Source organism: Zootoca vivipara, chromosome 14 (genome assembly GCF_963506605.1).
Source record: "Zootoca vivipara chromosome 14, rZooViv1.1, whole genome shotgun sequence".
NCBI lineage: Eukaryota > Metazoa > Chordata > Lepidosauria > Squamata > Lacertidae > Zootoca > Zootoca vivipara.
This window is the reverse complement of record NC_083289.1, coordinates 11529604-11601692: the sequence shown is the minus strand read 5'-3', so window position 1 is coordinate 11601692 and position 72089 is coordinate 11529604. Positions and strand designations below refer to the sequence as shown.

Sequence of the window (72089 nt, the reverse complement as noted above, 5' to 3'; positions counted from 1 at the left end):
AAACCTAAAAAAGAGAAGAGAAAGAGAAGAGAAAAAGAGGGAAAGGATTAGAGAAAGATAAAATAGAATAAAAAGGGCTTCCGGCTCTTTGTCCTGTGGTTAAATATTGTATTCACTCCTTAAGATCCAACCATTTTTTCTTCTATAAAACAGTATTTTTTCAATATTTAAATCCAGCTATTATAAGTTCATTTTCTGTTTCATGCAAAAAGTCCATTAAAAAATTCCAATCCTTAGTAAATGTCCGTAATGGTTTCTCACTGATTAAACATGTTAACTTTGTCATCTCAGCCAAGTCCAATAGTTTTATCAGCCATTCTTCTCCCTCAGGTTCCTTTCAAGCTCTATGATCCTGTGATTTTATGTCACTCTGCCTACACCTGGTGGCCTCCATATATCGTAAGACTACAGACCCCATCATCCCTGAACATTGACCATGCAGGGCTGTTGGAAGCCGGAGTTCAAGAAGTCTGGAGGGCACCAAAGTTGGGAAGACTGGTTACGAATCTGGCAAAGTTAGCATGTTTTAATTAGAGACTCTTCTCCAGATTCTTGTCTGTTGCATGTTGCATAAGCCTTCCTTGGGATGCTGCTTGTTATTTGGCCATTTAAGGTCGGCAATTGGCAGGGCCCCACCAGAGAGGTGCAACACATACGGATTTCTTTGTTTGCATTGATTGACTTGTTCCACTCGAGACAAGCAGGACTTGTTTGCTGTCAATCAGTGGCAGAATCCCAAGTACAAGCCAGGGGACAAAGGCATCTTCTTTTAGTGCCCTTGGCTAAGCATCAACACATAAGGCTTGGACGCTCTGGACAGTCGTGCAGATATTTCGATTAATATCTGCAGCACGGTTCATCCTGAGACTAGAAAAAGGAATATTTGTTCTAGGGCATTCTGTACCGGGGGGGGGGGGAGAGAATCCAGGCTGTTTCTTTTTGAGATAGCAATGGAATTCTGCATGGTAGGGGAAGAAACTGTTTGCTCTTTAGAGTAATTTGAGGGATTTCACAAGCAGAGCAAAGGTGGCTGAGAAGATGGCTCCCATTTCAGCCAAGACTGGATTCCTCTCTCATCAATTGGCCTTGAGCAGTGACCACACAGGGGCAAAGCTACACGGTCATGCTGTGCCACTAAGGTTGCACCTTCAGGTCACACCTCCAGGCAACAAGCACACCATACATTTAAAGCAGCAGCATGTCCTTTTAAGACACGGTTTTCTCCAAAGAATCCTAGGAGCTGTGGTTCATTAAGGGTGCTGAGAGTTAGGGGAACCCTATTCCCTTCACGGGACCCAGGTGGCGCTGTGGTTAAACCACTGAGCCTAGGGCTTGCTGATCAGAAGGTCGGCGGTTCGAATCCCTGTGATGGGGTGAGCTCCCGTTGCTTGGTCCCAGCTCCTGCCAACCTAGCAGTTCGAAAGCACGTCAAAATGCAGGTAGATAAATAGGAACCGCTACAGCGGGAAGGTAAATGGCATTTCCATGTGCTGCTCTGGTTTGCCAGAAGCGGCTTTGTCATGCTGGCCACATGACCTGGAAGCTATACGCCGGCTCCCTCGGCCAATAATGCGAGATGAGCGCGCAACCCCAGAGTCGGTCACGACTGGACCTAATGGTCAGGGGTCCCTTTACCTTTACCTTTATTCCCTTCACAGGGCTACAGTTTCCAAAATTCAATGAGAAGAGGGATCTATTGTTAAAACCAATCTGAGCTCTGTCAGGGGAATAGGTGTCTCCCAGCACAACAAACTACAGTTCCCAGGATTCTTTGGGGGAAGCCATGACTCCTAAAGTGGTTGAAGAGTGCTGTAAATGGATGGACTGTAACTGTGCTGTTGTTTACAAATGTTTACAAATTCGGAACAAATATTATCCGGCATGTGTAACAGCGCCAGTTCTGCCAAGTTAGAACATTGGTTCATACATTTGGCTGCTGCATGCTCAGCCTCAGACTGGTATGTACGGTAGTATAAAAATGTAGTGTGAACACCGACAACTGGGAAACACTGGCCTGTGAGCACTCCAATTGGAGAACAGCCTTTACCAAATGTGTCATGGGCTTTGAAGACGCTCAAACTCAGGATGAAAGAGAGAAATGTGCTACAAGGAACGCACGCTTGGCTTCATCATGATCAACTCCTGCCCAGAAACCTACCGGTATTTCCCCACTGTGGAAGGGCGTGTGGATCCGGAATTGGCCACCACGGTGACTTAGTAGCATCCATTGCACGTCCTACTCAGAGTAGACCTACTGAAATTAATGAGCAGGGCAACTTAGGCCCATAAATTTCAATGGGTCTACTCTTAGTAGAACTGAGCTGGATACAGCCCCTTTTGCAGCCTTAATTGAGCATTCCTTGTTATTTGTTTGTGGGGAGATTATATGCCAATGAACATTCACCCCGATTTGCTTGTGCAGTCTTCATATGTTAATTACTGTTAATTACTCATCCACCCCACACTTCTTAGTGCATTTCCTCATCACTTTCCGAACTGCAAAAAGTCTTGTTTTTCCCCCAACTGGGTTTGTTGCTAAACCGGAGATTGGATGACCACCCGTCATGGATTCCTTAGCTGTGATTCCTGCATTGCAAAGGTTGTACTAGATAAACCTTGGAGTCCCTTCCAGTGAAAGTATTGGCAGCCTGGAGGTGACACGCCTATCCCAAATTGTTAAACTGCAGATCGCTCATGTTAGACTTTGCATAAGGCTTGTTCGCCATTTGTAAACTGCATGTGATTGCGGCTAGACTGACCCACCCACCCACCCCAGGTAAACACCATAAAGTGTTAAAGTGAGACATATGTCTGTAAACACAAAGAATGGCTTCTTCATTGTACACCTCCCAATGTTCCGAGTATTTACAAGGGACAATCCCTATTTTCTGTGGTTGCCTGACCCTGGAAAAACACTGTCCTACTTTTGCTTTTGGGCAACAATAAGTCATTTAAGAGCAGATAGTGCCAAGTACGGATGGGTGAATATGTCAATTTCAGTTTTCCAGTGTTTTCTATGTTTCCACATCAGTTTAGGATTTTTTTAATAATAAAAAAATAAGGTCATGGTGTAAATCCACCAAATTTCCAAATTTCTCCTAATACACCCACTTTTTTTGTATGCAATTTCACTTAACATAATGCAGTTTTGCCACAATGTGCATTTGTACGCACACTTTACCCTAGTATGTGCATTTTTGGTACACATTTCTGGGCTGGAGAACTGCATTGCAAAATTCGTAGAAGTGCAGATTTTGCAGGGTGTCTGTGTTTCGTTTTGCATTGACCAGTTTATCCTCCCTGTTTTTGTCTGAATTGCTCCTAGACAATTTGGTGCCATCACTACATCTTGTTGGAGTGAATTCTATAGTTTAACCATGTGCTGTCTGAATAAGTGCCTCCTTTTGTCCTTCCCGAATCTCCCAATAATCTCAATGAGAAACCGAAAAAAGTGCTAAGTGTTTGTCAATCATCCCAGTGCCTTTGTCCTCATTGCCCCAAACATTGGAAGGCAGGAACGGATTAGGTTCTAATTAAGCAATATGACACTTCAGGACATTCAGGGAGTTGGCTTCAAGCATCAGGATCGCTGGCAGACCAGCTCTGTGTTACAAAGATGTCTGCAAACATGACGTGAAGGCTAGCAACATCAGTTCCACCTTGTGGAAATCCCTTGTAGATGACTGCAGCTCCTGGAGACATTCAGTCAGGTCATGTTTCCACAGCAGTGACCACAATAGGAATGACAGCTGGGAGGAGTTTAAATGCCATGGTGCATCTGCAGCAGCCCAACTGGACGCCTTCATCTGCCCCAGCTGCAACAAAACATGTCTCTCCCGTATCAGTCTCTACAACCACAGCAGGCGCTGAAACGCTCCAACAGTTTGTTTTCACCTGCGAAGGCGCACTCCTCCATTATCTCCTGAGACGGGTGGATGCCAACTAAAATAAAATGCCAGACACATTTTTTAAAGCCAAAAATTCAGGGAATGAGCCTGGAATATCGGTGATCGAGCCAGACTCTCACCGACTCCCCTCTGGCTGCAACCTTTCCTTGGATTGAATTCAGAGAGCTTGAACGGGACCAGCCATCAATCAGATGGGGCTCTAGGCAGGAAATAACTTGTTCAATATTTAATGCCTTGTTTCCCCCCTGCTTCACAACTTTGATGCATAATTTGCATGTGTGATCTGTCCATGTCATAGAAGACTATACATTTGCATACGGGGATCTCTGCACCTGTATTTATTCACGCTATATGAACAGTTTCTGCTGTCAGTTTCAGCTGTTGAGTTGATAGAATGTGCCTGCCTGACGACACCTCCCTTATTCCACACACAAACACACCTGAGCTTAGCACCCTAGCAAATTGGCAACCCGTGCCTATCTCACAGCAGTTGTGTGTGTTATATGCTGGCAAGGCCTCACTTCTCTCGACAGTTGTGCTGCAATATTTGGCACTAACTGCAGCTTCCAGATCAGGCACGAGGGAAGCCCCACATAGACCGCACTGCAGTAATCCAGTCTGGAAGTACCCACTAATTTGTGTACACGCAGTCCTTGACATTGTCTGCCATTCAAGTGCTCAATAAGCACATGCACCTGTCTGTGTTTACCAAACATTTGAATGACAGACAATTTATGGAAGAGTGGAAACCTTTTTCGGATTTTTTTTTGGGGGGGGGGGAATCTAACAGCCAAATGAAATCGCGGGCAGGATTTGAAATTTGAGTAATGATAATAGAGGAATCTATATTAGATGAAATGCATGATGTAAATAGAGGAATTTGTATTAGGTGAAAAGTGTGATATTATGCAGTATATAAAAAGGGAGGGGTATAAGAACAGCATAGAAAGGAAGACGAAAGGGCAAATTATAAGACAAATGTATGACATATTTGAAGTGTGGATAATTCAGATGGAAATTCCCAGGTGTCAAAAAATGTTATTTGTGTATGCCACTACTGCGGCCCATGTTTTGTTAGCCCAAAAATGGAAAATGAGTGAGGTCCCAACTAAAGAAGAATGGCAACTTAAACTGATGGAATATGCGCAGTTTGCAGACCTAACATATAGAATAAGAGTACGAGAAGAACATACATTTAAAGAATACTGAAAAATGTTTATTGATTATATGGGGGGAATTGTGTACACTTGAAAACGTTGGCAGCATTAAGATAAATTCAAAAGTGTAAATAAGTTTTGATGGATGTAATAATGGAACACTGAATGGTTTAGTTTATGTAAAATATGCAGGGATTTATATTATGCAAAATGAACCGTGGAAAGAGAAGATGGGAAGCCATTGCTATATTAAGGTTGTTTAAATGAATACTCTAAAATGTAAAACAGAAAATATAATAAAAAATACAGGGGGGGATTAATTGGTTAAAGTTATGAAAATCTAATAAAATTTTTGATTAAAAAATTCCACACACATGCACTTGTCTGATTCCCCCCCCCCTTCTTTCCCTCCAGCCTTCACATTATCAGTTTTCCAACTGCACAAAACTTGTGGCCAGTTGCACACTAAAAGCACACACGTTGTGGATTTAAAGTTGGTAAGAGTCTTAAGAATATAAGATGAGCATGCTGGAGAAGGCCAGTGGCCAATCAAATCCAGCTTCCTGTTCTTACAGTGGCCAATCAGGTGCCTGTGGGAAGCCCACATGTAAGCTCCAAGCCCAAGAGCCCTCTCCCCTCCTGCATTTTCCAGCGGCTGGTATTCAGAAGTGTGGAGGCAGAGCACAGCGATCATGGCTAGTAGCCATTGAGAGCCTTTATCCTCCAGGAATTCATCTAATCCTCTTTCAAAGCCATCCAAATTGGTGGCCATCCCACTGCTTCCTGTGGGAGTGAGTTCCACAGTTTAACTATATGCTAGGTTGTTGTTGTTGTTTAGTCGTTTAGTCGTGTCCGACTCTTCGTGACCCCATGGGCCTTAGCACGCCAGGCACTCCTGTCTTGCACTGCCTCCTGCAGTTTGGTCAAACTCATGTTGGTAGCTTCGAGAACACTGTCCAACCATCTCATCCTCTGTCCTCCCCTTCTCCTTGTGCCCTCAATCTTTCCCAACATTAGGGTCTTTTCCAAGGATTCTTCTCTTCTCATGAGGTGGCCAAAGTATTGGAGCCTCAGCTTCACGATCTGTCCTTCCAGTGAGCACTCAGGGCTGATTTCCTTCAGAATGGATAGGTTTGATCTTCTTGCAGTCCATGGGACTCTCAAGAGTCTCCTCCAGCACCATAATTCAAAAGCATCAATTCTTGGGCGATCAGCCTTCTTTATGGTCCAGCTCTCACTTCCATACATCAGTACTGGGAAAACCATAGCTTTAACTATACGGACCTTTGTCGGCAAGGTGATGTCTCTGCTTTTTAAGATGCTGTCTAGGTTTGTCATTGCTTTTCTCCCAAGAAGCAGGCGTCTTTTAATTTCGTGACTGCTTTCACCATCTGCAGTGATCAAGGAGCCCAAGAAAGTAAAACCTCTCACTGCCTCCATTTCTTCCCCTTCTATTTGCCAGGAGGTGATGGGACCAGTGGCCTTGATCTTGGTTTTTTGGATGTTGAGCTTCAGACCATATTTTGCGCTCTCCTCTTTCACCCTCATTAAAAGGTTCTTTAATTCCTCCTCACTTTCTGCCATCAAGGTTGTGTCATCTGCATACCTGAGGATCAATACGCTGGGTAGAGAACTGCTTTCTTTTATCTGTCAGGTATCTTCAGACAAATCTACCCCACCTTAGTTTTCTAAGACTTTTCACCCACACATTGTTCTTTGGAAAGAGAAGAAATTGAAAGGGGGTTTTATGGGATCTAGTTCCTGTTGCTACACACCAGCCAGATGCGTAGTTGCAGGATTTTTCCTATAGCAAATGCGTTCCATATGCATGTTTCTCCTACGCATGTTCCTACACATTGTGGTTTGTGCCGCAATGACACCACAGTGTTCTTGGCAGCACAAGAGGCAAATATTGTGCTCTATAGACCAGTTACACCATAACTCTTAAGTCTGTGCTAACATGCAGCATGTTTACTCAGAAGTAAGCCCCACTGGGTTCAAAGGAGTTTACTCCCTATAATGGAGCAATAGTGAGCACAATTTCTTGGAAGTAAAACCCACTGTATTTAATACTTACTCCCGGGTAAGCATATATATGGGATTGCATAGTGTTAATCCCGTTGAATTCAACAGGATTTATTTATGGAGATAAATGCATAGGATGCACTCTTTGTGTGCTTAGGCCCACACTCTACACATTCTGTATAGTGACATCCTATGGGCTTTTAAAATGTGGTTTTTTGGGGGGGAAGGGGGTTATTGGGTTGTTGTTTTTATTTTTATATATTTTGTGGTTTCATGTTCTGGTTTTGTTCTGTGAGCCGCCCTAAGACCTCCAGGTATGGGGCGGAATATAAATACATAAATACAAATTCAATAAATAAAGAAATATACTGGGAGTAAGGTCCATTGAACACAACTGGGCTTGCTTCTGAATACCTGCTTATAGAACTGCTTGATCAGTTTAAACGGCAGTGGGGCTAAGGAGGGACTTGTCTCACTGTCTTGTAGCAGGCGCAATTATATGCCAAGGAAACATGCCATGGGTTCTGCTTCTTAGGGCAATTCCAATTGCCCCCCGTTCTTATTAGACTAGAACAGCTTGCTGTTTGCCTCTGCGGGCTTATACTGTGGTGTATTTAAGTAATTTAAGACTCAAGCCCTAATGGACTTACCACGGAGGTACTCTTTAGATCAGGTGGTAGAGAACATCTTGGCCATGGGCCATATATGCAAGGCCATTTCCTCTCAAACCGTCCCCAGCTGCCCCACACCTGACATCATAGGTGACTTCAGGTGTAGGGCAGGTAGAGATGCAGCTAGATTGGCTGCACAACTGAGTTCACTGTGGATCTCAGTTGCACCCCTGATCTCTGCAGAAAGCAGGGGCGAGGTCACACACACACACACCCCTCAGTGGATGGACGGCGAGGTCACCTTGGAGAGCCAGTATGGGGCTGGCAGAGCCCCTCGCACTGCAACTTCGAAGAGCTTTGGTAAGGGGCTTTGGCAGATGGGTGGGGAAGTTCACAGGTGAATCATCTGGCATCATAAGGACATTGGGTGGTGGACATTGGCCAGCCACTCCTGTCTTCCACTGCCTCCCGCAGTTTGGTCAAACTCATGTTCGTAGCTTCGAGAACACTGTCCAACCATCTCGTCCTCTGTCGTCCCCTTCTCCTAGTGCCCTCAATCTTTCCCAACATCAGGGTCTTTTCCAGGGAGTCTTCTCTTCTCATGAGGTGGCCAAAGTATTGGAGCCTCGGCTTCAGGATCTGTCCTTCCAGGGAGCACTCAGGGCTGATTTCCTTAAGAATGGATAGGTTTGATCTTCTTGCAGTCCATGGGACTCTCAAGAGTCTCCTCCAGCACCATAACTCCAGCACCGCAATTCTCTGGGGTTAGGGGCAGATAATGATCGGGCCTGCCCAGCCTGGTCGCATCGGTGGTGAGGGCTGGGGTGGACCAGCACAGTGAGTTCTGTTGGCCCTCTGTGCCCTGCCCCTGCCCGGCGTGCACACCCTGGGTGCCAAAAAAGGACGCAACACCTCTGAGCCAATGATGGTAGCCCTGTTTAGGGAAGCTTTTAATGTTTGATTTCTGTATTTTAATGTTTTGTTGGAAGCCGCCCAGAGTGGCTGGGGGAACCCGGCCAGATGGGTGGGGTATAAATAATAAATTAATAATAATAATAATATCATTATTATTATTATGGTCCCCTCTTCCTTGAAAACCATTCTGCAGTATGTTAACATCTTAAGAGGGGGACTGGGCTCTGTGCTGGCTAATTAGGTTAGAGACGATGCTTGATGCCAAAGCTAAATTGCGGGAAGGCACACCAGGACAAAGAAGCAATGACCTACTTCGAAGGAGGTACGCTTAACTTTGCAGAGCCCTGAATATAAACATCCACTCAAGTCTTATGGCTTAATTGATTGGTAGATCAGGGCAGACGACTGCAAAGTTGTTCGCGCTCTGCCATAAAGTTTCCAGGTCGACTCCTTATGGAAAGTTTTAGAGTGCCTTTATTGAAGCAGGGCAGAGTGAAAAACATTTGTGTGCATTCACGCCTAGGTCAAAAAACGAAGCGCACCCTTTAACGACGTTTAATGGAACATTGACATCTACCTCCCTGAGAGAGGAAGACAAAGGGACAAATTGAGAGAGAGAGAGAACATTAAATCTCAGCATTGATCCGAAGCCAAGCGCTGCCAAGTACCAATGATTTTAACGGGAAGGACTTAGGCACAGCCTTAATTCTCTCTGCTCAGTTTAAAAGCATACTTTTGGGTCACGCTCAGAGATTTTGGGCCCCTCCCCATGGGGTGTAGCCAGGATTTATGTTGGGAGAGCAGTTAGTCAGGATTTGTGTTGGGGGGCAGGGCACCCACCTGTAAACATCCTCTGCCTGGCTCTGTCTTGCAGATTTGGGATGAAATGTCTCAGCAATAGTTGTTTTCAATTACTTTCTTTTGACCCAGGTGCTCAGAAAAACCTGTCAAAATCTTTCTACAATTCGTCCTGATTTGCTTGCACAAAACTTATGCAGAGGCTAGACTATGTCAGGTCTACCCTGATTTGTTTACTGGGAGGATATACGGCAATGAGCATTCATCCTGAATTGCTTGTGCAGTGCTTATGCATCCTCCAACGCATCATTCATTCATCCCACACTTTTCAGTGCATTTGCCCCCCACTTCCCTAACCACCAAAAATCCTTTAAAAGGAGAAGCATGGGCCTGAATCCTTGCCACCAAATTCTGTCCATCTGGAGTGGATCCAAAATTATGCTCCGTGCCAAAAAAAGAACATGACTACAGTAATAAACTCCCTCCTGGGGTGTGTGCGGGGGGGTACACAGGTGGCTCCTTCTTTAACTAGCCCTATTCTGGTTTGTGGGTTTTTGGGGTATTGCAAGATGATGTTTTTTTGTGATACGGGGCACGTAGAATGTAGCATCTTTGCTTATCCCTTCCATGAATCTTCTAACTGGCCCTGACCACTCTCCTCCTTCAAGTCACATCCACAATTCTAGTTCTTCCTCGGTGATATTTAAAGTATAAACTTTGTTTACATTTGGTTCTCTCTTTTTTGTTAGATGGCTAACACACACATATCCAGTATGGTAGGGGGAACTGCATGCAAAAAAGGTATAATCGGTCAGAACTACATGCAAAAATGTGCTGTTGTTTAAAGGAGAACTTTGCAATAGGAAGCTGACCAATTTTTTCATGAAAAATGCAGATTGCTGGAGAATTGCGCTGCTCTGGTTTGCCAGAAGCGGCTTTGTCGTGCTGGCCACATGACCTGGAAGCTGTACGCCAGCTCCCTCAGCCAATAACACGAGATGAGCGCTGCAACCCCAGAGTCGGTCATGACTGGACCTAATAGTCAGGGGTCCTTTACCTTTAAAGAGAGACCGGGAGGAAATGGAAATGGACAGATCTGTGTATTTGGTACTCCTGTGAAGGAAGTGGCTAAGCAAGAACCTTCGTCCTGGTGGAATGAACTGTATTGGCCTCGTAAACCCATTTAACTACTTGAGTCTTCGGTGGCTGTTCAATTGGTTTGATAGCCTGGAGAGTACATTTGTGCCATCATAAATGGTCAAATTCCAGCTTCATCACTCAACATTTTATTGTTTAACTGCAAAGCAATCCTAATACATATATGCCACTGCCCTCCTTACCTGACTTGACTCTTCTGCTGGTGCACATTTCTGTGATGTCGACAAAAGTAAATGAATCCGTAACACGATATGTGAAGTCAAATGCCAACATTTTCAAGTCTCTCCCCCCCCCCCTCTGATTAAGAGCAGATTAATTCTGTATTAGGATATTCAGTGCCCATAATATTTGAGCATATATTTAAGCATGGCTAAGAAAAATTAAATGATGGATCAGTTAGATCACGGGTGTCAAACACAAGGCCCGGGGGCCTAATCTGGCCCGCCAGACCTCATCATGTGGCCCGCGTAGCCGCCACCGACAATAACCGCTGACAGTAGTTCTGGAGCCTGTGATTGGCCGAGGGTCAAAACCGGGGGCGGGGCTGCAGGCGGAGGCCAGGGCGCTGGAGCCGCGCTGACGGCCTTGGCCAGGGAATTTCAATTTTGAATGAGGCTGAGGGAGGCAGTGGCACAGCGGCCAGACGGGGAAGTGAGATGCAGGAGGAGGAGGAGGAAGCCCGCCGAGGAGGTAGGAAAGCCCTACAGGCGCCGCCGGCAAAGTTGGTGCCGGGACGGAGCAGCGCTGGATTTTATTTTTTGGCGGGCTTTGCTGTTGTCTCCGAGAGCGAGTGAGGCGGCACTGGGGAGCCGCTGCCCGCCGCTTCCCTTCCTCTCCTTGGCTGCATCTGGGAGGTGGGCGAGCGAGCGGGCGAAAGGGACGCGGAGTGAGCCTGAGGGGGAAGTAGGCGAAGCGCAACAGTCGCTCTCTTGATGGAGCCGGGTTTCTCTTCCCTCTTCCCCCGTTTTCTCCTCATAGACACTCGGGAGGGTGCCTGGCTTTTGCTCTGCCCCCCCCCCCCGAGCCGCCCTTTGGCTTCTCAGTTCCGGCGGAGTTGCTCCCCGGGGGGCGGCCGGGAGGGAGGCGGCGATGACAGCACAGGTTTCTGCTCTTCCCGCTCTGCCGCCGCCTCCTCTCAGCCCCTCGTGATGTAGGGCTCCAGATGGAGTCGCCTCGCGGTTTGAGTAGGTGGGAGGGTTTTTTTTGGGGGGGAGGAGGTTTTCAAGCCTCCTCTGCCTGCAGTCCCGGCAGGGAGAGGCGGCGGCGAAGACGACAACAGCGCGGGTGGGGGGGAAGAGCAGCTCTGAGGCGAAGATGCACGTCCGCTGGGGCTGCCGCCACCTTCCTCCTTGGGAAATCCGCTGCCCTCCCTCAGCGCGAGGGGAAGGGACTCTGGCGCTGAGAAGGGAGGATGCAAAAGCAAAGCAGGGAGTTGGCGCTGCACTGCATGTTCCTGCCCCACTCCAAAGCATGGGGTGGGTTGCAGCGTGTGGCATCCTGCCTAGCGGGGTTTGGGTGTGTGCAGGGTGGGAGAGGGGGAAGCCCTCTTTCCATCTGCAGGTTTTTAATCCCAGCAGTGGCTTTCTCCTTCCTGCCGAAGGTTTAGTTGAGCCCCCCCCCCCGGAAGCCGTCGATCCCCACCTTTTGTTCAAATTTCCCTCGTTTACATCCCCTCCCACACACGCGCCACGACGCAGGAATGTGATCCGCGTGGGGGCGGGAATGAGCTTACATTATTACAAAAAACAGTAATAATTGAATGCAGTGACAATAATTTATGATAATAAAGAGTGGACACATAGTCCTACAGACACAACCGGCCCTTTGTGGGTGACCAAAGTGCTGGTGTGGCCCCCGATGAATTTGAGTTTGACACCCCTGAGTTAGATCAATCAATTAAAAAAACCCAACCCCGCTAAGAAGTTCCTTAAATTAATTTTATAGGTATTGGGGAAGGACAGTGGCCAAGTGACAAGAGATCTGCTTTTCCATGCGGAAGGCCTTTAGTTTAATCTCCCCCCTCCCCCCCCCCGGGAATCTCCCTGGCATTAAATGCTAGACAGTAGCTGCCAGTCAGAGTAGGCAAAACTGACCTAGATGGGCTGTTGCTCTGACTTGGTATAAGGCAGCATTCTATGTTCCTAACAAATTTAAAATACAGTGAATTATAAAAACTGGAGATGGCAAGCACTATCTTAAAGGTGTTCTATTAGGCCAAGGAACACCCAGAAAGTGCTTTAGAAAATGAATTACCGGTGTTGGTGAATTGAAAACAGGGAAACATGCCAGTTCAATTGTATACAAGGTGACAAAGGAAATGTGGGTGGCTGCCATCCTCAAAAATGACCTGGAAGGTCATTTTCAAGGTCACATACCACCAGGCTAGGCTATTTTGGGGGGGAAGTGTCAGACGTCTGAAAATAATTAACGGATTTCGACATGTTGTGCCCGCTATGTCACTTGAGCCTTCGTAGCATATCACCTGCCAAAGATAGATTTGCACTGCTATTATATGCTTGGTAACAGAGCTCCTTAATTTGATTTTTGTGTACAAATCTGTTCATAATTATTTTCAGAACTCTGACATTTGCAGAGGGTTGGATTAGATGACCCTTGGGACCTACAATTCTATGATTCTCTCACACACACCCAGCAACAGAACCCATAAAACAGCAATATAAACCAGAATTATATTTAAAAACAGCAACCCAGAAATATAAAAATAACAAAAATTGGAAATTACAAGCAGTTCAGCAGCTAATATCTCTCAACCAGCATCATAGGCTTGTGAACACAGGTAGGTCTTCAACAGACAATGGAAAGCAATTAGTGTGAGCAATATTAAAGTAGCTGCATGCTCAGTTGATCTTGTGCATAGCAATTGCTCATGGCTGGCTGGCTATGGGCAAGGACCCAAGATTCATGTAGGGACTGCGCTGTAGTTTCATGAGCTACTGTGCGCTGAGTGGTCGTGTGAAGCAACCTTTCTTAACTGATCATGAAAACGACAGCTTGGAGGGTATGGCTGGGTGAGGCTAACGGCAGGTATTTCTGAGTGGGGTGAGATCCTGCTGGGACTCGGGAGGGTTGCGTCACGCAGTCCAAAAAAACTAAATGTTTTCAGCAACCCAGCAATTAATTATTGTATGAATATCAACAGCGGGTTGTTATTTTGAAAGGATTTCCATTAAAATATTGCAGGAACCATGCTATTCCAAAACATTTGTTTGACTTCTTTGAGCCAAAAAACGGATACATGATATTATTACACTTATGCGGTTGCCCAAAATTATTTATCTATCCTTAATCCAAACAACATCACTTACTCCCTCCCCCCATTTCTACTATATTTAGAATTGTTCTTAACAACTTTGACATTTTTACCGACATGAAAATGGGCTGATGCAAACAGAGCCTAATTTCTTTGGAAGAGACCAAACATCCTTGAGTTCAGCTCCCTACCCAGAGGCAAGATGATTCTGCCTCCATCCCAGTACAGTACTTTTATATCCATCTTCCCTGCCTGGATCAGTGGGTGGGCAGACTTTCGGTCTGCAGGATCCAATACGTTCGCCAACCAGAGTCGCGTACAAAATAGTGCTAGAGGTGGAGCTGGGTGCAAGACAGGATGGAGCCAATGGAAACCAGTGTTTCCCACGACCATCCCTTGGGATAACTTGAATATGCAAGTTATCAATCTACATCTGGCTTACTGCAGATCAAGGATTCGAACACAGAACTCTAAACTGAACATCAGCATTGCACAATTCCATGATTCAACGCGGCAAGGAGCACTGAAGCCCTTCTAGCTTGCCGCTATTTTGCTGGCAGGATTCAATCGCGTACCAGCAAATTCAGACTGGGGACATAAGGTTTGGTGCTCTTCTGCAAGCAAATCTGCTTCTTGTGTTTAGAAAATGGACTTTGTGATAAGGAAAGTGATGGGGGAAATACTGGTAAGGATACCATTTGCTCACGTTAGATATTACCTCCCTGCAAACAAATCAGAATGAACTCTCAATAAACAGAGAGTATAACACCCCCACAAACAAACCAGGGTGAATGAATGCTAAAAAAATAAATTAAAAAATCAGCTCATCTCAAAGCTACCTGAGATATCTCTCAATCTCAGGTGAGTGGTGACTGGCATGTTTTTGGGGCGGGGTTAAAAAAAAGCAACCTTGCAGTTTTACGTACCATTGTTAGGTTGTTTTTTACATTATTGGCCCACCATTTCTTCCAAGAAGCTCAGTGTGCATTGTTCTTCCCCAGCAGTGGTGCATTTGGGGGGGGAGCGCCCACTCAGTGGCACTCACCATGGATGGGGCCCTCACACATGCACTTGCAGGGCAACATGGAGCTCCCCTGCCTCCATTCCTAACCTGGCAAGCAGAAATACTGGACTGGTGGGAGGGTGCCCCCTCTACTCCATCACCACCCACAAGCTGCCGCCATTCTCCCTTTTTACCTTCGCAACAACCCTGCAAGGGAGGTTAAGCTGCCTGAGAGAGTGACTGGCCCATGGCTTCATAGCTGAGTGAGGATCTGAACCCAGACCTCTTCAGGCCTTTGCTTCGCGCACACTATAAAGCCCATTCAAAGCACGTTCTTTCTATCAAAGAATTCTAGGGACAGAGTTACAATTCCCAGCAACTCTCGACAAACTATTCTTTGATTTTTTGGGGGGTGGGTGCGTGGGTGGGACATACTTCAAATGTCCTTTAGAAGTGTATACGCAGGCCTAGTCCAAGGATCTAACCCATGGGTAGGCAAACTAAGGCCCGGGGGGGCGGATCCTGCCCAATTGCCTTCTCAATCTGGCCCACGGACAGTCCGGGAATCAGGGTGTTTTTACATGAGTAGAATGTGTGCTTTTATTTAAAATGCATCTCTGGGTTATTTGTGGGGCCTGCCTGGTGTTTTTACATGAGTAGAATGTGTGCTTTTCTTTAAAAATGCATCTCTGGGTTATTTGTGTGGCATAGGAATTCGTTCATGTTTCTTCTTCAAAGTATAGTCTGCCCACCCCCACAAGGTCTGAGGGACAGTGGAGCGGCCCCCTGCCGAAAAAGTTTGCTGACCCCTGATAACCACTACACCACACTCACTCTCTGGAATTCAGAAACATGTACCAATCTACCACAAATCACGTAGAAATCTACCTTCTGCCCAATCTTGACACCATGTTCCAGAAGTGTGAATCAAGAGAACAAAGAGCTCCAAATGACCCCAAGGAAATTCATAGCCACAGGCTGAGGAGAAAGGGAATGACTTTGGGGGGGGGGAGAGAAATCACATCCCAGCACACCTTGGCTTTCAACCCATGAGCATTCCCTCCAGGGTTGCGATGGCATACCAAAGAGCGACTTCTGCTTGCCTTGAACAATTTGTCCATTGCATAACTGGTCCCCCTAAGCACAGCGCAGCCCTGTTCAAAAGAAATTCAGCCGGCCGCATTCCCAGCGGTGAGGCACGTGGGCTCTGAGCCAGGCGGATAAATAGGAAATGAGGTATTCCCATTGAGTGCAGGAAGAAAGCTTTCCTGCATCTGCTCCCACACAGAGAAGGAAATTACAACTGCCCTGGGCTTCCGTGGGAAGAGAGAGCGTCAGTTCCTTCCGTCTGATCTCATTGGCCCAATGGCCTTTGTTGTTGCAAAGTCGCTAAAAGGGATAAGCCCGAGGGGGGGGGGGCAATCTCTTGGGAAACTGCCCTGCAAAAGGCCAAGTGTAATAAATGGAAGCAGTATAAGACCACAATGTTCAAAAGCAAATGTGCAATATATGGTAAATGTGTACCTGAGAGCAGGAGGTAGGGTCAGGTTTGAGGGGACCCCGATTCCCCCCTCCCATCCTCTTGTTTGTATATCTGCTGGCTTACCAGGTGGCAGTGTCAGGATCTAAAAAGATGCCCACCACTTTAAAATGCCCCCAAATGATGCAACTTTGGGTGCTCCGGGGCATTCTGGGAAATGTGGTTATGCCAGGGGCTTTTCCGCGGGGTGTGTGTCCCTGAGCAGGGATGAGGAATCAATTTAGTTCTGTTCGCATGTAAAGGTGAACCAACCTGATTTGCACTTCTCAAAGCTACACGCAAAGCGAAACACAACTATTCTTTGAAATTTGCCCTTCTCCAGATTTTGCAATGCCGTTCTCCAGCCAAGAAATGCGTTCAGAAATGCACCTGCTAGCAAACCTTTTGGGGAGCAGTACCTACTGAATTAGAGGGGCGCGGGTGGCACTGTGGTCTAAACCACCGAGCCTCTTGGGCTTGCCGATCAGAAGATCAGAGGTTCGAATCCCCACAATGGGTTGAGCTCCCATTGCTCTGTTCCAGCTCCTGCCAACCTAGCAGTTCGAAAGCACACCAGTGCAAGTCATAGCTGTCAACTTTCGGATTTGAAAATAAGGGATCAGCAGCTTCACCTGTCCACTTTCAGATTTGAAAATAAGGGAATAGCAGCCTCACCTGTCCTGGGGACAGTCTACAGTATATCTAACAATCCAAGATCGCTGCGAGAAACAGCGCTGGAATAAGGGAATTTCCAGCAAAAAAAGGGAAAGTTGACAGCTGTGGCTTAGATTAAGGGAGTTTCCCGCAAAAAAAGGGAGGGTTGGCAGCTATGGTGCAAGTCGATAAATAGGTACCACTGCGGCGGGAAGGTAAACAGCGTTTCCATGTGCTGCTCTGGTTTCGGTGTTCCATTGCTCCAAAAGCGGCTTAGTCATGCTGGCCACATGACCCAGAAAAACTGTCTGCAGACAAATGCAGGCTCCCTAGGCCTGTAAAGCAAGATAAGTGCCACAACCCCAGGGTCGTCTGCGGCCGGACTTTACTGTCAGGGGTCCTTTACCTTTTTTTTTTTTTTTTACCTACTGAATTGACCCATGTAAGACGTGAAATGATTTGAATCGGTAGCACGGTTAGCAACATTTGGAGGACAGAGCAATGATATTAAAAAAAGAACTTCCTAACGTTTCTGTTAGTTGCAGGAAGATTGTCCATAGCTCAGAAATGGGGGGGGGGGCAATGCCTGCAGTTCTGCTGTGCATGTTTTATCTTGGCAGGGATTGTTTCTCGCGCTTTGCAGAGACAGTGAGTTTAGGAGAGGATCTTCTGCCAAAAAAAAAGTTTAGCCAAGTAAATAGATCAGATGTGTGTGACACCAAATATGACAAGGCTCAGGGCCAGAGCTGTTAGGGTCAGAGGTCAGAGCTGTGAGAAGTGACATATGTCACACTAAAAGAGCAAGGGTGTAAATAAAAATAGTCTAATGGATTTTTAAGTATTTTATGACTTGCTAACCGAAATGTAAAAAGAAGGTTCAAGTGCTTCTGAATCACTCGACTCTGAATGACAGCTGGACTTTTACTTAACAGAGCTGTAGAGTAAAATATTCACACTTTCCTCATACAATTTATTATTAAATAAAAATTTTATTATTTGTACCCCACCCATCGGACTGGGTTCCTTAGCCACTCTGGGCAGCTTCCAACAAATACAAAAGCATAATAAGACATCAAACATTGAAACTTCCCTATAGAGGGCTGCCTTCAGATGTATTCTAAAAGTTACTTATCTCCTTGACATCTGATGGGATGTTTCACTGAGTGGGTGCCACTACTGAGAAGGCCCTCCGCCTGGTTCCCTGCAACTTCATCTTCATGAGCAAGAGACCCTGGGTTCCTCTGGATAGCCTGTTTATTGAGCTTGAATGGAGGTGAGACTATGTTTGGCCTTTACTGAACATTTGTTCTGCCTTCTTTATGGGGAAGTTAGATGACAATGAGCAATGACAATGAGCGCCCATCCTGATTTGCTCGTGTTGTGTTCATACATTTTCCCATGTTCCCATGCATCCCCGTGAATCTCCCCATCACTTTTCTAAACACTTTAGGGCTGCCGTTGTTTCAAAGTGGACTCATTGTGCTAGGGCAGGGGTCCCCTAACTAAGGCCTGGGGCCGGATGCGGCCCAATCACCTTCTAGATCCGGCCCGCGGGCAGTCCAGGAATCAGCTTGTTTTTACATGAGTAGAATGTGTCCTTTTATTTAAAATGCATCTCTGGGTTATTTGTAGGGCATAGGAATTCGTTCATATTTTTTTTCAAAATATAGTCCGGCCCCCCACAACGTCTTAGGGACAGTGGACCGGCCCCCTGCTGAAAAAGTTTGCTGACCCCTGTGCTAGGGCAAAGTCATGTTTTACTCCACAAAGAGCAGAGTGGCACATAAAGGGAGGGCCAGAGACCTTGACTTTTTAAGTTTTACCAGTTTTCCTGGTAAATTTTGTGACTTAACAGGAAAGGAAGATGCTGACTCTCTCTCTCTCCCCCCCCCCCTTCTCGTTTTCCTTACTGTGTAAATGCTTTGTAACATAATATTGAGCGTCTGGTTGCTGCAATGAAAACGAATGTCTATTTTTAAAATTGGGTCGTTTGTGGGTCAGGGAAGCAACAAGCTGGGTAGCCAACAAGTCATGAGATCCGTTTTAATGGGCAAGCAGAGCATGCAAGCAGAGAGCATAGAGAGAGGGGTCCTGCCTGCAGATACTGTCAACCTTCTGTATGGTGACTGCAATGGGGTTAGCAATCTTTGGTTAAACATGGGAAGAAGTTTGATGGAGCCAGGGGGGGTAGTATTCAATTAGCCTTCTCCATGAAGAACCACTGTATCTCAGCACCTTGAAAAGGCCTTGTTTGTTTGTTTTAAGGACTTGAACGAAGCCTGGGCCTGGGCCAGCTCTACCGTAGGACTGAGTAGAGCAGTTGGCTCTTGGAATCAATGGGTTGTATCCAACTAAGCTATTCTTAGAATAGACCATTTGAAATTAATCAACCCTGATTTTTAAATTATTACTGTTGTTGTTTAGTCGTTTAGTCGTGTCCGACTCTTCGTGACCCCATGGACCATAGCACGCCAGGCACTCCTGTCTTCCACTGCCTCCCGCAGTTTGGTCAAACTCATGTTGGTAGCTTCGAGAACACTGTCCAACCATCTTGTCCTCTGACGTCCCCTTCTCCTAGTGCCCTCAATCTTTCCCAACATCAGGGTCTTTTCCAAGGATTCTTCTCTTCTCATGAGGTGGCCAAAGTATTGGAGCCTCAGCTTCACGATCTGTCCTTCCAGGGAGCACTCAGGGCTGATTTCCTTAAGAATGGATAGGTTTGATCTTCTTGCAGTCCATGGGACTCTCAAGAGTCTCCTCCAGCACCATAATTCAAAAGCATCAATTCTTCGGCGATCAGCCTTCTTTATGGTCCAACTCTCACTTCCATACATCACTACTGGGAAAACCATAGCTTTAACTATACGGACCTTTGTCGGCAAGGTGATGTCTCTGCTTTTTAAGATGCTGTCTAGGTTTGTCATTGCTTTTCTCCCAAGAAGCAGGCGTCTTTTAATTTCGTGACTGCTGTCACCATCTGCAGTGATCAAGGAGCCCAAGAAGGTAAAATCTCTCACTGCCTCCATTTCTTCCCCTTCTATTTGCCAGGAGGTGATGGGACCAGTGGCCATGATCTTGGTTTTTTTGATGTTGAGCTTCAGACCATATTTTGCGCTCTCCTCTTTCACCCTCATTAAAAGGTTCTTTAATTCCTCCTCGCTTTCTGCCATCAAGGTTGTGTCATCTGCATATCTGAGGTTGTTGATATTTCTTCCGGCAATCTTAATTCCGGCTTGGGATTCATCTAGTCCAGCCTTTCGCATGATGAATTCTGCATATAAGTTAAATAAGCAGGGAGACAATATACAACCTTGTCGTACTCCTTTCCCAATTTTGAACCACTCAGTTGTTCCATATCCAGTTCTAACTGTAGCTTCTTGTCCCACATAGAGATTTCTCAGGAGACAGATGAGGTGATCAGGCACTCCCATTTCTTTAAGAACTTGCCATAGTTTGCTGTGGTCGACATAGTCAAAGGCTTTTGCATAGTCAATGAAGCAGAAGTAGACGTTTTTCTGGAACTCTCTAGCTTTCTCCATAATCCAGCGCATGTTTGCTATTTGGTCTCTGGTTCCTCTGCCCTTTCGAAATCCAGCTTGCACTTCTGGGAGTTCTCGGTCCACATACTGTTTAAGCCTGCCTTGTAGAATTTTAAGCATAACCTTGCTAGCGTGTGAAATGAGCGCAATTGTGCGGTAGTTGGAGCATTCTTTGGCACTGCCCTTCTTTGGAATTGGGATGTAGACTGATCTTCTCCAATCCTCTGGCCATTGCTGAGTTTTCCAAACTTGCTGGCATATTGGGTGTAGCACCTTAACAGCATCATCTTTTAAAATTTTAAATAGTTCAGCTGGAATATCATCACTTCCACTGGCCTTGTTATTAGCAGTGCTTTCTAAGGCCCATTTGACTTCACTCTCCAAGATGTCTGGCTCAAGGTCAGCAACCACACTACCTGGGGTGTACGAAACCTCCATGTCTTTCTGGTATAATTCCTCTGTGTATTCTTGCCACCTCTTCTTGATGTCTTCTGCTTCTGTTAGGTCCTTACCACTTTTGTCCTTGATTATGGTAATCTTTGTACGAAATGTTCCTTTCATATCTCCAATTTTCTTGAACAGATCTCTGGTTTTCCCCATTCTATTGTTTTCCTCTATTTCTTTGCATTATGATGATTAAGCACCTTTCTTTTTTTTCTTTCTTTCTTTCTTTCTTTCTTTCTTTTACACAAACAAAAAATGGAAAATAAAAGTTAGGAATTAATGGGCCTAAATTAGCAATGTCCTTTACCTTCAGTGGGTCTCCTCTGAGAAGGATATAGCTGGATACAACCCTCAGGCTGTAGATATAAGGTTTCATGACAGGGCAACAAACTGTTAGTAGTCAAACTTACTACAATTATACTTTTACTGCCAGGGAGTGGGAGAAGAGATTTTAGGATTTGCTCTGACTCAGGCAACAAAATTTCTTGGCCGGCCCTGTTCCTAACTTACCTCAGGGCAGTTTATATGACATCTTACAGCAACCTTAGCACAAACTTATGCTCACATGTACCCCAGCCTGCAAGGGGTGAGAGGTGTCGGGTACATGGTCCAGCGTTGATTTCCTTTGAATGAGATCACTGGAGACTTCTTGTCTTTCTATGAGATACAGTTTTATTTACAAAGAGAGAAAGAGATAGATGATAGATTAGATGATAGATTAGATAGATAGATAGATAGATAGATAGATAGATAGATAGATGATAGGACCGCAGCCTATTGTTCTTTTTCACACAGCTTACCCTTGGCGACATCCTCAGAAGCCACAGGAGCAGGGGACAAACACTTGCCCTCTTTCATCACATTGGCTATTATTACCTGAAGTGTCTCCAGCTATTTATTGTCCCAAACTTAGATTACAAAAGAAGATACTTAACAGACTTGGTCAGGGCTATTGACTTCATAAAGAAACTGGTTTGACCCACTTTTTACAGGGCTGGAGGGGACAGGAAAAAGCCCACTAGCCCAAGCCCAGCTTGGACCCACATTTGGGTTTGGGTTCCTTTTACAGGCATTATTACTGCTTCTTGCCTCGTCACATTTGGGGATGGACGAATCCACTAGTTTCAGTTTGTCATTTTCCCAGTTTTAAGCTCAGCTCTCTCTCCACATTTCCACATACAAGGGGGTTGGGGGTGAGGTGGGTTCTATTTTAGAGTCCATGACTGCTAATACTGTATACACATTCCTGCATGCATTTTTGCCAAACACAGACATTTTTTTACAAGCAATTCTCCCTAATACACTGCGCTTTTTGTATGTTATCGCTCATTTTTGCATTTCAAGGCACGCTTAGTTTATGCAGTTTTTGCACACATTATTTGGCTGGAAAGCTGCATTGCAAAATTCGGGAAAGTGTGAATTTCAAGAGCCGGCTAGGTTTCAGTTGGCATGCTCTTTCAGGAAGTCAGAATTAGGTAGCGTCATCTTGAAATGTGAACTGAATAGAATTCTTTCCCTATCTGTACTCACAATGCAAGCAATGCTCCCCCTCCCCACCACACACTTGTTTTAGCACTGCTGTATCTGAACACAATAATTTAAGAAGAGTTTGGCTGCTGGATCAGGCCAGCTGCTGGATCTAGTCCAACATTCTGTCCCCACAGTCTCCAACCAGATCCCCATGGGAAGCCCACAAGTAGGATCTGAGCACAATAGGAGCCCCAGCTCCTGGGGTTTCCAGCAGCTGCAATGGACCCTTTTAGTCCAGGATTTCCAAGACTAGTTTTATTGTGACCCTTTTTCTTCATTTGTAGCATTTTAGTTATGCCTTTCTTCTCATGTGCTGCTAAGTCATGGAATTATCACCATAGCTGGTGGGAGTGTCTTAGAATCAACAGAACTGGCTGGGCTATTTTTTCTCCACCTTCCTCCACGAAACATCCAAGCAGCCATGAAATCCACTCCTTTAAGACCCATATAGGCTCAACAGAACCTATACAGGTCCTGGATATGCAGCTGAGCAAAAATGCATCCCTATAAATTATCCAGAACAGTTGCAGCAAATATAGCACACATGGACACACAAACTCCTCGGTAGCAAGAATTTATTGGCCTCCCTTTGCATTGGTCGGGACACTGGCTACAGGTTCATTATATGCAATAGATGAGCATAGTGCTAAGAGAAAGTTGCTGGGGTTTTACTGGTTAGAAAGGCCCTAAAGCATTTTGCAAGGGTGCACTTCACAATAATAAAACCTGCCTTGTGGAATAAAAAAAGGAGATGAGACGGCAGGAGGGACGACTGCTTTCCCACAGTGCTTCATTTGGAGAAAGCAGTCCTTTAAGGTCATATTTGCTTGGTGTCCTTTCTCAGAGCCTTCTAGAATGGCTTAGCATTCATGGCACGGCTCTTAATTGCTTGTTACAACAACTTATTATTGTGAAGACCAGCTGGAAGGAGGTCAGTACTTGTGTGGGACACTAAGATGTTCCGAAGAAAGGCTCCTCTGTAGCATATTCATAAGCCTGAAATGAGAGAGTGGGGATTTGCATGCGAGGTGAAGAACAAAGAGAAACCTTGGCTTCAGTTCCTGGTTGTGGAGAGGAAGAGGTCAGGCTGACATCCAAGATCAAATCAACCTAATAGCACTCTGCACTTCTGAGATGGAAGGAAACGACTGTATGTGGAACTTGTCTACACTGCAGCTCAGATTTGCTTGCAAGGATTGGTACCTCGCCTTGTTATCATCTTAACAACTGCAGAGTTAGAAATTGGTGGGTATAAGACAGGCATCCCCAAACTTCGGCCCTCCAGATGTTTTGGACTACAATTCCCATCATCCCTGATCACTGGTCCTCTTAGCTAGGGATCATGGGAGTTGTAGGCCAAAACATCTGGAGGGCCGCAGTTTGGGGATGCCTGGTATAAGAACATAAGAAGAGCTTTGCAGGATCAGGCCAAAGGCCCAGCATTCTGTTCCCAGCTATGGAGAGCCTACAACAAAGGAGGAGTCCACGTGAGTACAATAGCACTTTACCTGAAAATGTTGTCATATGTATCCAAAATGGCATCCCCTGGCTGTGTGTCTCCGTTGAAGCAAATGTCAATTTCAGGGGGAGCTTTTTTATAAAATTTTTAGAGAAACAGCATGGGTGAAATGCATAGCTGCCAAGTTTTCGCTTTTCTCGCGAGGAAGCCTATTCAGCATAAGGGAAAATCCCTGTAAAAAAGGGATAACTTGGCAGCTATGGTGAAATGAGTCCCTCTATCCTCCCAGGACTGCAGTCTCAATCTGATTCTCCCAACCCCTGTGTGACTACTATTAAATTTGGGGCTTCTTGTGCCATGTTCCATTTGGCCCTCCAGTGGCAAGTGTGTAAAAAGGTAAAGGTAAAGGACCACTGACAGTTAAGTCCAGTCGCGGACCACTCTGGGGTTGCAGCGCTCATCTCTCTCTATTGGCCAAGGGAGCCGGCGTACAGCTTCCAGGTCATGTGGCCAGCATGACAAAGCGGCTTCTGGCGAAGCCAGAGCAGCACACGGAAACGCCGTTTACCTTCCCACTGGAGCGGTACCTATTTATCAGGGGAACCAAGGCAGGCCTCCTGATGGTGCCTTTCAACCACGCCAACCTCACCACTGCCCTGCCACCCCCCCCCCGCCTCCACACAATCTTGGTATGTGGCAGCAACCCTAGTGTGGCCAGGAGGCCAGGTCTGTGCTGGCAACCCTCCCCAGCAGCTGCTTCTGATTTATTCCCTCTGGATGATTTTGTCTTCCCCTGGAATTGTAGCTCTGTGAGGGGGCAAACTACAGTTCCCAGGATTTTTGGTGGGGTGTCACGTGCTTTAAATGCATGGTGTGTCCTCCAGCCCTGCACAGACACCTTGCCTGTGCCAGTATACCTGAAGGAGCGTCTCCACCGCCATCATTCTGCCCGGACACTGAGGTCCAGCACCGAGGGCCTTCTGGCGGTTCCCTTGTTGCGAGATGCCAAGTTGCAGGGAACTAGGCAGAGGGCCTTCTCGGTGGTGGCGCCTGCCCTGTGGAACGCCCTCCCAACAGATGTCAAAGAGGAAAACAACTACCATACTTTTAGAAGACATCTGAAGGCAGCCCTGTTCAGGGAGGCTTTAAATGTTTATTAGATTATTGTGTTTTAATTTTCTGTTGGAAGCCGCCCAGAGTGGCTGGGGAAACCCAGCCAGATGGGTGGGGTATAAATAATAAATTATTATTATTATTATTATTATTATTATTATTATTATTATTATTATTATTATTTGCAGTTTGACAGAGAGGAGAATCTTCACATCCCCATGGGAGAAAACAACCCCCCCCCTTTCCCAACCATTAGAGGCACAGGGAGCCAGCCTGCTTTTCTGCATCAAGGCCACCCAAAGTGTGTTCACAGCAGCCCCTGTGTGAAGTTTATTTAAAGAATTTTGGCACAGCGTGTTCTGTTGTTGTTCCGCATTTATGAGCACTTTTCAGACCTCTGCATCTGCACATGTTTTCCTTTTCTCTTTTAAAGGTAAAGAAAAGCAACATATTGTTACACCTCTGCTAGGGGTGCCTTGGCAACTTCATTTTCTTGAGGAAAACAAGAAGAATCTGTACCAACACAGAATCAGTGGTGGGCGGTGCCATTTACGCAGAGTGGCCGAATAAAATTATGCAATCCTATACACAGCTCAGTAAGGCCAGGTTTACTTTCTTCAACAGGCACGGTACCTATATTAGTCTCCTTCCCTTTGGCATCATTTATTCCCCTGGCTCGATGCTGATTTTTCCGTTCCCTGGGATTGTTGAGCACCCAAGCTCAGAGAGGGTTTTTTTCCTGATTATCTTCTGTGGGGCCCGACTTGGCACGGTTTGGCAGTCGCAGATGGAAGAGAAGGAGGAGGAGGGGGGAGGAGGAGGAGGAGAAGATGGGGGCTGGAAGGTTTGTGCTAGAGCTGGATTAGGGAGGTCCTCCCTCTGTGTCTCTCCCCTGCCCCTTCTATGGAGCACAGAGCCTCACCAAAGAGCATGGGTGACTTGGACCAGACAAAGGGAGGGGCTGGCTGAACAGGAGTGGGTGGCTTTGGAGCTGGAGGCAGGGGGGCAGGAGATCCAGGCCTTGTCGCCGAGATCCAGGCAAGAGGTGGTCTTTCAAATTTCAGCGGCGCCCTGTGCGAGCCCCAAATTTGGCACTCCCACCTCTCGCCTTCTGTTCTGTGCATGTCATAGTTGTGATTCCTTCCATTGTCCCCCTCGGTTTGGCAACCAGTGAGGGGAAACTGGTTACACTGCCCTAAATCCGCCTCTGACCACCTTTGTAGGTGGGATCAGATACACCTGCCCACACATGCATGAGCGCAGCAGGACTGTAGAGAGAGAGAGTCTTTAAAAGCTTGGTTAGAGGGACGTATCACCTATTGGGACATTTCACTAGTTCCCCCTTGGTTCTGAACTTCTTGCTTCGCTCATGTATCTCAGAACCTTGGCTTCTGGCCCGTGCAATTGCTGCTGAGCCTGTATTGCTATTAGCCTGAATAAAGATGCTTCCTTTCAAGAAAGGGGCACCGCCGTTGTCGTATTTTGAAGGGTGGGAGCCTGTCGCCATCACTGATATCCCAAATAAAAACTTACCACAAGTAAAAGTTTGGCACAGTGGTTTGAGTGTTGGACTATGTCCCTGGGAGATCAGAGTTCGAATGTTCACTTAGCGATGAAGCTCACCGTTTGGCCTTAAGCCAGTCACTCACTCTCAGCCTAACCTACAGTACCTCACAGGATTGTTGTGAGGATAAAATGGGGAGTGGGAGACCTTTTCTTAAGGAAAAGTGGGGTAAAAGGTAAAGGTAAAGGTACTCAGGCCCTGCTTTAGGTGCAGTCCCGGTGGCGCGGGGCGCCAAGACGCGGGGCCGGCAGCGGGGGCGCTGCATGGCGAAGCCGCGCGGAAGCCGTGCTGCGCGCTGCGAGGGCGCCGGAGCAATCTCCGCACCTCAGCGCCAGGGCGCCCGACCTGCTCGAGACGGCCCTGAAGGTACCCCTGACCGTTAGGTCCACTCGTGGACGACTCTGATGCAATAAATAAATGAGTAAGCATATTAGGGGAAATTTTCTAGTTAAGCCCTACTCTGTTCATTTCTGCTTTGCAACAAATCTTTCATACAGGTGGCGTGTTCGAAGGAACCTCCCCTCCCACTTCAATCTAAAGTGGAAGAGCCCCTTTATCACCTTGGGATTCTGCCATCTTATTCCCACTGCCCCATTCTGCTAGACATGCTACTTGGAAATACTGTATGTCTCGTTGAATTCTATAGGAGATTTTGTAGTAAGCATGAATAGGCCGTGGGGGGGGGAACAGGGGGACGCATACCCCTAAACATTTTGTGAATCTATGTTTGGCCTCATTGAGGGGCAGTATTTCAATATGAGTAGGAAAATGAGAGTACCCCTAAACAATTTTTTTTTAAAGCACTGAGTAATTTCAATGAGTCTACTCTCAGTACAACTTAGTTGGCCCAAACCCTCAGGTTGCATCATGGAGGGCATGTCACTCATGTCCTCTGGGCACCAGCCCAAGACCTCTTCTGTTTGTCTAGAAAAATTTCAACACTGGATCTAATTTTCCTGGATTATGGTGTTTAATCTTCCATTAAATGTATGGCTTTGATTTAACTGTTGTGCATGTATGTGTGTATTTGTGTGTTTTAAAAAAATCCTGCAGCCCTGCAGAGAAAACCTTCAAAATTAAGAAACAGACATCAACTGAACAACAATAAGCACCCTATTCATTCTAGATGTAATTTAATTAAAGTTTGGGGGAACGAATAACTGTGGATTAATTTAGCCCATTGTGGGTGAAGCTCAGTGGCATGTATCCCTGAATAGAAATATAGGATCGTGTTGTTTATTTGAGGCTCTGTTCTGAAATCTGCAGCTTTTTTTTGATCTACTCGAATTGATTTCCACTCGCTTTTGGGATTGGTTTGAGTTTGCTCTGTGTAAGATCTGGGAGGGGCCTAAACAGTCAAATGCCCATCCCTCCTCCCTCATTTAAATATTATAATGAATGACTGCTAGTATAACAGCTGTAGACTAGCAGGGCTCATATCACAGCAATATAACTTTCCTCTCCTCTTTCAGATCACTTCTATTTTCGACCAGCAATCTTTGGGTTGAAGATTTCATTTGCTCAGGGTGCCTGCTTTAAAAATTCACTTCCAGTTCAAATTAATTTCTTCTTTAACTCTAGGAAGTCGAAATGAAATCCAAGAGCCTGCAAGATAATCACAGTAATGGTAAGGAAGCATGCATGCTCTTTTCTTTCAACAGCCAAAATGAGAACTCTAAGGGTGGGAGGTTTATAGTTACTATGACTTGCAAAGCTTAAATAAGCTAAAATTAAACTTATATTGGAAATGGTTGAAATGTGTCAAATGCTGAAATAGCTCTAATACTCAATTGCTGGCATGTGAGAATTGACAGTTAGTTCACCGGTGTCTCTTTAGCATAATATCAGTGGGAAAAGATATGCTGCTTAATTATTGGAGGGCTTTTATTCATGAAATAAAATGGGGTGGATTCTGAAAACAAGCAAGTGGCATTTTACTGCCAACACCTGTCAAAGTATGAAGGAAAACTGTCTATGTTGAAATGTGCATGATACCTTTGGAAGCTACTACATATGATTACATATGACATATAATCTGACATTACTCTCGTCACTCATAAGGCAATTAACCCACTCAGTGCTCGTGGCACTGGAACCTGCAAGGCTTGAGAGGATCCCATATTATTCCAAATTAGTTTGCTGATCTGAGACAATATGCAAGGGGATATCATGTTATCTAGCATTATCATGTTTAAAACCGATTTTAATATTGTATTTATAAATTGCTGAAACCTGCCCTGGGATCTTATGGTGAAGGGTGGGAAATAATAATAATAATTATTATTTCAACACATTGAAAAAGATTTTTAAAAAAGATTTCCGGGCAGAATCCTGTCCGGTACATTGTACTGAGATATATACATAAGCAGCCCCCACTGAACCCATTGAGAATTACTCCCAGGTAAGCACGTATAGGATTGCAGCCTAAGTTATTTTTATTTGCATGCCTTCGTTTTAATGTGCCTCTTAATCTCCCCACCACCACAATGTGGCTGGTACATTCTGTTGAAAGTTCCCCATTTAAACTGAGTTTACATCATCAGGACTTAATGCAAGAAGTAATGCAGTATAATCTCTCTTCCGGTGTTGGATCTTAGGGTCAAAACATGTGATGCAAGAGATCTCTGTTTGGATCTCTCTCTTTTTAAACAGCTAATGGGGGGGAGCTCTGTGGGTGTTTAACCCTTTTGCTTCATCTGTTATTCCTCATTGAAATCACAGGTGTTGCCTTGGCCTCGGGGCACGAAAGAATTGTGTTATTGGCCACCCCCCATTTCTGCCTTGATTAATTCTACCTTTTTATAACTCCATAAATTATAGGAGTCTGACCCTGCAACTCATAACAGTTACCTCCATTCCACCTGCCTTTGTCCTCTTCCCTGTCCTCAAAGCAGAGTTAATAAATAGCTGCTTTAAGTGGGTGGTTTTGAGTGGGAAAACTGCAGGGATACTCTCCCTTTCCCTGGTGCCATTGCTTCAGTCATGATGGAAGCCCTCACTGGCTGCTTTAATGTTGCTGTTTAAAATTAGGTGCAGTGTGGTGCAATGGTTAGGGTTTAAGACCTGGAAGACCAAGGTTCAAATTCCCAGTCAGCCAAGAAACTCATTGGGTGACCTTGGGCCAGAAATTATCTCTCAGCCTAACCTACCTCACAGGGTTGTTGTGAGGATAAAATGGAGAGGGGGAAGAGTCACAAATGCCATCTTGAGCTGCCTGACAGGAAAGGTAGGATATAAAAGCAAAAATAGACAATACATATCGATAAACATTCAACCGTGGATCTCCTGGGTCATTCACCAACATTTATTTAGGACTCTGGCTAGGTAAGGGCCAGCCCAAGACATTTTGCTGCCTGAGACAGCAAAGGAGAAGATGGTGCCCTCCCTTCCCATCCATGAAACAGAGACTTTCACTGCACCCGAGGACAGCATGCTAGCTTGGCTGTGTGTGGGTGTGTGCAGTGCACACCATGCAGCTTACACAGCTCTACCCACTCCCAATCTTTCGACATCTGCTGCCTAAGGTGGCTGCTGCACTCCTGCTCAGACATTGTTTAGTTGCAAAGGAGGAGAACCTTTCTACTCCTGCTGAAATGACCTGCTTGATAACAAGTGTGGGTCATCTTCTCGTCCCTTCTGGCCTAGCTGTAGCTACTGATGTTACACATTTCCGTGCCGATTATGTCTTCCTGTTGGGTGTAATCTTTTCTTTCTGCCCTCCCTCCACTGACATTTCTTTTATCTTCAGGATAACAAATGGGACCTGTGGTACAATGCTGAAATGTGCCCTCCCTTGTTTCATAAGAGTGCTACGATTCAAGGTTCTGGCCAGTCTAGAGTACTTCCTTCCATCCTTCCATACAAACCCACACACCACAGTTTTCCAACTAGTACTTGACATTCTGTGACTCATTTGGGCTGGGTTTTTCTTCCGTTTGTTGCCCTAGTAGGGTTTGGGGTTTTGTTTTTAAAGTGTCTTCATAGCTTTGAAAACCTCAAAGTTACCCTGAGTCTGCGGGTAGCTTCCCTCTAGTTTCTCAGTTGGCCCCCACTTTGACTCTATTTCGGTTGACCCTCGACACCCAAGTTCATTATTAGAGGGAACTACAGTCTGAACAGGATCAGTGCATGCAGGTACTGCCTACAACCCCCACTGCTGGAAGTCAAAACCTATGCATTGCTAGTGCTGGATGCCATGTTGTAACCTGTACAGCACGTCGGCGACAAATATTCACACAGTTGTTCAAAAATAATTTTACACCGTTGGTCAAATTTGTGAGAAAGAGACAATTACTTACAAAGTGCCATGGAAACTTACAAACAACCTAAAATAAAGTGAACTCGCAATAGTATCAGATTTTACTAGGTTCTTACAAATTCTTGACTCAGTTTTTCTTTCAAGAAGAAGGTAAGCTCAACGTTGTACCACCGGTAGCTGTGAGGTGCTGATGAACCAGCGTATGAAGTTATAAAGAAAACTGTGCTCAGGGAGTGTGCTATCCGCCAACCCCCAACAAATCGGCCCCACCGGGGGGCCGAAACAGCAGCCTGTCAACTGCATGGACTGCTAGGGCAAAACAGGGATAGAACGCTGGCACCCTATTGACTTTATTTTAGGTAGTTTGTAAGTTTTTATGGCACTTTGTAAGTAATTGTCTCTTTCTCACAAATTTGATAAAGGGTGTAAAAATATTTTTGAACAACTGTGTGAATATATGTCGCCAACGTGCTGCACTATCTTTACCAACGGCACATGTTGCATTTTTCCAGCAGTGCTGGATGCCATGGCTGCAAAGGACCTTCTGAAACTTGTTGCTCCTTCTTTTTTAATTGAAAATAAAGTTTAGTTGCAGCAGTGCAGCAGATGAAAAGCAATGTACTTTAAAAAAACAACAACTTTCCTTTGGAAAGCACAGGCGTCAGTGTTTCAAGCATGCGTATCCTTAAAGTTGAACTCCCAAATCGGGTCAGGTGATTATCTGCTGAAATTGCAAATCAGCCTTGTAACAAAAAAAAAAAACCTGCAGGATCTTTTCTGGTGATCAGAAGAGAGGTTTGCACTTAGAACTACAAATAAATTTATGTAACCCATTTTAAAGCTCTCACAAAATGTTCTGCTGCTAAGCGGATTGCTCTACTTAACACATTTGATGAAATACCTTCTCCAGGGTCAGGAACAGTTAAACAGATAGATCTCCAGAAAAGACAAATGGCTGAAAACAACAAAAGCTTCTTAAGTGAAGGAGGCTGTTGGATTTCTACTTTTATTTTAGACTTGCTTTGAACTTGCCATTCTTCACAAAGGCTCTGCTTGATCTGCAGAAAGAGACTAAAATCCATACATGAGGTTCATTTTGCCACTACTTTGATACTATCTATGAAAGTAAACAGAAACAAACATTTTAACAAACTTTCATGGCTTTAAAAGAAAAATAGACAAAATAAGACAAATTATTGGAGGATAAAGCGGATCTACTATGAAACTAATGAAGCTTAAGTTTCAGGGCCCATAGTCCCAGAGGGGTCCCAGAAGTGACTTTATTGCTCAAAACTTTGGGGTCTAGGAGACCCAGTTTGAGTCGCACAACTCAAAAACTATAAGGCATAGGAAATTTCTTTTCACACCAGTGACATGTGGGATAATCCAGTACAGCAATTTTAACCAAAATCTGAGATGCCGTAGTTTATTGTTTTTGTTTTTAAATGTGGTGATCTGTCATGGGACAACCCCATTGAAGAAGATCACAGTGGCTACCCAGACCTCATTGCTGGTTATGAAGGGGCCCCCATAACAGTTCAAGCTTCATGGCCACAAAAATGGGGATCCAGGTACCAGCTAAAGAACCCTGCCTTATCTCCAAAACCCCAAACCGGCTCTGGAGTATCAGTTAGGTATTGTGCTGAATGTTCACCTGAAGATCATACCCTTGTGGGGTCCAAACTCTTTCCCCAGACCTGCATTTCTCACTTCATACCTTCTTTGCAGCATATTTAACTGGGGTGATTTACTGACTGACTATTCACCTCCATTTTTTTTTGTTACTTCACCCTGATTTCTTTTTGCTGTAATCAGTGACATTACATAGGTGAAGTTATTTTACGGATTTTCATACCTCCCTTCAAGAAATATTTCTAGAGCAGTTTACAGTGTGTGTGTGTGTGTGTGTGTGTGTGTGTGTGTGTGTGTGTGTGTGGTGGGAGGGAAGTCTCTGTGACAATATCACTGAGGACCAATTAAGCTAAGTCAGAGTGAGGGCAAGGTGATGCAGGAATTGTTTTCATCCCTCTGAATGTGCAAAAAGGCTTGCCTGCCATTTGCCCTTCCTACAGGATATACTCACCTTGCAGAGGTGCTGAATGCATAGCGGTCACATTTTCCCTTTTCTCCCGAGGAAGCCTATTCAGCATAAGGGAATTTCCCTTAAAAGGGGGGAGAACTTGACAGCTATGTGAATGGTCTGTTTTTCATAAGGGCAAAAGTGTTTGTGAAAGTTGCCTTCGATTACAACTCGACACTAAGTATTGTTGTAGAAATATCTACCTAGATTACCCTAAGCAATCATTCAGATTCTTATTGTTTGTAGCCAAAGGCCATTAAAAATATAAATCAGAAAAACAAACAAGGCAACCCAAGAGTAAATTACGGTAAGATACGTCCTTTTTCAGATTACTAAAACTTAAAAATGTAAAGTTCTCCAATTAATTTAGTTAAAAAAGAAAAAGTTCCCTTGGCAGTCAACGCTGTTTGGGATCAAAATATGTAACCTGTAATTTTCTCACTGCTAGCACATGTAAAACTACCATATAGGGGACAATCTAATTTTGAAACCATCAGACTGACCTTCTGGAAAATCATAAAATGAACAGAGGAAACACTCCCAATATGAACTGTGCAAAGTTGGTTGTAGCCAATGTTAGTACTACTTTGATTAGACCCACTGAAATTAATGAACATGACTAATGTAGGCTTAGTAATTTCACTGGGTAGAACTAGGATATATGGTAACCCAACCTTTTTAATCAGGCCTAGTCCACATACATAAAAAATATGATTTGTTGGCTTATTAAAAGAATTTATTGGTCAGATACTCTGTGGACATAGATCTAAGTGAGTAAATGGATGTCTTAATAGGGGGAGAAACCTGAAGATATCATATATCCCTTTTATGGTTTGGTTTGATTTAATTTTAATACAGCAAACGGAAGAGTTAGAATTAAAGATACAACCTTAGAAGGAGGTGGGCTCTCCTTCATAGGAGCTTTTTTTAAAAGCAGAAACTGAAAGATGGACACTATACATTTAGAGCATATTCAGTGCACATTTAAGGCCCATGTCCCCCCCCACCAAGACTCTTGGGAACTGTAGTTTCTTTCCCTCCTACAGAGCTACCATTTCCAGCACCCTCAACAAACTACAGTTCCCAGGACTCTTTGCGGGGAGTCGTGTGCTTTAAATGTACTGTACTTTAAATGTATTGTGTATCGGATGGCCACTTGTCCAGGATGTTGTAGTAGTGCATTTCCTACATCAGCAAGAGGTTGGATTAGATTACCTTTGGAGCATCTTTCCTCTTAATAATAATAATAATTTTATTTATACCCCGCCCATCTGGCTCGGTTTCCCCAGCCACTCTGGGCAGCTTCCAACAAAATATTAAAATACAGTCATCCATCAAACATTAAAAGCTTCCCTAAACAGGGCTGCCTTCAGATGTCTTCTAAAAGTCTGGTAGTTGTTGTTCTCTTTAATCTGGTGGGAGGGCGTTCCACAGGGTGGGTGCCACTACCAAAAAGGCCCTCTGCCTGGTTCCCTATAACTTGGATTCTCGCAGTGAGGGAACCGCCAGAAGGCCCTCGCGCTGGACCTCAGTGTCCGGGCAGAGCGATGGAGGTGGAGACGCTCCTTCAGGTATACTGGACCGAGGCCGTTTATAGCTTTAAAGGTCAGCACCAACACTTTGAATTGTGCTCAGAAACGTACTGGGAGCCAATGTAGGTCTTTCTATGACTCCCTACAGCAAAATTAGGTAGCAAAACGGACTGTACCACTTCATATTGTAGGTGTAGGCTTTAGAATTTTGATTCTCCCCTAGCAACTAATCATGCCTCCCCAAAAACTTCACCTCCCCTCATGCTTTGTAAACCCTTGCTTTAGCGATGTCATCCAATCCATTTGTCATCATAGGTTTTGGACCTGCCTTATCTTGCACTATGCTGCTATAAGCCGTCAGTAAAACAATCTCCTCCGCCCGTGTGCCTTGAGTGAGAGAAATTTCCATTCCCCTTTTTGCTATCGTATCTCACATTACTACAGCTTCTTAATTTAAATTACCCTTCATGACAAGGCATTTCTCAAACACCATCCCTGATTTACAACTTGCCATTCAAATTATATTGCACTGGCAAATGATAAATTCTAAAAAAAAAACAAAGTGTGGACTTTGATCTGAAATGGTTATGGGCCCATTCCTGGAATTGGTTTACAAGAAGCAAAGTTATAAACATTTGCTCTTTAAAAAAAAGAGTTATTTAAATATTACTAGGTAGAGTTTATTTTAAACAGACTTTGCCATAGCTGCCAAGTTATCCCTTTTTTACAGGGATTTTCCCTTATGCTGAATAGGCTTCCTCGCGAGAAAAGGGAAAACTTGGCAGCTATGGACTTTGCCACTATGGAAGTAAAAGCCCTGCCTTTGCTTTATTCTAGCAACTGCTCCCATTTGCAAGTACCAGGACCATGATGTATCCAGATGAGCAGAGATAAGCATTAGTCCCACAAGTTTAGAGTAATCTACCACTCTAAACTTTAAATCCTCTGCAAGCATGCATGTTTGAATGCCCCATGCATTTTAAAAAGCAACAGTTTCACACTTAGAACATTTGCTCATTAAGAAGAAGGATTCTAACTCAGGCCCCCTCCAGACTGATGTTTTATTGGCGGAGTATATTCTCCAATATGTTCATGACACAACAACAACACATTGGTGATGGATGTATTCTGCTTGATTAATTGCTCAGTGATGCTTCTCCAATGCTCCCACGTTACTGCTGTCCGGACGGGCTGTAGTAGAACAAAATTGGGGCAAAACCAAACCAAAACTTTAGAGTGGAAAGTTGTGCGATTTCAACAAACACTATTGAAAGCAGGTTAGTGTGAGACTGCCCCAATAGCATAATGAGAGCACAAATAATCATGAATGTGCAGTAAGAAGGACAGGTTACCTAGATGACATATAACATCCAGGGCCTTCACACCAGGCAGGCAAATTACTATGTAGTCTGCATGCCCATCACAAGCCCAGCTATGCCCCAATGATAAAAACTTGCAGTACCAGGAGCCCCTTTCTAAAGCAGTATCCTCAGTGCTAGAGGATATCCTTTTGTCTTCCATGGAGGGTCCCTTCTAAGATATCGTTTCCCTTATCCTCTAAGTGACACCTTCCTTCCCTGAGATCTTCCTTTTCCTTGACACCAGAAGAGTTGTCAATTCTGTGTCCAGGGCAGCTGTCTATCAGCTCCATCTGGTACGCAGGCTGAGACCCTACCTGCCTGCAGACTGCCTTGCCAGAGTGGTGCATGCTCTGGTTATCTCCTGCTTGGACTACTGCAATGCGCTCTACGTGGGGCTACCTTTGAAGGTGACCCAGAAACTACAATTAATCCAGAATGCGGAAGCTAGACTGGTGACTGGGAGCGGCTGCCGAGACCACATAACACCTGTCTTGAAAGATCTACATTGGCTCCCAGTACGTTTCCAAGCACAGTTCAAAGTGTTGGTGCTGACCTTTAAAGCCCTAAATGGCCTCGGTCCAGTATACCTGAAGGAGCGTCTCCACCCCCATCATTCCGCCCGGACACTGAGGTCCAGTACCGAGGGCCTTCTGGCGGTTCCCTCGTTGCGAGAAGCCAAGTTGCAGGGAACCAGGCAGAGGGCCTTCTCGGTGGTGGCGCCCGCCCTGTGGAACACCCTCCCATCAGATGTCAAAGAAAAAAAAACAGCTACCAGGTTTTTAGAAGACATCTGAAGGCAGCCCTGTTTAGAGAGGCTTTTAATGTTTAAGAGATTGTTTTATTCCATTTTTCTATTCTAATCCGCTCAGAGTGGCTGGGGAAACCCAGCCAGATGGGCGGGGTGTAAATAATAAATTATTATTATTATTATTATTATTATTATTATTATTATTTATTATTATATTATGATTACTATTATCCTGGTAGTGTGGGTGGGACACTGTTGTTGTGTCCATGAAGGTCTCGTCCATCAACGTCTGCCTCCCTTGGCTTCTCCAAGTCAGTCATCTTGGCCTTAAGGTAACAAACTTGTTTCCTGAAGGCCAGGATATTCTCGAAGAACTAAAGTTGGTTCATAGCTGATGCATCAGGTTATGTGTTTTCGGGTTGCGGACCGCGGGAAACCAGGAAGTATCGGAACAGGTTACTTCCAGGTTCCACCGCTCGCACATGTGCAGAAGCACCAAATCACACCGGCGCCTGTGCAGACGCGGTGCTTCAGGATGCGAATGCTGTAGGTTGCGGACGTGCCTCCATCACGAATTATGTCCGCAACCCAAGGTTCTACTGTAGCAGCATCTTTCCTGCAGGAATGAAATTTCTGAAGTTCCCTTTGTGTTTTAGTATATGCACTAGAATTAGGGTATTAGGGGCTAGCCTGGGCAGCGGTGGAGCTTCATGCTCCGCCACCGGGGGCGGAGAGCAGGCGCGCTGCCCCCAGGGACGTGGTGCATGTTCTGGGAGCGGGGTGCGTTGCGCGCAGGGACAGGGGCAGGGTGCGCATTGTGGGGTTGGGGCGGCCAGCTGTGATGGCGACCCTGGGATCATGCCGCCCGGGGCACCCCACCCCCACCGCCCCTATCTTCCTACGCCCCTGAGCCTGGGGAGTCCGAACCCCAGATCTTTTGTGCTGAATGGGGTGAATGTGCACCTAAAGGATCAGATGCACAGTCTGGGAGTCATTTTGGACTCACAGTTGTGAAGGCACAGGACTACTGCAATGCGCTCTATGTGGGGCTACCTTTGAAGATGACTCAGAAACAGCTAATCCAGAATGTGGCCTATTTACAACATTCATTGTACTGGGACCAGAAAATCCTATTGTTGCCCCCACAGCTCAGAGTAAGTCCTGATAGCCAGAGCTGGTTTTCCTCATCTGGAATTTGATATTATATATATATATATATATATATATATATATATATATATATATATGTATATATATATATATATGTATATGTATATGTATATATATATATATATATATATATATATATATATATATATATGCATGCGCACCTATACATATAAATTGGCATGTGCATTTTTAACTGGCCTATGCTTTGAGCCTTTTGCATTTCTGTCTATACCCCTGCACCAAATGCCAATTCCCAGAGGATTTCAAAATGGCTTATTCCCCCTGAACAGAGCTTTTAGTTTGTAAGCTGCATTCTGTCAGATTTTCAAGTAAGAGTTTTCTGGTAGAGGTTCTTTCTACGTAATTCAAACTGACAGTAATTAAGCTGCAACTTCTTGCACAGTGGTTACCTCAGTTTTCGAATGTAATCCGTTCGGGAAGACCATTCGAATTCCGAAATGTTCGAAAACCAAAAACTCAATAGTCGGCAGCTAGGCCTCAGGATTTTGCACTCAGTGGAAGCTGCGTTTCATGTTCGACTTCCGAGGCGTGTTCAAAACTGAAGCATTTACTTCCGGGTTTACGGCGTTCGAAAACCGAAATGTTCATCAACGGAGACGTTCGAAAACCGATGTACCATTGTATATGTTAAGCAGAAGGAGGCATGTTCATTCTTCCAGGATACTAGATATTGCATCTATAAAATTACAGCAAAGTTGATAAATAGCTGCAGTTCAGTATGTTTATCACTAGAAGTAATCTCTCTCTCCATTTTAGTAATTATCTCTGTACAGTGATAACATGCAAATAGTACAATCACAGTCCAGTCACCTTTATAATCAATGTAAATATTATGGATTTTAATAACTGAGTAACTTCTTGGACAGATTACTGGGACAAAAATTGTATCATGGCAAATTTCCTTTTTGTGAATGAAAGAGAGGTTTTACTTCTCATGAAAGAGCGGTCTAGTAGTTAGTATGTTGGAAGGACTTAAGCCTGGGAGATGGTCCTCACTCAGTCATTAAGCTTCTGGATATTCGGGAGCAATCTTTGTTAGGCTTCCCTACATTAAAAGGTCATTGTGAGGATAAAATAGAAATGGGGACCACGTAGACTGACCTTAGCTTCTTACAAGAGCATAAAGATCTAATCACTGCCCCAATGCCAAGATGATTAAATTAGCCTTCCCCACCTTGCTGCCTACCAAATGTTTTAAGACTACAACTCCCATCGGCCCTAGCTAGCACGGGGAGTTATAGTTCAGAACATCTGGAGGGCAACACGTTGGGGAAGGTTGCTGACTTTAGCGAATGTATCCAGTCAAATTCTAATGATTTGTTCAATTGGAGAACTTTAGCAAAACACCAGTCCTTCTTGGCAAACTTTACAACTTAAATATTTTCATTAGCTCTTGGTTACTGAACGCTGAAGGGTTTGTTTTAATGGGTGGAGTTAAAGGCAGATATTTAACACACGGTTTATGTCAAAGTTGAGCCTTGCACAAATTAATCAGCAGTTAAATTCTTCCCTGCTTCTATGGATTACACTACTATGTATTAGTTTATAGTACAACTCCATGTCAGTTTTCGTAACTGAGATGGAACCTGCAAAATAAGCAACCAGATGAAAAGGAAGGCAAAGCTCTCGTACCTTTAGGTCAGAAGTGACTGATATTGCTTTCCTCACAACAAACTGCTTAGGAAATATACAATTGCTTACGTTTTATGCAAGAATCCGGGGTCATTAGGTTAAAAATGATGAAAGAGGCATCATTTTCATAGTTACCTCTAGTGCAGAGACTTTTTGTGTACATCATCAAAAAAAGAGGAAATGCGTCATCAAAAAGAGGCATTGTAAAAAGATCCACAGTCAATGGTTTATTCATAAAATGCTTAAAAGGCCCAGGTGATAATAAAGAAAATTCAGATTATGTAAAAGAGTTATTATGACATATTGCTGGTAGCATTATAAATCCCTTCCAGCAAAGGAAAAAAGTCTAGTCCTTGTCAGCCTGTGAGCATGTGGGGGTAAAAATAGTAAAAAATAAGAGCTGGCAATTCACCAAATTTTGGAGAAAAAGGAACTGTAATACTACTTGACAGCATCCAAAATGTATATGGCTGGGACATGTTCTGTTGAGTATGCATATGAGAGCATTAGCTAGAGAAGGTTGGGAAACTTGTCGCTCTCCGGATGATTTTTGATTCCAACTGCCATTGGTCCAGGTCAGGAATGATGGGAGCTGGAGTCCAAAAAACACCTGAATACCCACAGATTCCCAATCTCTGGGTTATAGAGTAGCATGGAAAATTAGGTTATATACAGTATACTCAATGGTCAGCTCTACTGATTTTAGTGGAACTAGCTATCAGGTAAGCATATATCAGATTACAACTATATTGGGTATAGATCATTTTGGTCAAACTTTTGGAAAGGTATTCTAAGTTCTTTAACACTGAGACATCTTTTTGCTTTACTGCAGGCACCCCCAAACTCGGTCTTCCAGCTGTTTTGGGACTACAATTCCCATCATCCTTGACCACTGGTCCCGTTAGCTAGGGATGACGGGAGTTGTAGTCCCAAAACAGCTGGAGGGCCGAGTTTGGAGATGCCTGCTTTACTGTTTTGTTAGTTTTTAAATAGAGGGCATTGGCAGGACCAAACTGCAATCCTTGTGTGCGCCAACTTCTTTTGAGTAAGCGACACGGAATACAGTGAGTCTTACATCTGAGTAACCATGTCGTAAGAGAATTTGCATGCTCAGGAGAGACTCATGTAGAAAGTAGTATGCAAAGGAAGGTGCTGGTTGATGCAGGAGGTGAAAGGGGTCAAAGGAGCATCAGGGTCAACAGACAGACCATAGCTGCCAAGTTTTTCCTTTTCTCGCGAGGAAGCCTATTCAGCATAATGGAAAATCCCTGAAAAAAAGGGATAACTTGGCAGCTATGAGACAGACACACCATGGGAGAAATGGAAAAAGTGAGTCACATGGGAAAAACTATGTTTGAAGAAGCTTCTGGTTGCACAAGAAAACCCTTAAACCTGTCAGTTTCCATTCTGAGTGTCTTTTAATTGCTCAGGGTGCCGCCTAACATCAACCCCCTCACCCCACTCTGGGTCAAATGAGTCTTGGACCAAATTTGTTGTCTCTTTAAAGCAGATGCGCCTTTAACCAGACATGGGGCTTGTCCAAACTTTTGCTTGTCCCGTGCCTAGAAAGCATGGGTCTGAGCGGTTGTCTGCTTGTCCCGTGCTTTCCAGATATGGTTGTGCCTTTGTCCTGCCGCTTCCCCCCAGAAAACCTGCTCTTTAGCGCTAAATCAGAAAAAAATGTCAATCCAGATTGACATTTGCTCCAATTCAGTGGTAAAGATTGGGTTTTCCTTGGGGAAAGCAGCGGGGAAAGCGGAAGTGTGGATGAGCCCTAAGTACAAATAACTAACTTCTGCCAGTTTCTTCAGTCATCTTGAGCTTAGTTCATACAGATTGTTGTGAAGTGGTTAAATGTATAGCCTAGGAATAGGGAACCTGCGTCCCTACAGAATATTAAGAGATGAAGGAGAAAATCACTTCAGTTCACATCTAAAGGCAAACCTACCTCATTTGCACTTTCTGAAACAATACACAAACAATACGCAGACATATTTCTGCACTTTTCCAGATTTTTCAGTGAAGTTCTCCAGGCAAATAATGTGTACAAAAACGCACATACTAGGGTAGAGGGTGCATAATAATGCATATATTAGTGAAGGCAACTTTTAAAAAATACATTAGGCAAGATTGCTTTTCAAAAATGTGTTTATTAGAAGACATTAGTACTAAAATGCTGATAAATCTCCATTACGATTTTTTTTAAAACCCGCAAACTTATGTGGAAATGTGGAGGACTGAATTTAAGATTAGACAAATGAGAAGTTGAGAGAAAACAAAATTGAAAGACTTGCTGCTCATTCCTGGGCTACAACTCCTGGCCATTATTCTACTAGCGCCTTTTATCAGCTTTAGCAAGCGTGACAGCTGCAACCATTCCTAGACAGGGATAGCTTTAGCACAGAAGGCCAGGCATTGGTGACCAATCCTGGATTATTGCAAGGCACTCTGTGTGGAGCTTCTCTTATCGTTGGTCTAGAAACAACAGTTAGTTCAGAATGCTGCAGCACAAGTGTTGACAGGAATGAGATCCTATCAGCGTATTACAGCTTTGCTCAAAGAATTGCAGGGGCTGCTGATTTGCTACCAGACTATATAGTTAATATATAAAACCCTTAACATCTTGGGATTAGTTTACTTGAACTATCACCTTGTCCCCTACATGCCTATTCGACCACATAGATCTGTGGAATTTGTCCTTTATGTGTGCTCCATCTAACCGAGGGGTCAATATTTTAATGTGTCAGTATCAACATTGGCCAGGCACCCTCGCCTGTTTTAGATGCCTCTAAAAATGTTTATTTCAGAGACAGCATATATACTTGTTTTTTTAAATTCAGCTGATTTGATCTCTGTGTTGTTGATAACTACTTTGTAGTAGTTTATGTATACTACTTAGAGGGTTTTTTTATATTAAGTGGTTTATAAAGGTAAAGGTAAAAGGACCCCTGACCATCAGGTCCAGTCGTGACCGACTCTGGGGTTGCGCGCTCATTTCGCATTATTGGCCAAGGGAGCCGGCGTATAGCTTCCAGGTCATGTGGCCAGCATGACAAAGCCGCTTCTGGCAAACCAGAGCAGCACACGGAAACGCCGTAAGTGGTTTATAGCTTTTCCTAAATCAATAAATGCTGTCAGAGGCTAGGGGGAGGTGGTGTTCAACAACATCTGGAGTGCCATGAGTTACAAATCTCTGGTAGAGCATATAGGCCTTCACTGTGTGTCAATTTATGCTGAAAAAAATGAGAATGCTCCCCTCTGCACTCTGTCAATGTGAGGGTGGGGATGAATTATCATTCATGCCGCTTCTCCCTCATGTCATTTGCAGTTTGATGCCATCAAGCTTGACCCTGACATTTATTGCTCCATATCAATCTCTTATCCCATTAACTCTGTCTTCAAGCCATTACCAAGTGTGATGGTTGACATGGTAACCCATAGAATCATAGAATCATAGAGTTGGAAGAGACCACAAGGGCCATCCAGTCCAACCCCCTGCCAAGCAGGAAACACCATCAAAGAATTCTTGACATATGCCTGTCAAGCCTCTGCTTAAAGACCTCCAAAGAAGGAGACTCCACCACACTCCTTGGTAGCAAATTCCACTGCCAAACAGCTCTTACTGTCAGGAAGTTCTTCCTAATGTTTAGGTGGAATCTTCTTTCTTGTAGTTTGAATCCATTGCTCCGTGTCCACTTCTCTGGATCCCCAAGAGCACAGCTCATTTGGTTCCTTGATTAACCAGGAATAATAATAATAATAATAATAATAATAATAATAATAATAATAATAATTTATTATTTATACCCCACCCATCTGGCTGGGTTTCCCCAGCCACTCTGGGCAGCTTCCAACAGAAAAATGAAATAAAATAATCTATTAATCATTAAACATTAAAAGCCTCTCTAAACAGGGCTGCCTTCAGATGTCTTCTAAAAATCTGGTAGCTGTTTTTCTCTTTGACATCTGATGGGAGGGCGTTCCACAGGGCGGGTGCCACTACCGAGGAAGACATGATCATGACTTGAATGAAGGTGGCAGAGCCCCATAGCTGAGCTTACTCTGGCTGTGTACACACAATACCTTTAAAGCACATCCAAGGCACTTTCCCCCTCTCAAAGAATTATGGGCATTGTAGTTTGCAAAGGATTGCTGGGAATTGGAACTCCCTTATGAGTAAACTACAGTTCCCAGAAGTCTTTAAGGGCTGTGTGTGCTTCAAATGAGCTTTAAATGTATAGTGTGGTATAGTTGCTTCCTCTCTGGCAGTAGCAGTTACCAAAGAAACAATACTCACAATTCGCATCCATGCAGTGCCATTCAGTGGACCTTTCTTGGCCTTCCCCATTCTGACTAGTGGAATGGTGTGGACGATCCATCAGTGGCAAAGTGGCAAAGTGAGTCGTCTTTACTATTATAAAGCTGCCCACATCCTTCTTGGTTCAGCTGCGTCACCAGGAGGGCTTTTGCCCAGCTTAGGCTGTTAAAATAACTGTTAACAGTTTATGGGAAACGCAGATCTCACCATGGTGACACACATGGTGGCTACATAAAAATTGGATTACTATACTCTGTGGACCTTCCTTTGAAAAATATCCATAAACTTCAGCTGGTTCAAAACTCAGCAGTTAAACCTTTGGTCACAGTCAGTTTTGGGGAGCATGTATATCCCCTTTTACATCATCTTCATTGTCTTCTGGTCTATTTCCGGGCCCAGTCAAAGTTCTGCTTAGGACTTTAAAATCCTTTAACTGCTTAACGGATCCTAAGATCAAATCCTTTGACATAAATTTGCCTACTCTCTGAGCTCAACCAGGGAGGCCCCTCTTGTTTCTTTCTGTATAGAGAGGTGGTGGTAGTCAGCTAATTTTTACTCAGAGTAGACCCACTGAAATTAATAAAGTTAGGTCCATTAATTTCAATAGGTCCACTGTGCATTAAACTTCAGAATACCACCCAGTCTCAATTTCTGTCACTAATTTTGCAAAGCCTCTCTTGTTGATATATCTCTATTCAGAGAACACGAGGGGGGGATTTGCCTGGCATTTTCCAATAAGCTCACAATTAGAAATCTCAGGCCTTTGTCTCTGTTGCTATGCTGAAGGCCAGCTACAATGCAACAAATGGAATTCACACCTGCCATATGATAAGAGACCAGCTATGAGCACCTGCTATTTTCCTTCCTTTCCCAGAACCCAAGCACTGTCCCAAAAATAATCAAAGTTATGCAATATCATCCATTTGATTGTTCCAGCCCTCAAACAAGCCTACAATGGTCAAAGTGAACCCTCCCGTGTCAAAATGGGTGTGACCAAAGACTAAAAATGGGTGTGGTCAATTTCATATATATATTTTTCAGAGCAAGGAAAACTTTCAGGGATGACAAAAAAAACCTTTTGGCTTCACAAAATCATAGTAGAAGACCCACGGGAGTAATAAGTTTCAATAATTCTTGGGTTGAATTCAACTAGGTTTAACTCAGAGAATCATAGAGTTGGAAGAGACCACAAGGGCCATCCAGTCCAACCCCCTGCCAAGCAGGAAACACCATCAAAGCATTCTTGACATATGCCTGTCAAGCCTCTGCTTAAAGACCTCCAAAGAAGGAGACTCCACCACACTCCTTGGTAGCAAATTCCACTGCTGAACAGCTCTTACTGTCAGGAAGTTCTTCCTAATGTTTAGGTGGAATCTTCTTTCTTGAAGTTTGAATCCATTGCTCCGTGTCCGCTTCTCTGTAGCAGCAGAAAACAATCTTTCTCCCTCCTCCATATGACATCCTTTCATATATTTGAACATGGCTATCATATCACCCCTTAGCCTTCTCTTCTCCAGGCTAAACATACCCAGCTCCCTAAGCCGTTCCTCATAAGGCATCGTTTCCAGGCCTTTGACCATTTTGGTTGCCCTCTTCTGGACACGTTCCAGCTAGTCAGTATCCTTCTTGAACTGTGGTGCCCAGAACTGGACACAGTACTCCAGGTGAGGTCTGACCAGAGCAGAATACAGTGGTACTATTACTTCCCTAGATGTAGATGCTATACTCCTATTGATGCAGCCCAGAATTGCATTGGCAATGAAGCCCAGAATTGCATTGGTAATGAACCTAAATTAGCCATGTCCATTACTTTCAATAGGTCTGCCTTGAGTAAGACTAGCACTGGATACATATTATGAAATTTGGAGGGAGAGACAAAAATAAAACAATTTTTGGTATCACAGTGGGGTGTGAGAGCAATAAGTGTGTGTGTGTGTGCGTGTGTGAAATACGTAAAAAATTAAATGGACAAATTTGGAGGGTCTTGAAGGGCCACTAAAAACTTTTTAATGGGATCTGTGGGAGCAACAGTAACTTCTATTAAAAAATATTTTCTAACTTCTATTAAAAAAAATATTTTCTAAAAAGTAACCATTTGAGAAGCTGGATGTGACCTCTTTTTGACCTAAAGTTTGCTGAAAGTAGGACGCTTCATACAATTTTGGAGTTATTCACTGTGTCTCACTCATTCTTCCCAAGGTCTTTCCTATATCCCAGACCTGCATCTGCTGAAATTTACACAACAAAGGTATTAATGCCTTGTCCTCTTTTTCACCTGGGCCAACTAATTCTACTAGCTTAAGTAGGCTGCCTCCAGGGTGAGGTATAGTTCCTAACTAGTATCTGTGAGGAGTGGTTTTACAGTGCTTCCAAAAGATACAGAGGCTCATGTTCAGGCAAGTCTCTAAGGAAAGGGAGTTCCCCACTTAGACAGCTGCTGAGAATACGATTTATTGTCTGAACTTGGCAGAGAAGCATGATAGATGCAAGACAGTACTTGGTTGATCTTACAGATCATAACTGGGTAGCCTTTTCACTGTAGCCCTGTTCGCACATCTATGTTGATTTCCTGATAACATAAGGCAACGGTTCCTAAATTGTGGTGGTCCACAAACTTCATGCAGGTGGCTTGCAGTGTATCCACGTTAAATATTCACAGTGATGTTTAACTCCATTTTATTGCTTCGTTTATTTTTTTTATATTGCATGTTCTTGAGTTACAATTTGAATTATATGAAAATGCAAATAGTGAATACAATAAAAGAACTAAAAGAAACAATAAAAGCACAATAAAAATCAGACAGCATCAAGCAATACAATTGCTACAACAAACAGAAAAATCACTTAGTGGTCCGGCAAGACCATCAGCAATTTTCAAGTGGGGGCGGGGAGAGGACTTTAGGAACCACTGAAATAGGATATTCATGTGAAAAAGAGGACAGAGCATTACACACGATGCCTACAGATATGCTTTCCTGTACACAACTATTAAAGTGCAGAGTCCTTGCCCCCACCCCTTTGTTCATCCAGTCACCCTAATCATGGTCTTGTGCAGTGCCTTTTTTCCTAGGAAAAAAAGGTGCCAGTTACAACCAGGTTCATGGCAATCTGCATGGGTGTAGCTGTGGGGGGGGTAGCTGGCCCCCCAATCAAGTAAATAAATAAAAAATACTTAACTGACCAATTGCATCACAGAGAACTCTGTCCTGCCCCCCCCCAACATAAAGCCTGCCCCCCTAAAATAAATCCTGGCTACGCCCATGGTGATCCGCCACTCTTTTCACAGGTGTATCGTGGGACCTCCCGAAATGTCCACTGTCTGATGAGCCAGCAAGCCAGCTGCCTGCCCTGTCCTGTCCCCTCACTGCGATTGAGCCACACTGTGCCTGCACCACTGTGTGTGCGTGGGACTGCAGAAGCCGCATCTACCCACCCCTGCGCTCTAGGCTTCTTTTTCCCTCCTTCCATGCCCACCTTAAGCTCTGGGCCCCACCCACTGCCACTGCCTAAAATTCAGGGGTCAGCAAACTTTTTCAGCAGGGAGCCAGTCTACTGTCCCTCAGACCGGGGGGGGGGGAGGGGACAGACACAAATTCTTATGCCCCACAGATAACCCAGAAATGCATTTTGAATAAAAGCACACATTCTACTCGTGTAAAAACACACTGATTCCCGAACTGTCCGCGGGCCGGATTGAGAAAGCGATTAGGCCGGATCCGGCCTCCGGGCCTTAGTTTTCCTAACCCCTGGCCTAAATGGTGGGAAGGCAGTGTGTGAGCGTGATAGTCAGATGGCTGCACTGGGGGCGCCTCCCAAGCCCTGCTCTGTTGCAGCCATCAAAAGAAAAAATAGTGCTGGTACCAGATACTGTTGAGGACCACCTGAAAAGAAAAAGCTCTGGTCTTGTGTCATAGCTCCTCAAAACGTAATGTTCACACTTTCCCACTGTGAAGAATGGTCAAGTCATCAATCTACCTGCCTGGCCAGCAACTCATTTTAGCAGGTTCCTTTTTGAATTGAGCAAAGCTGAAGGACCAGCAAAGGGTGGCTGCATCTGGCCTAGAAGGTCACATCCCATTCCCCTATCACAGCTACCCAATGAGTCACTGAAGACAGAATGCTAAGAATCCTCTGGCTTCAACAGGTGAAGCAATTCTCCATCATGCCAGGGAGCACTTCACCGGTTACTTTTCAGTCTGTCGTGCATGAGCCCTGTTAGGAAAAATATAGGTACAATTCCCAGAGTCCCCCTGGGAAGTGGGATTGATTATTAAACCACTTTGGGAATTGTAGGTAGCTCTGTGAGGGGAATGGGGTCTCCTAATAACTCTCACCACCCTTAAGAAAACTAGTTCCCAGGATTATTTGGGGAAAGCTATGATGCGGGTGCAGGGACGTAGGAAGGGAGGGGTGATGGGGGCACTCCACCCCAGGCAGTGCGATCCCGAGGGCGCCCTGGCGGCTGCCCACCCCGCCCGCGCTGGAGACCCCGCTCCCAGAACATGTGCCCCGCCCCTACGGATGGCACACCACGCCCTCAGAACGCGCACCCCACCCCTACAGGTGGCGCATCACGCCCTCAGAATGCGTGCCAGCCCCGCCCCCAGTGCCAGAGCATGAAGCTCCGCCAGTGCGCGGGTGCCGCTAAAGGGATGTGGGGGTCACTGTGGTCTAAACTACAGAGCCTAGGGCTTGCCAAACAGAAGGTCGGCAGTTCGAATCCCCGCATTGGGGTGAGCTCCCGTTGCTCGGACCCTGCTCCTGCCAACCTAGCAGTTTGAAAGCACGTCAAAGTGCAAGTAGATAAATAGGTACTGCTCCTGTCTGTGGACAAACGCCGGCTCCCCGACCTATAGAGTGAGATGAGCGCCGCAACCCCAGAATCGTCCGCGACTGGACCTAATGGTCAGGGGTACCTTTACCTTTATTATTGTTAAACCGGTACAGTAATACTTTACATACATGTTTTGGTTATGGCCATAGTTACTCCAGATTTAACCACCTTTCATTAAGGTTATTGCTCATACCCAGGTAACTTTTTATTGGCCTCACAATCAGGGTGATAGAAAGATTGGAGTTTTATCCCATTGATCCCCATGCAGGTTGACTGCTACATAATAAGATCACACCCTTGAACTCTGCATTATGATGCCATGTTATTGTGCCATACATAGTTCTCTCCATCAGCCTGGCTGGGACCAACTGCCATTTGACTTCTCCCTTCCCAGAACTGTCTTTGCCACTGGGGCCATTATGTAACAATTTACACATTCATTTATTTATTTACTGTACTTTACTTGTTTAACCTATTGTCTTTCTGCTGGTGCCCTTCAGGTGGTCTGTCATTCAAAATAATGACATACAATCTAATAGATGGGATTCAAAAAGAAAAAGGGTCAGGAGGGAAGAGGATAATAAGCAAATTCAGGTACCAACTCTTCTTCTTACTTATTTTCCTCTTCCCATCTCTTTTATTCTAGTTCTAGTAGATTTTCGACCATTATGGCAGATCATTCATTCTGCTCTTGGCACAGTGTTTTGGGGTATTTGAAGGGGGAAATACTAAATAGCCTCCTCCTAACTTCTAATAAGATTTAGATGTCTCCACAGCATGCATTGAAACAGGATTAAAAAATGGATTTGTTTTTAAGGAGTAAATTTATTTGTGTTGATTCATGTAACGGCATACTAGTTTCAAAATCAAGGGCTGGGCCTCAAGCTTCAATGAGGTTTGAGTGCCAGATGGTGATTTCTATGATAAGTGGTTTTAAACTCCATAAAATCCCTAGACTTGGTTCAAATTAAGCCCTTCCTTCAGATTAAATCACCCAGACTATAAGGGTTCCAAGCTTTGTGAAATAGTCCCAATTTATGTATAGCACCATCTATCTCTGTACTCTGTCTCTGCACAGAGAACAAGTCCCTGCCCCTAGCAACTTACAAATAAAAAAACTGATACAGGTTAGGGAACAAAGGAGAAGAAAATGAAGGCTGTAGTTAAAATTGAAGGATTATTTCCCGCGTTTTTCATGTATTTAGGCTTAAACTCCCTAAGAAAGGAGGCCTCATCACCAAATACAGTTGGTTCTTACTTCTGAGACAGGATTGCAGATAAAAGTGGGCCTGGCGATGAAGGATCCTTCAGCGGAGGATGTTTCCTAATCTGTCCAGTGACATGATTTAGGCCAGGCATAGGCAAACTTGGCCCTTCAGATGTTTTTGGGACTACAACTCCCATCATCCCTAGCTAGCAGGACCAGTGGTCAAGGATGATGGGAGTTGTAGTCCCAAAACATCTGGAGGCCCGGATTTGCCTATGCCTGATTTCGGCACTTAATTCCGTTTTAGGGCCACTATGCTCCGAATGAGCTCCCCTCACCCACATCCAGAATAGAGAAAGGCATCCCCCCCAATTTCTTTTCTTCTCGCGCTTCATTATCAGTTGGACTTTTAACATATCATCACCCTTCTGTCGCCGGCGTCATATTATTTTTACTATTATGTATGATAGTAATGCCGTGACCCGGCTGTCGACGTCCGCTTCTGCTGTTTTGTGCGGCGAGCGGTGGCGCGAGCCTCTCAGGCGCAGATTCCCCTCAGCGAGGACAAGGCCGCGCGCCGCCGCCTTGACCTCAACCGCCACGTTTCCCCGTCCTCGCGAGGCGGAGCCGCCATAACTCGGGCCCGCCCGCCGCTCCACCCGAAGGCGGAGCTTCTCCGCTTCGGCCGCCCTCCGCTTTCTCTTGTCCTCGTAGCCGGGTTACATGGCAAGTAGCCGCGGTGGGAGCAGGGCTTCTGTCGCTGGCTCCGAGACCCTTACGCCAAGGCCCGGCGGGGGAGCCCCGAGGCTTTTTTTCTCCATGAGCCTGGGCAGCCCCGTGAGTTGCTGGTTCGGCGGCGGCGGTGGGGGGAAAGCAGCGCGGTGGGTCAGGCATGGGAGGCGGACAAGGAGGGCCGTGAGCGGCGGCGAGGCTAGGGCCGCAGTGCGAGCGGTCTCGCTCCTGCCGCCACTGCACAAAGACGCTTTGTTCTGGCGCCTCCCGCGCGCTCTGCCGGGGCCTCTGCCCGACGGGGGAAGCCCGGCCAGGCCTTCCGCAGTGCGGCGGAGCCTCCCCGGCGGCCAGCGCTCCAAGGAGGACCGGAGGGTTGGGAAGTGGAAGGGTGGGAAAGAGAGGAGCGAAACCCTCGGCCCGGTTCGTGGCGGCCCTTCCCGCCTCTGAGAAGCGCGGTGCAGGAGACGGCTTAGGGGAAAGGGCCAAAGCCCCGCCGCCTCCCATTTCCTCGCCCCAACCCCGGGACAATGGAGGCCGGCGAGGGGAGACGTGTTTCGGGGGCGGCGGGCGGTCCCGCGTGGCGGTCATTCACGCCGCCCCCACGAGGCCCTTCCGGGGCCTCTAGCAGCCCCCCGATCCCAGGCACGCGTTTGTTTTTGTTACTCGCGGGGAAGCCCCGCGGAGTTCGGCGGGACTTTCTCCCCCCCGTCCCCAGTTCCCGTGTTCTTGCTCGAGAAGAGGCGGCGGGCGGATTTCCGAGGGCGCGAAGGCCCGGGTGGCATTTAGCAGGGGCCCTTTCGCACCCGTGTCCGAGTAGACCCCCGCAAAGGGGCCGCTCTCTTCTCCTTTGATCCGTGATCATAACCCTCCAGCGTGGGTTTAACGCGCGAACGGAGCTTACTTCCGTGTAAAAAGAAAAAGCCGCATAGGGTTGCGTTGTGAAGGCTGGCGACGCTGTGCATGCTTTGCTTGGAAATGGGCGAGGCTTACTTCCGAGTAAACTCGCAGGGGGCTGCCTGGCCGACCTTTTGTTTGTTTGTTTTTAAAGTGGACAGAAAGGGGTTTTTCTAAGCACCACGAGGGCGGATCAGTGACGCGTTCGCGGATTTCTTCATATCTGGAGTGGAAAGGATGCGTTAGGCGGGTGTCGCCTGACGTGGAAGTCTCTGTTGCGAAACAATATTTTCTACCCAAAAGGGGCCTGTCTCCGTCTGCTCTTTTCCCCTTCCCCCGGTAGCCACCAGACACTGCGGCACTTGCGGCTTCCCTCTCGCCTTTAGGACACCATACATTTCCCGGCCTCCGTTCTCTTGCGATGCGCCTTTAAAAGCAACTGCTGCAGTGTTTCTTTTCATCCAGAGGAACTAGAGAATACGACTGCCCCATTTCCCTTTTTTTCTTGCCTCCTCTATTTAAAAACTGCCCCAGGAAAGCAGCAACTTGTGGTGTGAAAAGCCAGTTGCGTTATAATAAGGACAGAGGTTTTAAGGGGGGCCCTCCTCCCCCCCTTCACCTCCTTTGCCTTTGTGGCAACTGAGACACATCTGAAGATAGATTTTACTGTGACAGTGACATCCAAGACCTAGTTTAAAGTACCAGGCCCACCCAACTAGTAGAGGGTTTAATAATAGTTGTGTGTATCATTGACATGGAGGAGGAAAATATCCATTGTGGCAAAGAGGCTGTGGCAGAAGGATTGTTAGGAGACAAAATAATTGCAGGCAAGTGAACTTTTTTGCTAGTGGTTTTCCAGGATTGCTACATGCAGGAGCTGTTCTGGTTCTCTGTCTCTTATTGGGAGGGCCCAGGATCACTTTACAGTTTGTGTGGTTCTTCAGTCAGAAGGAGCCCAGTATATATCTTTTCTCTAGAAAGCACATAGACAGAGGCATGAGAGTAGGTCTTACTGAGCTCTATTGGAAGTCTCTTTTTGAAGAAAATTATTTTCTTTAATTTACAAGTTACTACAGGATACCGTTATGCATTTTTACTCAGAAGTATGCCCCAGCAATGGAACTTGGAAGCATGCACAAAGGATTGTAGGCTAAATGAAAGAAAATGAGCCTGCATTGGGCCATACCAGAATAACTCTCAGAATTAATCCCAGAATAACTATCGAAACTTCATGATGATGATGCTGAAGGCAGTTTGGGGTGGCTAAAATCACTTGCCTTTAATCCAGGTTAATTACTTAATTATTTTCTAGCATAGAAAATGAAAAGGTAGTGGGGTTATATCAACATTCAAGCCAGAAGTATCAGTTTCTATTATGTGCTGCCATCTACTTTTTGTGAACTGTCTTATTTGCTGGTTGGCAGGGGTCTTTCCCCTCAGCAGTTCATTCTTGGGGGGGGGAAATAACTTTGGGAAGCAAATCAAGACAAGGATTAAACGGTATACAATTTTTAAAGGAGTGGTTTATTTAATGATGTGAATTACTGATCCCTTGTTTCTGGTGAGAAAGCGCTGTGTCTTCATATATTCATTTTGAGCATATGTAAGTTAACAATATCCTGGCCTTCAGAATGTGTGAAGACTTGGTGGGAGGTTTGAGGAAAAAGAGCTGCAGTTTCATGAGTTCTTATGATGACTCACTCCCTACAGTGTGCAACGTGGCTGAGATAAAAAAGAATCCATACGCACTTGTATAGTTACATATATGGAGATTGGACTTCTATCCCCTTGTATAACAGCTTTCTTTTAACACTTGCATATTCTTCCTGTAATAAAAATAGGAGTTGCTATTATGACCTGATCATCTAGTGAGTTGTGTAGCTGTCATTACAAAATGCTAGCCTTACTAGGAGCTCTTATTGTGAAAATGACAAAAAAAAAATAGTGTAATGCACAATGGTGATCAGTGGAATGCAATATTCTTTGTAAAGGTAGGCTAAAATATTCTTTTTTAACATGTATCTGTTTGAAAGGGTTATGTTGCCAACAGTATTGAGGTAGCAGTCTTCGTGCATGTGTTGCCACTAACAGAATATCTATATTCAGAACCTAAGTAATTGTACCTTATTTTCTATGTAACTCATAGTTCTCTGGTAAACTGAGAACACTGTTGTGGGGTTGGTAGTTGGGTTCTGCACAATATTCCTATTATTATTTTTAAAAAGCCCAGCTAAGTAATTTTTGCTCCTTGAATACAATAAGGTAGAATTACAGTGATCGGCAAGGGGGGGGGGGTTCACCTGACTTTTCTTTCTTAATCAAGGCATCATCGTAAAATTATTTTTCCTTCAGCACTTGTTGCACTACATATGTTTTGTTGAGGGCCAGCTAGATGTGGAATAGAAGATTCTAATTCTTGGCTTGGTGATAAAACTTTCTGGGTGACCCTTAAGCAAGTTAGTTTTTTAGCCTATTGTGCCTCTAAAGGTTATTGTAGGTGTAAATGAGGTGAAAATGGTAAAGCCCTACAGAAATGATTAATACTCTAACTTCCAGTAGAGTACTTTCCCCTCCCCTGTCATTTCAAGGAAGGCAGCTGTGACTGATCCTAAAACTTAGGACTGATACTGATGTGTCATAATAAGCTCTTGGCAATTTTGAATATTTGCATGTGGAAGATCCAGAAAGCTACTTTGAATATTTCATCATCATCATCATTATTGGTACTAATCATATGACTGGGCAGAAAAGTGTACTTAATGAGTTAATTTTAATGGCATCCTTTTTTGTTTGAAGCATGCAACTGTGACTCAGAAGTGCCATTTTGATTTTATGCCCTGTGGTCTTCTGACAAAGCACCTGTTCTGTATTTAATAGTTTAAATTTCAGCCATGACTTGAAAGATGACAAGCTCTAAGATTGTAGCCATAACTGCTTAACTGCTATGGGAAGCTAGGTGAAAAGCTGCAGAAAAGCTGAGAGCTGAAGCCTTTAAGTTGTCACAAGCCTAATCAAATGAATCATGGGCTCCTTTGGTTTTTCTGTTGGATTCTGCAACGGAAACAGGAATCAAGTTGTTTGTAAGCTAAGGACATGTTTCATCTTTATTATGAAAAAATTGTAGCAAATATTACCTTTCCTTCCAACACTGAGTGATCAGTTTTACTCTCGGTGATAGTTTGAACAAATTCTCATGCTAGAAGCTACAAACTGTTGAGAGACTGTTTCTCTTCTGTTGCCAAAAACAGTTTCAGCATTTCACTCTTGAGATAATTAAACATTTCTTTAAGTCTGCTATCCTCAGATGTATTTCTTCAAAGTAATTTTGTGGGCCTCAAATGGATGTGAGTGAGAGCATTTCAAAATATATTCTTTGAGGACTGTAGCTGGATGCAAAAACTGGACATAAAGAGAAATAGGCACCTACTTGATAACACTGAAACACAATTTAGAGATTTCCAAAATAATGTCATTTCTGTATAAAGTGATTTCATCAAGCTAGGCTGTGAGAAGCTGTGTATGTAACCTGATAGGTTGATATACCTTAAAGTAGGGGCAGCCAGCCCCATCAGCTGCTTACTGCCTCTAAGAGGTTGCTGTGGTCCCTCACATTAGTCACTTTAAAAAAAAGATCTTTAAAACTGGTACTTTTGGTGTCCCACTGTGATGTCACAATGCCAGAAAAACTTTGTGTCCCCACTTTTTTTTTTTTTAAAAAAAATGTTAACCAGAGGTGCCTGTTCTGTGCATGCGTGTGGCGCAGTAGAGAGCACTTCTGTGCATGCATGTGTGGCGAAACCCAGAAAAATACTTCCGGATTTGCAGCGTGTGTATCCCAAAGGATACATAACGAGAGGTGCACGTAAGTAGAGGTACCACTGTAGTTGAATATCAACTTGCTTGTACAGAAGAAATTTGAGAACTTTCCCAACTAAGAGCCTCTCTTTACTGTGTGTGGGGTGGAGAGTACTTGATGAGCCAGAAGCAACTTGTTCATATGGAGATGAGCCTTGCTTCTGGTTTCTCCAGTAGATCAAAAGATTCGTAATGCCTAGTTCTGCCCCTGTGTTTTACATTCTGGTGCACAGAGTGCACTGTTAAACACACTTTGTTTGAAAAGCATGTATGATTTTGGAGTGCTGATATATGGCTTTTCTTTTTCTTTCTTTTCTCTTCAGGTTTTCACAGAAGAAGATGGATGGTAGCTTTGATTGTGATTGTGGTGAGCTGGAGCCACCTGATCATTAACTAACAGCCTCTTTTGTAAGCTGCCTCTTCCTTGACAAACTAAACTAAACGAAAGAAAAAAAGAAGAGGAGAGAAAAGTGCTTATTTAACACCATAGAATGAAGCTGCTCAGGACCAGTCCAACACTGAATGTATCTGCACTGTGAGGAGGATGTTAATAGAAGCCTATTACGTGCATATTTATTCACATTTTCGTTAAATGCAGTTTAGCACAGTAGAGTGGAGTCCATAGTATGTCACTTCATTCCGTTTGATTTCCTTGTATTTCCTTTTAATGTCTGCGAATATGCTGCACCTTCCTTGAACTATGAATGCTGCAACCTCTCTATCTTTGCCCAGCTTGATTTTTAGAGTGCATAAGTTCTAATTATAACGGGGATACAACAGGCCTGACTGGCTAACAATGCAATGAGAGTGTCAGAAAAGTATTGTGCATTCAACCTGAAGTTTTTCTTCTCCTTTTCTGCAAGACCCTTCATATACCAGTGGAAGCATCTGTACATGTTTGCAGAAGCTTAGTAGTTTTAAAAGGAAAAACAACACAAAAGAATTTCAACATAATGGCAGAGAAGTTTGAAAGCCTAATGAACATTCATGGTTTCGATGTAGGTTCTCGGTATATGGACTTGAAACCTCTGGGCTGTGGTGGCAATGGCTTAGTTTTTTCTGCTGTCGATAATGACTGTGACAAACGAGTGGCTATCAAGAAAATTGTCCTTACAGATCCTCAGAGCGTTAAACATGCTCTGCGTGAGATCAAAATTATTAGAAGACTTGACCATGATAACATTGTCAAGGTGTTTGAAATCCTTGGTCCCAACGGAAGTCAACTGACAGATGATGTAGGCTCTCTTACAGAACTGAACTGTGTTTACATTGTACAAGAATACATGGAGACAGACCTGGCTAACCTGCTGGAGCAGGGGCCCTTACTGGAAGAACATGCCAGACTCTTCATGTACCAGCTGCTACGTGGGCTCAAATATATTCACTCTGCAAATGTTCTGCACAGAGATCTCAAGCCAGCTAACCTGTTCATTAATACTGAAGATTTGGTGCTGAAAATTGGTGACTTTGGCCTTGCACGGATCATGGATCCTCATTATTCTCACAAGGTATGTAAAGATGGACAATACAATACAGACATAAAATAAGAAACAAAAGATCCATAAGAATAAAACCACAGTAAAAGCCAGCAACACTTTGGTGGTGCCAAAGATCTACAAATTTCCTACAAAGGAGATGCTTGGTGATGTTTACAAAGGGCTTTCAAACCTCTCCATGCTGCTCTTTGACCTTCCAGAGTTGAGAGGTGAAAATGAAATCACCCCAAATAAGTTGCCCTGAGCTTCTTGGAGGAAGGGCAGGCTACAAATGTGATAAATCAAATGCAAGTAAAATTTCTTTTTTCTGTAGGGCCATCTTTCCGAAGGATTGGTTACTAAATGGTACAGATCACCTCGCCTCTTGCTATCACCCAACAACTATACTAAAGCCATTGATATGTGGGCTGCAGGTTGCATCTTTGCTGAAATGCTCACAGGGAAAACTCTCTTTGCAGGTTGGTGGAGAAGGATGGGTGCAAACCTGTCATCTTAAGTATAAGACCTCTGTGCGTTATATTGATGTAGCCAGTAAAACTTCAGTTTGGAAAAGCAAAGAGCTTATTGGAATGAAAGTGGCCAATGCTTTTAATCCATTCGTGAATGTTAGTGCCTAGAGGTGTGACATATTAACAGTTGTTTTGAAATCCATAGCAAATCAAATTTGTCTTGGACATTTTAATAGCAAATAATTATATATCAAGATGACCAATAGGTTAGTTGGTACCTGTTCGATACTACAGATTGAGAAATGTACAGAATATGATGCAGATCTTTTTTATGATTTCATGTATTGTTTCAATTAATGACTGACAAGGAAATGTTGGAAAGGAATGGGGTGTTACAGTGTGGTGTTTCTGTTTGCTTTGGGGGCATTTTATTTTGGAAAAGGATAACTCACCACTAAGGTAGAGGAACCTGTTTTTAAGTCAAGAGTTGAACCTAATGGCCAACTAGAGTCTGTAACTAATTAATGATCTTGCCCACCTACTTAAGCCCCCCCCCCTCAAATGTTTGTTGTACTGCTTCTATACTTGGTATTTTTCTATGCCTGTGATGTGTGGGGGTACTGCTACTTTGACTACCTAACTAAACTACACTCTCCCTCTGAAGCCTGGATTTATTACATAGAGGGAACGATTATGGCATAAGGAATTTCTTAGCTGTGTTGATGAATAAACGGGTTCCTGGAACAGGACTGATGTGCTTTTTGCCTTAACATTTAGGTGCCCATGAACTTGAACAGATGCAGCTGATTTTAGAATCAATTCCTGTTGTGCATGAGGAAGATCGTCAGGAACTTCTTAGTGTAATCCCAGTTTACATTAAAAATGACATGACTGAGCCACACAAACCCTTAACTCAGCTCCTCCCAGGCATTAGCCCTGAAGGTAATTTGGCTTCTTCTTTCCTCTCCCCCGCCCCCCGCTTCTTTTTGTCATCAGAGAGCTGGTTTGGCAAGAGCAGCATCTACATTTAAGGCTGTTCGTGCATGCCATGAACACTGCCTTCCACATATGTTGGGGGCAAGACAAGCTCAGGTGTATTGTGTATTGCGTTGCTTTTGTGTGTGTCTTATTATACCAGTTCCTGAGTCCTCTTGGGAAAGGGTTGTGTTCTGTGGGAATATCATTTTTCCCCTTGAGCTGTCTGATTTGCTGAGTTAAACAGAAATTCAGTATTCTGTGGAGAATTGGACCAGGCAGTTCAAGGCTGAGAGCTCAGTCCCCTAGTGAATTGAACCTAACTTCCACACCAGAACTGTGCGCTGGTTGGGAAAAAATGTAGGTAGTAGAAACCGCTGGTGGCTGTTACTGAGGACACTATGTATTTTGTCCAAACAAGTCCACAAAAGTGCATAACCTTAGGAAGCTTTTCTTGCATTCCCTCATGGGGAAGTACTAGTGATTTGTGCCCTAAAAAGAGACAAAAGAGCTGTCCTTTATAAAGTTTTCCTATGTAGCTGCTAGGATGTAACTCTTTGTTCCCATACTGAACCAGGTGCAAGTAACTACAGTATTTACAAGCCTGGCATATTTACATCCACCCCACTTATTTCTGTTGTCTCTATCAGATTCATTGCTTCTTGTAGAAGTGAGCTAAAAACACTACAATGCTTTCTTTGCGCAATCGTACAAATCATATAGTCTGCTACAAGCAGAGAAGTGGAGCAAATGACGTTCCACAATGAGGGAAAGGCAGCAAAAAAATGAATAAAAATCCCCGCTTCTGCATGGTAAAGGTAAAGGGACCCCTGACCATTAGGTCCAGTCGTGACCAACTCTGGGGTTGCGCGCTCATCTCGCATTATTGGCCGAGGGAGCCGGCGTACAGCTTCCAGATCATGTGGCCAGCATGACAAAGCCGCTTCTGGCAAACCAGAGCAGCACATGGAAACGCCGTTTACCTTCCCGCTGTAGCGGTTCCTATTTGTCTACTTGCACTTTGATGTGCTTTCGAACTGCTAGGTTGGCAGGAGCTGGGACCAAGCAACGGGAGCTCACCCCGTCACAGGGATTCAAACCGCTGACCTTCTGATCAGCAAGCCCTAGGCTCAGTGGTTTAACCACAGCGCCACACTCTAATCATTTTTTTCTGGCTACTAAATATTTAGTTCTAGTGCTCAGAAAATTGAAATAATTAAGACCTGTCCACAAATAATGTAAGCATTGTTTTTGCATTTCATACTTTATCTTACTAGAGAATGATTAAAAAACAAACAAACAGCCAACTATTCATTTTGCCCTCTTTAGCACTGGACTTCCTGGAACAAATACTGACGTTTAGTCCCATGGATCGATTGACAGCAGAAGACGCTTTGTCCCATCCTTATATGAGTATTTACTCCTTTCCAACTGATGAGCCCATTTCAAGCCATCCTTTCCACATTGAGGACGAGGTGGATGATATTCTGCTCATGGACGAAAGTCACAGCCAGATCTATAATTGGGAAAGGTAAACAGCCTCAAAATCATTCTGTTTGCATGTTGCGACTGTGCCTGAAACACCAGCTGATTTTTCTTTTAACAGTGATGGAATGCTGTGTGGTGGGAGAAGCATTTCCATGAGGAGGAGGAGGAAAGGGATCTTGGAGCATAAATTCTTCTCATCCCTCCCCATAAATTAGATTAGAATTTTCTCCATTCTAATTATTATTATAATTAATTGCTACCAGTTGCATGCTGTCCCAAACCACCTACCCCATTAGCTTCAGCTGACCAGCTAAGGGAATAAAAGTCCATGTGTACTGGATGTTCTGTAGCTAGTTCTGCAACAGAATGATGAGCAGCATCTTGTACATTCCAATGCTAAATATGTATTGGGAAAATAATGTGACTTTCCAGAATAGTGGCATCTTTGTTAATGTACTTCCCCAAATACGTTGACTTCCATTTTATAACCAAGATGGGGAAGAAACCCTGCTATGAGCAATTAGTAAAATTAAAATTGTACTCACTGAAGCATCACAAATTCGTTATCATAAGAGTTTGCACTTTATATCTGATTGATGACACCAGCCGATATTTGGAACTGGTATCTAAATGTGTAATTTTGAAACAGTTCTCAAACTGTTTTCAGTTTCAAGTTAAAGCTAAATGCAGTTTAGTTAAAACAAAAAACCATTTTTTGAGATGATTGTTGGGAGTCCAGGTTCCTCTTCTCCCTTGTGCTAAGAAATCTGCAACTGAAAGAGGACACTGAAATGTTCACATCACCTTAAATGAAGATGCAGTCCTTTTGCAAATTGTATGCTAAGGAATGAGTTGCGTCACTGAGAAAAACTTCAAAATTAAAGCTCTCTGAAGAGTGTGTGGGAAGTTGCCAGTTGACTTGCCATACCATTGAGTCTAAAATGAGTAGCTATTCATAGTTTTCATTGCTGTTAATCTGTCTTGACACTTCTGCACTATGTAAGCAAATGCATGCCTGTTATTTACTAACATAAGCCGTTAATATTACAGATATCATGACAGTCAGTTTTCAGACCATGACTGGCCTAGTCATAACAATTTTGAAGCTGATGAAGTTCAGCGTGATCCAAAGGCTCTTTCTGATGGGACTGATGAGGAAGAAGTACAAGTAGATCCTCGCAAATATTTGGATGGCGATCGTGAAAAGTATCTAGAGGATCCAGCGTTTGATACCCACTTTTCCACTGAGCCTTGCTGGCAGTATCCAGATCATCATGAAAACAAGTACTGTGATCTGGAATGTAGCCACACTTGTAATTACAAAATGAGGTCCTCTTCATACCTAGATAATTTGGTCTGGAGAGAGAGTGAAGTGAACCATTACTATGAGCCCAAGCTTATCATAGATCTTTCCAACTGGAAGGAGCAGAGCAAAGAGAAGTCAGATAAAAAAGGCAAGTCAAAATGTGAAAGGAATGGATTGGTGAAAGCTCAGATAGCTCTTGAGGAAGCCTCACAGCTTGCAGAAAAAGAGAAGGAGAAGAATCAAGGGTTTGATTTTGATTCATTTATTGCAGGAACTATTCAGCTTAGTTTGCAGCATGAGTCAACTGATATTGACAAATTAAATGACTTGAATAGCTCAGTGTCCCACCTAGAGTTGAAAGGCATATCCAAGTCAGTAAGCAGAGAGAAGCAGGAGAAAGGAATGGCCAACTTGGCCCAATTGGAAGCTCTTTACCAAAATTCATGGGATGGGCAGCTTGTAAATGGCGGGGAGGAATGTTTCCTCATAGACCAGTTTTGTTGCGAAGTCAGAAAGGATGAGCAGATTGAGAAGGAGAATCCATACACCAGTTACCTGGACAGGTTTTTTAGCAAGATGGAAGATGCTGAAATGCTAGAAACTGAGCCAGTAGAAGATGGGAAGCTTGGGGACAAAGAAAGAGAGGGGAGCTTTTTAAGCAATAGTGGGGAATTTCTGTTTAACAAGCACCTTGAAGCGATAGGTATTCCTCAGTTTCACAGCCCCGTTGGGTCACCACTTAAATCCATACAGGCCACGCTAACGCCATCTGCTATGAAAACATCTCCTCAGATTCCCCACAAAACATACAGCAGCATTCTGAAACACCTAAACTAAACGGCAGACATTTCTTTTTGTATTCATGAAATGTGTGTTCTTTTTTATTGTAAGTAATTTTTTTACTTGAAATCAGATAATGTTTGGTATGAATTTCCTTAGTTTTCTGTTTACCATTGTTTTTACAATCCAGAATTACTTTATTTACATGACAATTCTTTTTTTAAAAACTGGCATGTCATTTGCACACAAAAGTAAAGAACAGAGCAGAACAATGCACATTGCAGGAGGAAACAAGAAAATGCACTAAACCAAGTAGAAACACTCTTTAGTTTAAACAGTTCATGCTTTGCAGAGGAAAAATAAGAATCTTGCCTTGAAAATTACACAGTGAGACTATACATATTTGCATGAAAATATCTATTTTTCCCTGAAACATTTTCATTCATACGTATTTTAGAATTTTTCATACTGTACACATTTCTTAGACACATGATACCAGCAGCAACTGAAAAATAAATGCAGAATTTGGTACGCATGTGTTATCTACCTCAAGGTAACAGCAGTATGTGGCAAAACATTAACCACCCATAGTGCTTTCCATAATGCACTTCTATTTAGCCAGCATTATTGTAGTAGGTGGTATGGAGAAATCATTCAATATTTATAAATATTCTGGTATGCCTTCTTTATAGTGGAAATGTTAATATGCAGCGTTTTATTTATTTTAGCAAATTATATTTTCTGTCATGATAGAAAGTTAAAAAAATGAACTTGCTTTACAGATAAAGTTCTTGTTAGCACTGTGGTTTATTGCCTACATAGCTGAAATATAGATGAAATAACACCCCCTTATTCTGAGGTGATCCATATGAGTTTTTAAAGAGATTTCACTTCAAGTAAGGCACTCACTGTGTATAGGAATTTGCAATTTGGAGGTGCTTGATCTCTCTCTCTACAAAGAAATTAGGAATTGTTTTATTATAAAATGCTCCTAGAAGTCTTAATTGTGTTAATTTTTTAAAAACAATTTTTGTAATGTTAGTTGTGTGCATGGAAGCAATTAAGGTACAACATTACTGTAGGTTGAAAGTTCTATATGGCCAGACATTTTGTTTTTACTGTATGTTTTTACTGAATGATGCCCTTTTGTCTCATCCCCAAAGCAAGCATGAGTATAATTAGGTTAAATGTAGCATGTAGCATCTCGGTCTTCTGACAGTTTGTTTTGCCTTCTGGGTTTTTGTTGTTTTTGTTTTTGGGAAACTATGTATCATTGGCACCCCTGTTTTAAAGAGAAACAAATAAAAACATGGCCAGCAAAAAAATTTTCTTTTGTCTTGACATGGGAGTGCTTCAGATAGCCTTGAGTAATTGCAAGACATGAGCATTAATCAGTTTCAAGCTTGTTCCCAGTTCTAGGAAATGACACTTGTGGCGGGGTAAGGAATTAAAATGGAAACATTTTCCCCTTGTCTGTGCTGTTTTTCATACAAAGCATTTTAGGCAAAGCATGCCATTTGCAGCATTGTCTGAAGGAGGAGAAAGGCCTGACCTTTCTACCTGTGACTCTTTCATTCTAATCTTAAACCCCCAAAAATGACTGTATATTCAAAATTGTGATAGCTATATAATGCGTAGCCACCTGCATTGCGAAAGCAAAATAATTGGAGACTTGTTTCATACAAGTAAAAAGTTATCCATCTTGCCATTATTTTATTCAACATGCTTGTGAAGTTGCATGGATTTTGCTCCAAAGCATCGGTGCAGGGAGGCGGTGTCCTCCTTTTACAGCTACTGTACAGTATAATGAAACAGATTGATTGAAGGTACAGTGTTGTAAAACCTGTTAACAGTTCCCTAAGGTATTTATGTAATGATTTTCCTTTCTAGTTTGTGTCTGATCAAGATGTTAGTAAAAGCAGATGATTTCTTAATATATATATTTTTGGGGTCCGTGCTAATACTATATTTACTGATTCATCCCAGTTAATGCTAAAGTGCTTGGCCCATGCCATGAGAATGCATGTGATATATTATTGGCTTTGGTGTGTGAAGTGTGCTGTTTCCTAGTCCTCAACATAAGTAGTAATCAGAAACCACTGGAGTCTGTTTCCCAGTTCTGCTTGGCATCTGACCAGAAGCTTACATTTTAATAATTCTGAGCATGAGAAGAATGTGTGAGAATATTCTTCAGCAAGGTTAGGAACAGTAGGCTTTTAGCCATTTCACACAGTTCCTCTTCTGGTCACTGAAGAGTACATTTTTATGAAGCAACGTTACTTGGACCTTTGTCACAATGCTGTTTGGGGACACAGCATACCACATCTAGAAACACAAGATACAGTTTAAGTGCCCTGGTAAACCAAAATCCATCCCAAGGGTGTGGTCAGAAAACTACTGGTTTGGCTGACTGCCTGTGGCAAATGAGCTAAATACCCTGTGTATTGCACCCCTAGCAATAACTTCTTTTCAGCACTATTCCCACAGCAGCATAGCATGCTCACTTTCTCCATTCTAATTTACTAAGACTTACGTTTTGCCTGCAAAAGATGGCTGAAGTTTCCACCAGTCTTCCTTTCCAGTGATCGGAGGAAAAAGTCCTTTATACAAACCTTTAAAGCAACTTTAATGTTACACCATTTCTGAAAGGTTGATTGTGTGTTTGCCAGGTCTTCACTCTGGTGTAATGATAACAGCCTTAGTATAAACCCTCCCGCTCCCCAAAGTGAAAGATAAACTTGAGAATCATTTTAGAGCAAGGCTACTCTTAGAACTTGCGTAACAGAATGTATCCATTACAAAACAGATACTGACCTTTCTATCTCTTGGCGCTGTTGAGACAAGGAACTTTAGAACAAAGTAACTAACATGCTTAAATGTCCATGGAAACACAATATTCTTGATGCAATGAATGCCATGCAATCAATATGGCTCCTGATAGGAAATCCTTATTTTTGTCTTTGTTTTAGAAACAGGACCAGTAATGGTAAAAGCCACCTATGGTGTGCCATGAAGTGTGCAGTTTCCCCACAAACTTGCAGTTCTCTCACACCACTTTTCGGATCTTCTGACATCAAGACCTGAATGTGCACAATTTGGTAGCCCAAGAGTTAACAAGGGCATCAAACATAAACATAAATTTTCATGTAGCAAAACAGAATTGAGATATTAATTAAATAGAACACTTAACTGCTAATTTTCAAAGTGTTCTAATTCTATTCCTAAAAGCACACATTAAAACTAGGATGCATGCAGTAAGAATTGGGACAAGAAGTTGGAGAGGATTTGTTTTTTCAGTGGATGGTTATAAATATAAAGATATTGGGTAAGAAAGAGAGGGCAACAGCCAAGGGAAAGAATTGATCATCCCAAGACAGAAGGAGCTGATAACACTTGAAAGCAGAAGAGGAAATTGGGATTGGCGAGAGAGGGGGATAAAGATTGGCTGAGCCTTAGGGGGACCAGAATTAAGAATAAAGGGCAAAGGGGCAAAAGGGACCAAGCGATAAATGATAAGGTGCCTGGGAATGTGGGGTGAGCTGTTTTCCGGGCTTCAGTCAAAAAGCAGGATGCAAATCCAGTAGACACATAAAATGCATTATAATAATTTTTTAAAAAAAACAGCAACACACTAATCTCTAAAGGCAGCTATCTTTTTTTAAAAAAATAAAAAGCCTCTTCCAATATGAACTAGTCTGAAAAATCCCTGTCATGTGCTTGACAGCACCAAAGAATTGCTTCAACTGTGTTTCCTTTGCACTTCACTAATTATAGTTTTGGTGTGACCAAAATCATATGAAAAGACTAACAGATTTATTATGACTCACGTGTTGATTTAGGCAAAGATTTACGCAGGGTGTGCTTTTGCAAACTGGTACGGCAGCATTTTCAGAAATAATTCGGAAGCATATGGGTTTGTTTGCTTAAGTTTGGCTGGCGGTCTGTCGCTCTCATTCAGTGACGGTTTGAGTGTCTTATTTATTGCGTCATGATTTCCTCTGTGCTGTTTGCACAGAGGCAATCAAAATGAGGCAAAAGTCTTCTGCCGAATTTGCATTTTGGTCAACCACCCAAGGGAGAGGAGGAGGCTGAGTGGATGGAAGGGAAAGAGCTGGCAAGCAGGCTCAAATCTAGGAGGAACTGTCTCCACTGTGTCAACAAGGGTTTTTTGGGGGGTGGGGTGGGGTCTTTTATTATGTTTAAAACCCATCTTCTCTCCCCACATTAGCTCCCAAAGCACTTAATATGGGGCGAGGAACCTATTTCACCCAGAGGGCCACATTCCCTTCTGGAATGCCAGTGGTGGGTGGAGTCAGAGTCAAAAGTGGGTGGAGCAATTAATGTAAATTTTACCTTTGTACAGTAGGCTAGTTTCTGCACTCTCTCACACACACCCCTCTATCTTCCATCCAGGTAAGTAAAAAGCACTATCAGAGTTCAGGCAAAAAATACTCAAAGGGGGTGCAAATCGTAGCTGGTGGAGAGTGTGGCTTGGGAGGTTTGTGACCTGAGGGAAGTTCCAAAGGCCTCTGGAGGAGCTTCATTAACTGAGAACCTCGAAATTTTGGATCCCTTCCAAGCCGGCTGTTCCAGTCAAACATGCTACATTTGCTTGCCTCCATTGCTTATTTTTTTGTGTTAAAACCATTTATTTTGAATATCAGCTACCCAGTTTGGAGGCGCTAAAAATGTGGGGTTTGTACTACAAAGCCCTGCAGAAGTTTTAGCACTGGTTTGGAGGGGATCCAAAGTTTTTGGTGCTGCCTTGGAGGGCTGTGTTGGGCCCCTAGGCCTGAGGTTCCGCAACCCCTGATCTAATGAAAGTCCACACTGGCGTACACTATAAGGAGAGATATGCTGATGTGGTAATGGGCATTTTGTGGTACAGCTGAGCTTCCAAGGCTGGGCTTTGGTTTTTTACAAGGCTCACTTGTATGTTTGGACTGTATGTGTTACCCTGCCACTGAGTCGCTGCAGTCAGCTCTTGCAGGGCTCAAATTAAGGGGGGGGGGGAGAGATGCTGGCTCAAAGGACATTGGTTCCAGGTAGCCTTGAGCTGCGGTGTAGGTGAGTTCATAATCTGCTCATCAGTCCTGAACTCTGGTTCACTTCCATTGCTTGGCTAAGACCACAGGGAATCAGGAGATCATGCCGTGATGAAACCTGTTGCATTTGGAAGAGCAGTCGATCCTGAAAAGCGAATGAAGAGACAGTAGCCTGCAGCAGAGAGGTGAAAGATAACAGCCTTGGGGGGCATTGGCCTGTAACCGATGCGTCAAGTTTCAAAACAGGGTCAGGGACAACTCCAGGATATAATTGTACCAAGCGCACAACCATCATTGTCTTTTAAAAAGGAGAAAGAAAAGGTCGAGATGTAAATGAATTTTTTTATTATAATAAATGATAAAAAAGGTAAAGAACCCCTAGACGGTTAAGTCCAGTCAAAGGTGAATATGGGGTGTGGTGCTTTCAGGCTGAAAGAGCCGGCATTTGTCCATAGACAGCTTTCCGGGTCATGTGGCCACCATGACTAAACCACTTCTGGTGCAACGGAACACAGTGATGGAAACCAGAGTGCATGGAAACGCCGTTTACCTTCCCACTGCAGCGGTACCTATTTACTTGCACTGGAGCTTTCAAACTGCTAGGTTGGCAGGAGCTGGGACCGAGCCACGAGCGCACACTCCGTTGCAGGGATTCGAACTGCTGACCTTCCAATCAGCAAGCCCAAGAGGGTCAGTGGTTTAGACCACAGCACCACCCACATATTGTATTGATACAATATAAGGGAATAAGCCCCATTGACTGTAATGTGTTTATTTAAAGTATAGTTCTCTTGCTCTTCAACCAAAAAGGCTCCCAGTGTGGTTTATAAACAAGGCAGTCCCTGTTCTCAGGTTTACAATTTAAAAGATGACTTCCCCTAAAGATTCCTGGTAAGTGTAGCTTAGTCCTCACAGAGCTACAACTCCCAGAACCTCTAACAAACTACAGTTCCCAGGATTCTTCGGGTTTCTTCAGGTTTCAACAGTCTGGTCAAGCTCTCGGTCACATGCCCCTCCACCTAAAAACAGGACTTTGGAAGCTATGGATACCCAGATGTTGTTGCACCACAGCTTCTGTCATCCCCAGGCCATTTGCCAGGCTGGCTGAGGCTGATGGGAGTTGCTATCCCACAACATCTGGAGGGCCACATGCTCCCCACCCCACCCCTATTCTGAAGTGAAACCTCTTGGGAGCTTCCCTGTCCCTATACGACGAGAGCGAAATAGCTCACTGCCCACCTTCTCGAGGCTGACCTTTTCCAGAAGTCTCAGGTGGCTGTTCAAAGTGTCACATCTACAGGTTGAGTCATCCTTAGAAGTTGCTAAATATATTTCCTTAGTCACAGCAAGCTTTCAGCATTTGCAGATCTGCTGGCTGAGCAAGCTCTCCTGCTGCCGCAGGTGTGTGAGAAAAGATGCTGGATGTTGCAGGCGAAAAATTAAAATAGTGTTTAGCGGGGGTGGAATAGCAGAGTTTAGAACACATCCACATCCATTTAAAGCACATTCTATGCACATATAAAACACATGACTTCCCTCAAGAATCCTGGGAAATCCTGGTTTCCTCCTCACTGAGTTACAATTCCCAGCATTATTCACAAGCTACAGTTTCCAGGATTCTCTGGGAGAAGATACATGCTTTAAATGTTTGTTGAATGTGCTTTGAATACGGGGCATGAATCTGCTCTGTGACTCCCCTTGTATGGCTTTGAGTGAAATATAATCTGAATAGCTCAGTTCTAAAGGCCTCAGGCCATTCATCAGGGCCCAGATTGATTCATTGACACTTACATTGAGTACTCCATAGCAACTAGGGCGCTCAGGCCTAAGAATAACATAGTGAATAATAAGGCATTGATTTATCATTGCAGCTTAAATGTCACTTTTAGAAGACACAGGGCTGCACTTCTTAAAAAGAGAGAGATTTCCAATTTATTCATGTAGGCGTTTCTAATTTAAGAAACTTTCTCCAAAATATATCGTTTCCAACTTTATGTTGTGGCTTTTTCTTTATCATGACCAACCTATATGGGGGGAAGGGTGGCACACCACAGATTCTCTCTCTCTCTCTCTCTCTCTCTCTCTCTCTCTCTCTCTCTCTCTCTCTCTCTCACACACACACACACACACACACACACACAACCAGGGTGGGAGTAGAAGCTTTTACCTTATAGATGTTGTTAGACTCCAACTTGGGTTCCATGGTGGAAGAAAGGCAGGATAGAAATATAAGAAAATAAACAAGCCTTCACCAGACCCAGCTGGCAAGGCCAAAGAGCAGGGATGGTGGAAACCAGGGCCAGCCCACCCATGAGGCAAGGTGAGGGAGTTGCCTCAGGTGGCAGATCTCGCCATCTCATCCTTCGCCACTGCAGCCACCTTCTCTGTCCCTGGCGGCTGCAGGTAAACACAAAGAAGGCGGCTGCAGCCATAGGTGGGCACAGAAGGGGAGGCCATAGCAGTGGGCAGCAGCAGGTGAGGGCAGGAACAGTGGGGGGGTGGCATTTTCTGTTTTGCCTGAAGCAGCAAAACATCCTGAGCCAGTCCTGGTGAAAACTAGTCCAGCAACACCTGGAGGCCCATAGGTTCCCTTAATTCAAAACCACACTCAAAAACTCACTACCAATCCTCTCTTGTGGTTACCCAGCTCATTGCCTGCCTACTGCCGCTGGCCATCTGAAGTGGTATCCAATGTGAATCTATGCCTCTATCCGATGTATACTGTATAACAGAGAGGTCTCTCCTTGTTCAAACACTTGATGCTACTACGTATCATTTTATTCTTTCTGAATTGGGCCAGGGCTGGCCCAAGATATTTAGGCACCTGAGGCAAACCCCAAAATGCGCACACACACCCCGTTGCCAGGGAAGAAGGGGTGAGTGAAGATCTGCATCAGGAACAAGGGGGGAATAAAGAGTGACATCAGAATCTGCTGCCCCCTGTGTATCCTGCTGCCTGAGGCAGTTGCCTCACCTTGCCTCATGGGTGGGCCGGCCCTGCCTTGGACCAAGCGCCACCATCTGGTCCCATGCTTTCCTTTATCTAGACATTGTTCCTGTTTTTATCATGCTTGAATTCCTCTCAGCAAGTTCTGGAAGAAAGCTGATGCATTCCACCCATGCTCAAGAACAGCATATTCTCTGGGTGAACGGCCACCCATTTAAGCATTCATACAGATTCTCATCTCACAGATTGTCACCACTTTGACAGAGACAAGTTAAATTACACGTTACATCAACCGATAGCAGTTTTACTGCTCATGAATTGCCATCCTGTCATCTTCAATTCTTCAGGATGGGGTGAGGGTCCTTTAGCCCTCCAGTTGTTTGCTGAACCACAACTCCCATCAGCCTCAACCAGCAGGGCCAATGGTGAAGGATGATGGGAGCTGTAGTTTCAGTAACATCTGGAAAGCCAAAGGTCCCTCACCCTTACTTTGGAAAATTGCATTGCAAGCTGCCTAAATATTTTTTTATTAAATGCAAGGCAGAAGTTTTTTGTTCTAACCTCATAACTGTGGCGCTGTTTGGCATTTTGACAAGATGGGTTATCTATCTGTCCTCGATTAGGTCAGAGGGCAGATATGACTTCTGGATTTAAAAATAACCCAGGCATTCTGAAAACATCAACAATGAAAATACAGAGGTGCTTCAGACAACTGAAGGTACTTATTTGCAATACAAAAATACAAAGTGAAGCCCCTATTAAAATTCACATCAACGTCCGTTTCCCACAAGATCGCAAAGGGCAGCTAGCTGTTCTTAAAAGCATCAGAGCACCATTTCACCCTCAGAGGGCCTTACAAATCTGTTCAATGGCATTGCTTCATCAACAAGTTTGGTGTTTGATAATGGTCCTCCAGTACTGATCTTGCAACAATAGTGTGTTTGCAGGTTCAGCATCTAGTTTATACTGACCACCCTAGAAGCAAAAACAAACAACAACAAAAAATACCTTCAATTATTATTGCCAATTATTACTTTGCACATTTGGTATGTGAGTGTTCTATACTCAAACCGCAACAGATGTATCCCACACCATTTACCTAATCCCATTTTATCTGTAAATTATTAATTTGTTAAATATATATATACCACCCCTAATCAAAAGAATGCAGGGTAGTTTGCAATGCAGAACACAAAAGTCAACATGTAATGTAATATCTATACAACATAAAGTTCAAAGCAGTTTTATAGATGCAGTTATGATCATAATAAATCAAAATTATAAAATGCATGGCTTGCAACTGCCTAGCACAACCTACACAGAATCCTTTCTTGGGATATGATTTGGTAAGCCTTGAATGAAAACAAGCCCCCCCCCATTGCCATAAGAATGTGCCAAATTACCGTATTTTTTCGTGTATAATACGCTCCTGTGTATAAAACGACAGCTATTTTTGGGACCCCAAATTAAGGAAATGAGGGGAGATTGCCCAGAGTTTTTGAGTTTTTTTGGGGGGGGATTGCCAACAATCCCTCACCCGCCTGACCACCGCTGCCAATCGCACGCCTCACAAAAGAAACCAATCATCTGGCTACTTGCCACCAGCAGCCAGCAGCAGCTGCCAATCACACGACCAATTGCCACAGCAGCAGCAGCCAATCATCAGCAGGCCTTGCCGCAGCCACCAATCACCCGCCCAATCGCTGCTGACAATCTCCTGCTTGTGACTGCCACCAATCGCCCCACCCACCCCCTGCACTATCCGTGTATAAGATGACCCCCAATTTTTAGCATTTATTTATATTAATAAAAAAAACATTGTCTTATACACGGAAAAATACGGTAATTATCCCAAAGCAAAATTTCACCTCCACAGGTGTGCTTCAGGATGTGCTTGTTCATGCTGGGATGGGAGGAGGATGTTGGAAGCTGCCCATTCTGTGGAACTGCTGTTCATAATGGCCAAGATCCGAACGTAATCACTGTTTATCTCCCACCCCACCCCCCTTATAGCTCTCTTATTTCATTTCTGGCTATTTTACCAATTCTGCTTTGCCACACCATTGCCTTGTTCTGGCCAGGAAGCTCCGTCAGTGGTATTGCTGCATCCAAAACTCTGTAAACTGCAACAGAAAAACAACCTCCTCTTGAGATTCCAGAGAAAATCACTGGAGCCTCTCCTAAGCTTTAACTCCCCTTTAGAGACTGGGCCAATCCTGTTTTTAAATAGCCACCACTTAGGCAAAAGCTGGACGGCAGCAAATATCACCCGGGGGGCTGGCTCTAGAAAGAG

The 72089-nt window shown here is 44.1% G+C and overlaps 1 protein-coding gene across 2 annotated transcripts; it reads left to right on the top strand.

Annotated features, from left to right (window-relative positions):
- Positions 1–28101: 28101 nt before the first annotated feature.
- MAPK6 (mitogen-activated protein kinase 6) lies at positions 28102–65414 on the top strand. 2 transcript variants are annotated; one of them, XM_035130677.2, is made up of 6 exons: positions 28102–28295; positions 55634–56818; positions 57120–57264; positions 58033–58197; positions 59560–59761; positions 60769–65414. In XM_035130677.2, the coding sequence occupies exons 2-6, from the start codon at positions 56264–56266 to the stop codon at positions 61859–61861; spliced, it is 2160 nt and encodes a 719-aa protein (XP_034986568.1). In that variant the 5' UTR covers positions 28102–28295; positions 55634–56263; the 3' UTR covers positions 61862–65414. The 2 variants fall into 2 exon arrangements, with proteins under 2 accessions (XP_034986568.1, XP_034986569.1); XM_035130678.2 differs by lacking the exon at positions 28102–28295 and adding an exon at positions 50480–50666.
- The last annotated feature ends 6675 nt before the right edge of the window (positions 65415–72089 follow it).

What these genes read in the sequence shown, in the direction of transcription:
- MAPK6 (XM_035130677.2), top strand. Translation starts at nt 56,264, where the DNA reads ATGGCAGAGAAGTTTGAAAGCCTAATGAACATTCATGGTTTCGATGTA. An exon ending in AGGGAAAACTCTCTTTGCAG is followed by an intron (nt 57,265 to 58,032) that starts GTTGGTGGAGAA and finishes CTTAACATTTAG; the next exon opens with GTGCCCATGAACTTGAACAG. An exon ending in CCCAGGCATTAGCCCTGAAG is followed by an intron (nt 58,198 to 59,559) that starts GTAATTTGGCTT and finishes TGCCCTCTTTAG; the next exon opens with CACTGGACTTCCTGGAACAA.